Raw genomic sequence first — 57,000 nt, forward strand, 5'->3', positions numbered from 1 at the left:
AAAAAAATATTTTATTACTATATGCCATCAAAAACATTTAAAATACACATACTCTTACATGAGAGGCCAGACATTTTGTAATATGTATTTATAATAATCAAGTTAAAAATTAAACATTTGAAAAGTGGAAGTTCTGCATTGAACTGATTTTGATTTAATTTAAGACTGAAGATTGACAATACAAGAACATAATAATAATAAATAAAATCACAATTTCTTATCAGACATCTGAAATTTGCTTGCTGCAAATCAATTAAAACATTACTACTAATATTGAAAGAGAACTTTTTAGAAAAAAAAGTCATGAATTTAAAATAACAACCAAACAAATAACAAACTCATAGCTCGTGAGGAACTGGGTGCACTCAGGGCACAAAGTGCCACCTTGATGCCCCAATGAATTACACAAACCTGCGCTAATTACACCAATGGTTTGTAAATTTTGCCCGGGTTCCGCAATCGTGCTACATTTTTGCCCCAATTGATTCGCTGTTAGTTTTTTTATGGTAAAGCGTTTCCATGGAACGACTGACTAAATGCGCCAAGCACAAGGCCAAAAAAAATTGTTTTACTAATGTAACATTATAACACATAAATGAAACTATAATATGGGATTCCTATTGTATTTGTTGTTTCTGTCTTCATTTCATTTCGTAGGATCTTGCCCCTTGTAGATCTTTATTTCTAGATTCTTAGATCCTTCTATATTATATAGCTTATACATCCTTTTAGCATGAAATGCTAAACATTCTTTCAAGTGCACATACAGATTTTTAGTCTACAGTAATTTTAAATAGTGTAAATTTATTCCGCTTTTTTTTTTTTAATTAATCGTTTGGTTTGTTTCGTTATCGAGTATTAGCTAGTCGCGACGAGGATAGCTATCGCAGTCGCGTTAGGGTATGCCTCGCTTTAACGTACTAGTATCCCAGTAGCAACAATAGCAACATAAAAATCTTAATGACAATTCCCGATCCATCCACCATTGACACATCTGTCAAATTTACCACCCATGAAAAAAAAGTTTCACATTTCGCAAACAAAAAAGAAAACAATTAAAAATTATGGTGTGATAAGAGCTTTTTGTTTTTAATTTTGCAATTCCAAGTGTAGATAATCGGTTGACCTAGTTACAGTGTCAGTTTTAAACAGACTGGATAATATAAAATGGGTTGTCACATATCCCCAGTATCAGGAAACACCGATATTTAGGTAGGAAACCCCACAACATATCAGAAAGTGAACTCTTTTTAGTTGTTTTAACTGATGTCAACTGGAATCCTTTTGTTAGCTTCCCAATGCAAACCAGAAGACCCTGACAAAATATCAAAGCAATTGTTGGAGTATGTGCAAAGGTGCCAAAGAAGGTAAAGAACCTACTTATATAAAAAACATGACTAAAACTTGTAGTGCTAGGTTAATTAATTTAAAATTCATTCATAATCCTATTGTAAAAAAATTGAATTTTTTGATCCATTTATTTATTTATTTATTTATTTATTTATTCAATATGCGGGATCAACCCCAGACTTAATCTTAATACCACCTTAATTAAACTGTACAAGTTCTACAAGTAGTAATAATATTCTCTCAAAATCTAAACAATTAACAATGCAAAATTAACTAAGAAAAAACAAAATATATTATTATTAATGACAATGATCAAATGTACTTCAAATTATTAATCATAAACCAAATTTATATCAAAAAACAAAATCCTATAAACTCTTAATAAGACTCCTAAAATGCAATAGGGAAATTCCCAAAAGTTCAATTCCAGTAGAGTTTACTAGTCTCAAGGTTCTTTCAACAGGCGGGTGCATAGCATAGTTGATATGATGATGAGGCAAAGAAAACAATCAATTTACCCTCAGCTTACATACCTGTTATTTACCTCTAATATTTATTTTAAATATTAAAATATAAGGTAAAGGTTAGCGTCTTTTCTGAAAATCATACTTAAATCAGAAAACAAATTTTCAAAAATGTATATACTGTACCCATTATCATAAAGGATATAGGATAAAGGAATGATATAGGAATCTTTCCTCACATCTTAGTGTCAAAATTAGACCCCATTTTCCATAATTTTAAGTGTGGTTTTCAGAAAAGTTACTAAATTAGACCATTACCAAATTTAATATATTTCTCTAATTCACTATCCCTTACAAGTAGTCAGCATTGCCACTTGTGCAGCTAGAGTCAGATTAGTTGCCAGCAACCAAAATTGAGAATGCAGCATATTTCTTTTCTTTTCATAATATCCATTTCTTCTGAAATTCCTAAGGTATTTTTAATATCTTTTTATCCAGATATTAACAATGAATAATAATAATAATAATAATAATAATAATAAGCCTTTATTTCCAACAGGCAACTTGACCAATAATAGGAAACAGTTGCAAAACAATGAAAAATGTAGTTAAAAAAACACACACAAACCTAAAAGAATGAAAAGAAAAGAAAAAAGTAAAGTAAAGTCACAATCTCAAAAGTTATCCAAAAAATTAGAACAAATAACTATTAATATGATATAAAAACCCAATTATAAAAGTTTAACAAGACAATCACATATTCAACAAAATTAAATTAAATTATCTGCAATATACCTACTAACTATAACTTAAACACATGGGTCTTAATCCCAAGAGTAATGATCCACCAAGATATCGACAGTCAGATGAACCGGAGAGAAATTTATATCACACATGTGACAGATCTGATTAAATATAGTGCATATTGTATATAGTGGTGATTTCAACAGGATGTTAGTATGAGGCCTTGGCAGAAAGAATGTTAGGGGATGTCTACCATTAAGCGTAGGCACCATGAAACGTACACCAGAAAGAAGTACAGGACTATCAATGAATCCATTCAGTAACCCATGCAGGAATTTTACAGAGAAGGTCATTCTTCTGAGATGTAATGGATGTAGATTGAAGCATTCCAATAGTTGCCGATGATCAAACCCTCTTACCGGATATATGCCATCCTGCCTGAAGGCCAAAAACTTAGCAAATCTACGCTGAACAGATTCAAGGAGAACAACATGATTCTGATAGAGCGGGTTCCATATATTGCAGCCAAACTCCAGTTTTGATCTCACAAAGCAACAGAAAAGCAGTCTTAATGCAGATTCCAAAGTAAAACTCTGAGAACTTCTAATTATGAACCCAAGTCTTCTCAGGGCTGACTTGACTCTGTTGTTGAAGTGTGGAACGAATGTAAATTCAGAGTCAAAGGTGATACCAAGATCAGTAATTTGCTCTAATCTACTCAAAATAGTATCATTAATAAAGTAATTAAAATTTAAGGGGGTTTTTGATCTAGAGTAACTGACCACACTACATTTAGCTGCATTCAAGCCTAACCTGTTAACAGCGCACCATACCTCCAATGTATTTAGACAGTTCTGAAGAAAAACACAATCCCAAACCATATACATTATACCATTACATTAACCATATACTCCAAACCATATACATTTAAATATAGCTTCAAATCATCGGCAAAAGCCAGCCTATGACAAGTGAGTGACTCAATTTAGTCATTTATAAAAAAACTAAACAGGAGCGGACCCAGGTTCGAGCCCTGTGGCACACCCGACGTTACGTTAAAAAGTTTCGATTTAAAGCCCTCATATTCAACATATTGAGATCTACCAATTAAGTAGGAATGAAATAAATTAAATAATCTCCCTGAAAAACCATACTGAGTTAATTTATGCAGCAAAATATAGTGATCTATCCTATCAAAGGCTTTTTGGAAGTCGGTATAAATAACATCGACTTGAGTATTAACATCAAGTGATTCACAGATGTGGCTAGACAGACAGGATAAGTTAGTAACACAAGATCGCCCGCTAAAAAATCCATGCTGGTCTACAGAGATGAGTTCTTTTGTGTGACTAAATAGGGACCGATTCAGGATAATTTCGAAAATTTTTGAGAAGTTACAGAGTAATGAGAGAATGGCCTGTAGTTCATGATTTGATCAGAGTCCCCAGCTTTTAAAATAGGTATTATTTTAGCAGTCTTCCAAATTTCAGGAATTTGTTCTGTTGACAGTATTAAGTTGAAAATGTAGGTCGGTGGATCAGCCATGGACACCAATGCAATATTTAACCAAGAAGCTAGGTACACCGTCTACACCAGATGTTAACTTATTTTTGACTTTTTTACTAGCCAAAATAATCTGGGAAGCATCAACGTTGGAAATGTCAAAGTGGGGCACATTATCAGACGTCGACGAATGCTTAATGAAATTTGATTGTATAAATGCCTCACCAAAGAACAGTGCAAAAGCATCAACTATGTCTTGTGGGTCTTTAACTACCACGTCATCGGGTAGCCTAATCATACCAGGAATGCTGGTGCCAGCTTTCTTAGAACCAATAAAATTCCAAAAGCTAGATGGGTCCAGAGAAATATTCCTTTCGGTGTTTGATATATACAACTTATATTCATTGCGTATTTGTAGTTTGATAAGGCGTCTAAGAGAATGGAATTTATTTTGAAAGAATGGAGAATTGTACATTTTAAAGTCCTTGAAAGCCTTTTCTTTCCTATAAATGGTCTTAATCAATTCTCGAGAATAATAATTTGGAAATCTTCTTTTACGTTGCTGCTTAAGAGGAATGTGTGCGGCAAATATGCTATTCAATATTTCATATAGGGCTCATTAACGCTAGAGGATAAATACACAGTAGACCAGTCAGCTTCAAGGATGATGATTCAAATGATTTATAATAATAATAATAGGCCTTTATTTTTAACTCGGCGAAGTTCAGCACAGCTGTTATTAACCGAGCATACATACAAAATACATAAGATTAAATTTACATATTGGCAACTTAAGGTACTAACTAAGCAATGATACTTTTGTAATTATAAAGGTATACAGAAGGTAACACAAGCGTAGGAATGACATTTTATGAAATCAGTAGAAAATTTTGACATTCTATGGTGTAAGTATATTGCTTTTACTAACTAACAATTTAAACTTGGCTAAGTAAATGTTGCTTATATTTTTTTTAACTGTCAACAATAGTAGGTCATACAGTTTGCAAAAAATATCAGTGTTGGCTAACTTAGGTAACAAATAGGAAAACAAGTACTGGAAAAGTTTGGTTCTATGCCTGGGAACATCAAATAAATCATTAAAGCGCGTATCTCTCCCTGTTATGATGAGTATTTCTTTTATTAAGCTTATCAAACAGATAGCCTGGACAGGAACTATCAAGTAACCGTTTTGCTAGACAACACAGTCGAAGATTATTATTATTACTATTACTAAAATTTATTAAAAATTAAGTTGTGATACATCAACACATGCAGAAAAAAAAATTGCAAAAATTTGACGTTAAAATATACAGGATGTTCCATTTAAAAAATACCAAGTTTAGACCCATTCTGAAAAATAGTGCTCTGTATATGGAGGTTACAAATCTCTAAAAACTAAGGTTTTATTCTGAGGATGGTCAAATGGCCACATGTTAAAGGAATTAAAAAGGCTGTAACTGTCAATATCAAAGGATTTTAATTTACATTTGTTCTATATCAATAATTAATATCTGAATTGATTTATAATGGTTTCAAAGCTCTACAAACAAAAGCTTTTTTGTATAAACATTTATTGAATGGTTCATTCTTAAAAAATTGAAAGAGTCTCTAACTCCTAAAGATCTTAAAGGATTTTAATGAAAATTTCTTGAAAAGTCTAAGATCATTTTTTAAATCAATTTGTAAAGGTTATAAATTTCTTGTTAGCACATGATTTTTTCTATGAAATTGAATTAATAATTCCAAACAAATAAGTATTTCAAACAACAAATAATGGTGGTCCCATTTGAAAAAAAAAAGTTAGGGTAGTTGTTAGGGGATGAATTTGTCATTTTGGGGTACTTCTTTCTAAGTAATTTTGGGTAGTGGTAACACAACATTTTTAAAGGTTTTTTTTATTTACCTTAGCAAATAATACAAACCAAATTTTTAGAGCTTATTAGCTAGGAGCATATATTATAATAAAAGGGTTGATGAACTTTTTGAATGAAGTTTTTTTTGCACAATTTCAGAAGATGTTCTTTATTTTTTTCTTTTAATATAGGTGCTGTATCATAGGCTTTAACTAATTCAGTACCTTTCATTTTGCTGTGAAGACAAATCAATTTCTTTAATTTCCTCCTCAAAATTATATTTATAATACACTTTATTAAGATTTTCCTGTTCAACTTTAATTACCTGGATGTCACCCCAAATAACTTTTTCATTTTGGGAATTTTTAGTAAAGTTTTGTTCAAATTTATTTGCAACTTCTTTAAAGTAAAAAAATTCTTTCGTTGCTAATTCTTTAATGGCGGTTTTTATTAATGGTGGCCATTGGGAGTGGACCAATCTTTGGTCCGCTCTTTAGAATTCTTTTTTTCTGCTTTTCAATGCATTGGAGTCTCCCTTATAGCATTATAGTCTAATACTAATGCATTATAGTCTCCCTTTTGACTGGGTATGACCCACAGTCAAAAATTTATGAACAATACTTTTTACTTGTGGGTTGCATATTGTGTAGAGGTACATTGACACTACAATTTTTTTTTGACCCATGCAATTATCGGAGTAAAAAATTAAATCTATACCAGTGGGCAAACTATTGATATAATTGAAGAGTCATGTTGATATCGCATTTGCACTGTGGGAGGTAACTGCTTTATGCCAAAAATAGCACAGACCATGTTTAGCTGCCATTTAAAAAATCGTAAAATTGAAATAATTTAGGCGGCATTTATAGCTATATATATTTATTAAAGCTGAAACATCACCACACGTCACAATAATGTTTGAATCTTCCCTGGCAGACTCTACTTAAATCTTTTGCTTTTTCCTAGCCGCTTTTGTTTTTACTTGCTATATGACCATCATAATTTTCTTGGGTTGCTGCTTTTTCCTCAGGATTGCAGTTTTTATAGGTTTCAGAAATGGAATATTGGTCCTTTTTGGGCTGATAAAAGGAAATATCAAACTCTCTGTTAAAGATCGTTTCATAAGCACATCTTTTAGAAATTGGTAAATTTTCTTATTGCCGTTCTTGTTTGTAATATCTGTACATTTGAGCCAGTGTAAAGGATCCAAATTTTCTTGTTGTATTTGCTTTAAGATAGTGTGATTCTATAGCCTGAAAACTATTAATGGAATCTCTTAGAGAATTTTTAATGCCATCTTGTAATCTGCTATTACTCTCCTGCTTGCCTCTTTTATCCTTTTGGACTATATTTGCCTTCTTCTATATAAACATTTTAACAATTCTTACATACATAGACTATAGAACACACACAACACAATAAAAAAGGTAAAAGAAGAAAAAAAAAAGATAAAGTAGTAAGAAGTCACATCATGCTACGCAAATCTCACTGTCAAAAAGTTATATTTAAATACTTGTCTAGAGAATAAAATACTTAGCAAGTAAAAGTTTCTTTATATTTTTCCTAAAACGTTTTTCACAATTTATTAGCCTTATATAAAGGGGTAGATGGTTAAAAAGCCTTCTGCCCCCATACACAATAGAGGACTTAATCTGCTCACTTTTTGGGATAGGCAGAGGTAAAAAGAAGGTTGTTCGGAGATCTTCAATGACATTTTCAAGTGGCTGTAGTATCTTAGTCTGCAAAACATATCGTAAGACATTCAGCTAGGCCTTTATTACCAATCAATAAGAAGGTTTTTATGTCATGCCAATCTTTAAATAAATTAAAAATGTATGTCAAAGTTTTGTAAAAATAACTTTAAATACCTTTTCGGAAATATGTGTTTGGCGAATCGATCTACGATTGCACATTATATCTATTTTTTGTATACAACGAAGGAGGCCTAAGGATTTCCTACTCTGCTGTCACATTGTCATATAAGATGCGTGATTTAATTGATTGGCTTGGAACTTTTCTTACATCTAATAAATGCTAAAAAATAGCAATTATAAAAATATCAATATTTTAATTAATATGTAATTATGATCCTACTCGCAAAACAATTCACCGCGAGATGGCGCGGAATTCCGTGGACTTATTAAGAAAGTCCGCCTTATCCTATAGTCCATTTAGTCAAAGCCCACCACAAAATATGGACGAATTTAAACTTAAAAGTCTTATAACAATAAACCTAAATATAGCTTATAAAAAAAGTAAAAAGTATTTTCGATTTTGGTGTTTTTTTTTTCATTTATTCTTACCTTGGAAGCTACACGATTATTGGCAGATTGTAAATTTTCTTCGTCTTTTCGTTGTGATGCTCTCTGGACCATGAATTTAGCTCTTGAACACTTTTTAAATAATATATTTTTACTCTTATTAATTATAGCACCTTGTAATTGATCACATAAAAAACACAAAAATAACAAACACACTATTACGGTGCCTAAATATTAGCAAAAAGTGAAAAGTTCAGTGCCATATCGCCAAAGGTGTAGTTATGGCTGTATTGCACCAAAAGCCCAACTGGATTTCATAGGGCCATATCTGCAAATTTTCAAGTTTAGAAAACCACATCACTTGTCGCTGTATTTCATTCAAAAGTCCTACATTTTAATAATGCATCACGGCCTTAAAATTAAAATTTGCACTTATGGCAGAATTGAATTGGATGTACGAAATATTTAGAATCCTAAAAAAATGCTTTACACACTACTAAACTTTTTCCAAAAAAAAATGGGTGTGGTGGGTCTTTTACTTATTTAAAATTGATTGATTTGTTCCAAACCATTTCAAAGCCATGTACAATTTACACATGAACATCTGACCATGTTCATGTGTAAATTGTAATTGTTCAGTTTAAATTTTATGGCATGAAATTAAATATTTTTTCAATACTGACAAAATATTATATTTTGTTTCCTTAAATAATGTTCAGATGGTACTTCTAGAAAATTGTAATTTTTAAAATAGGACTTTTTTTTAGATTTGGTGGTAAAAATGAACTTGCAACAGAATTCGACTCCTGCATAGCTGGCTTATGCTTGTGCCTGGAAGCAGTTTTCTTACATGGAATAAAATCAAAGCAGCAATCTAATCAAAACTCTGTAAATTCAACTTTTAAGCAAGTGTCTGATATTGTTGCTCAAAGCTTACATATCAAACAAGAAAACATTTGTAAGTTCAATTAATTTACTTTATTTTTGAAAATATTCTATATTAGGTAAATGAGTTTTATTGTACATATATTAAATATCTGGGTTTTTAGCATTCTGGTCATTTATTGAAAGACATCTTACAAATCACGAACGGGAAAGATTTAATATTTTAAAAAGTGTTTGGACAGATATAGGAAAATGTAAAGCTTGGTTAAGGTCAACTTTAAATGAGAAATCATTAGAAAGGTACATTCAAAATTAAGTGAAATAAGAATTCTAAGATAATTATTGTACATTTTAGGTATTTGCATAAAGTTTTGAGTGACAAAGATATATTGGTTGAACACTATGAATCCTGGGCATTGCTTCGAGATGAAGAAAGAAATAGTATGCTCCCTAACATGGCTGCAGGTATTGCTTGATGTGTTATATATACATCATTTCTATTTGTTTAAATTTATTTCTTATAGGTTTGGGATCTATTTTATTTGCAATAAGCATTGATAAAATTGAGTTTAATACTTCCATAGCCCCAAGACCTATGTTAATGGGATCTCAGGAAGAACCTATTATTGAAGTGCCAATTCCAGGTAAAGCTAAGTAAAAGTCTCATCAAGTCGTTAAATTAATTTGCAGAAACAAACATATTTAATTTGATACATATAATGCAAACAAAGCTTTTGTTTTTGTTTAGGAAAGTCAATATTATTGCATATTTTTATCAAGAATTACTGATTAAGCAAAACAGCAGACACATTATGAGTAATTTATTGTTCAGTATATTAGCAATTATCCAAGATAATATTTTTTAATTAAACGTTTACAATAAAGATGTTTAATTTTAAACTATTACACAGGGGCTTTAGGTATATTTGCTACTTCCTAATTTAATAATAATAAATAATAAATATACGTTTATTTGCCAATATAAAATATCTAGAAATTACATCAACATAAAAAGAAAATTAACGCATAATCTCAGAAGCTGCACTCATTCGCCACTTGTTTGTGAAATTTTTGGCAAGTCGGAAAAATATATGTACAGGGTGTCCCAGAAATAAACGATAAACGGGCAATAGACAAGGTGTTCAGGGATTCAAAAAAATATATTTAAAAAATCTATCTTGAGTACTTTTAAAATTATAGGCATTCATAGAAAACCGAAACAAATTGACACCCCCAGTTGACCTTTTTAGTACTGTGGTTACAAATTTTTGAATTTCTTAACAATTTTTTTTAATATAACCCTGAATAACCGTTTTGATCAATTACAAAACTAAATTCAAACACAAATGTTCACATTTTTAAGAAATTATCAGATTTTTGCTCAACTTGTGTTAAAAATTGTGTCTTTTGACCATCATTTCCCAACTTTAACTAACTGTCCTGGAAAAGAAAATTACTTCACTATTGGGCAAGTGATTTCAAAAGTTGGCGTATCTAATCTAGATTTCAAAATGGTAAGATACTTGCTAGATTAATGGTTCAATAGGGGTGTATTTTTTTTAAGACATAGTCAAATATACGCCGCTACTCTAACCTTAGTTAATAATTGTACAGTCAAAATAAATAACTGAAAAAAAATCAAAGTCAATTAAATAAAACTTTATTAGAGTCACAACGAATGCTGAAATTGTCTGCCCTCATTCCTAATACAGATTCTACACCTTTTTAGAAAAGATCGAGTTTTTAATCGGGCGAATCTTTCATTGTTGATCTGTTCAGCGGTTGCCTGGATTTTTCGGCGCAGTTCAGCTGCGTCTTCTATAGGATTGTTGTAGGCTCCCCAATAAAAGAAATCCAAAGGATTTACATCGGGTGAACGCGGCGGCCACGCCATTGTTCTGCCCCGAACCAAGAATCGCGGATCTTCTCTACGTCTTTGCAACATTGTTTGACAAAATTCAAGTCTTGCAGGGTAGTCTCGAAGTAATAAACTTTGTAGCCGTTGTACGTGGTACGGATTTAACTGTTTTTTTTTTAAATATTCGATATGCCGAACATTTAGACCCGCCTGTCCTTATTTCTATTCCATGTACTGAGGTACTCGGATCACGTGCAACTTCTTGTAAGACTTCGGTCTTGTGGGGCAACCGTGGTCTATAATAATAATAATAATAATATTCTTTATTTGCCAATAAAATCGTATACAGGACGAATAAGCAGCGCCATACAACGGAGGATCTAGCTCCCATAGGATACATTGATTTTTCTTATCTAGAATTCATAGAGGCAATAGCCATATATAAACAAAATAACAAAATTTAAAATAAATATTCTAAACATCTAACATAAGTTACAATTACACTTATCTACAATTACAATTATCTAAAAGTAAAATTATAAAAACATTTAATCTGCAAACGGCTTTTTTAAATTGGACTGATTCAATGCTCCTAATATCAGCAGGTTGCATTCTATAAGCCCTGATGGCCATATAATGAGGACCCCTTTCATAGTAGGCTGAATTATGCAATGGAATGTGTAGATCGTTTCTATGTCGTGTAATCATAGTCACATCCTCAGCGTATATTGCCGTATTCTCAACAAACAAATGATTGTGTTTTTTCGTGAATAAAACCAAGGAATAAAAGTATAGGGAAGGAAGGGTGAGTATTTTTAGTCTCCTGAAGTAAGGTCTACAGGAAGTTCTGTAGGTCAGGCCCAATAAACAACGAATGTTACGCTTTTGCATTATAAATATATCTAGAGCTCCTCTTGCTGATCCCCAGACACAGATACCATGTTGTAAGATCGACTGTACCTGTCCGAAATAAAATAGGCGAATAGATACCTCAGACACTTCATCCCTTAATCTTTGAATCAATCCGCACAAGCTAGCTATAAATTATATATATAATATTATAAACCCTAATAAAGGTTTATAATATGTTTCTTCCAATTTAAATTGGGGTCACTGTGTTAATTAAAGAATCTAATACTATTGGCTACAGGGATTGACTGGCCTCCAGACCACACAAGTAGAGATTCTGAGACAATAGTGGCCTTCGAAAAATTAATCAACCCCGTTTTGCTAGCCGCTTTGCGAGTTCAAAGACAATTTACTGTCCAAACACCAGGAGCCCAATTCTTGACGGCGATAGAATAGAACGATTAATATAGCATCTCTGGGGATCGATCCCTAACTCATCTCTACTCCCTCGCGGCATCTTAAAATGTGTATTCTCGACAGAAAAGGAGAGAGCAAATTTCAAGGGAAAGCATAGCCGTGTTGCCAAATATTGCAACCCATTATAAAAGGGTATTTTTGACATTTCAGGTTGTGGGGGAGCTTGTTTTTAGTAGTGGGGATAGTTTTATGGGCTGCCGGTTTTTTGCTGTTTAGCGTTTTCGTTTAAGGCTGTTTATTTAGTTTGGTGTTTTTTCTTGTTTTTATTCAACTTTTTTTCATCTTTTAAGACCATAATGGTCTGATTGATGATAATTATAAAAAGGGGTCACTTTGTGAAAGATTATTTCTCGGAATTCTCAAATATTCATTAGCATCTTCTTGGTTTTGCTCAACAATATCCCACACCAAGATTGCATTTAAGTTCATCTTAGTAGCAAATTAGAAAAGCAGACGATAAAAAAACGCTACTTTAAATAACCGCAATCAAAGACAAAATAAACAATATACATTCATAAACACCACCACCCCATAAAATAATAAAAACAAAACAAATTTACCAAAATGACACATGACATACAAAGTGAAATTAGTGCGCTTGCGTTACATGCGATACCTAAATCGTTCCCCGCGAAAAAACCAGTAGAAGAAATTTTTATCTCCAGGGAGCAACCTTTCTATCGATATTCAGTAGAGCGAAGTTCAAGAATACGGATTTTGTGTTTTTAATAGAGCCACGCCCCCTTTCTATTAGCCGTTCTACTCCCCGGTTTTCAAGAATTGGGGCCCAGGTGGAGACACCTCATGCGCTCTACTGCGGTTGAGCAGCCCCGTGAAAGATCTACCATTGTCTTCCTGGTAACTATAACTGATGTGTCGTCGGCAAATTGACAAACCATTGACATATAATAGGAAGAGCACGGGTCCCAAGATTGAGCCCTGAGGCACACCTCCTCCTATAATTTGGGGGGCGGGAAAACGTTGGTGAGCCAGAATGTGTCACGCAAACTATTTGTTCTCTATGATCTAGGTATGAACTAAGTAATTTAGATGCTGCACCCCTAATGTCATACCGTCCCAGGATACCTAGCAGTAAAGAATGGTCAACCGTGTCGAACGCCTTAGACAAATCGAAATACAGCCTTACGAAATACAGAGGCCTTTCTCTGAAGATTCCCAATGACATATTATATTGCACTATTAATGGCCATTTCTGTCGATCTTTTGAAACGATCCGTATTGGTGTTTATTTATATTTGATGGTGAGTTAAATAATTCATAATTATTTGATAGGTAACTCTTTTAAATACCTTCGATACGGATACCGGCCGATAGTTGGCAATATTAGTTTTTTCTCCCTTCTTAAAAACAGGCACTACTTTTGCCCGCTTAAGAGCAGAAGAGAAAATTTGGGTAGCAAGACTCCTCTCATTGATCACATTGGAAATGGGTCCGCTTAAGTGAACCCCAACGAACTTTAAAACGAATACCGGAATTTAATCCAAGCCAGAGGAAAATTTATTTGAAAGGTTCATCAATATCTTAAAGATATCCTGAGAATTACCAGGGTTAAGAAATATGGTTGGATAATCATTATGCAAGTCATGTATATTGAAGTTACAGGTTTGTTCACAGTCAAGAGTAAAATGTTGAGCAACTAATTCGGAGATTTAAAATGGGTTCTCAATAGAATAACCATCTTCCCTTAAAACAATATTTATCTTAGTTTTATTTTTACCTGACTCGGGTTTTATGATTGACCATGCCGATTTTATCTGGTATGTAACGTAGGCTTCTCTAGAATTATTATACTTGTACCAAACATAGATATCTTTTATGTAGTTAGAATATCTCTTTATCTCTGGTGTAATCCAGGTTGGCTTATTATTTGTCATCCTAGTTGTACCTAGAAGGGGATACAAAAGAAAGTATTAAAGTCTGCCTGCACCACCCATTTGATTTGGACATCGGCCCTCTAGAAGTAATCGATGCACATTTAGAAATACTCTGTAATCTAGATAAGGTTCTTCATTTGGGTACCTTTGAAGATACAGTTTAGCGGCAGAATTAGCCTTGCATCAACATTCTCCACAGATCAGATGCATGTTAGCATTTTCCCGCGCAGTATAACGATCTGGCATGGTTTTGTTTACTAACTAAACAATCACACGGTTATCGATAGTCCAGAAAAGATCCAAAACCCAAATCAAGTCCAATAAGCCAAGCCAAATTAACGAAAAAAGCCAAAATAAATAAAACACGATATCAACACGAATACAGAAAGATGCGTAGTAAACGGAGGATAGCAAAGTACTGCAGTAGCAAAGGTCTTAATTAATGGGCCAAGTTGCGTCATTACCTGTCGTCTTACTTACCCTGTAGGGGTATTTCTGAACAGGGAGAAAGAAGAATAGTCTGTCGCCACGTTCACCCAATTAAAATAAATTATTTAAATTTACCGCACATTTGACTATGTACTAATAAAAAACATACCCATTAAACCAATAATCTAGCAAGTCTCTTATAGTCCAACCAATCCAAATTGAAAAAGCAAAAAATAAAATAAAAAAGCCATCAAACGTTTCCGACCGAACGCCACAATACCGGGGCTAACTAATAAAAACACCGAAACAGTACGAATAGCACAATATTCCCCCTCTTAATTTTCGGATAAGATCGTTTGAAATAAAATATTTTGTACCTTTTAGTTTAGAGGCACTCCTTAAAATAATCTGTTTTGTGACCGTTCTAACCAACTTTACAAGAATAGGTCTGGTTTTGTTTGACTTTTCTTTTCCCAATCGGTATACATTACTAATATCCTGTTAACGACCTTTTTTCCTAAATAATTTCCACCTATTTGTTCCTATTTAAGATTAAATAACATTATATTATGTTTCTTTTGATGTTGCTTTGGTTAAATTTTTTTTTTCTTTAAGGTCAGTATTTTTAGCTTCCTAATGCTTATTTTTTGAGCCAATACTTTTAATCTATTAGACTTTAAGTATTGTCTTTCTAGTTCACATTAGATTTTATGTGATTTTATACCTTTCAACATTTCAAATAAATCATTATTTGTTTTTTGATTTTGTGTGCCCATAATACAAATTTTGGCCGCGTTTACCAATATCCGTCTCCGTACAAGTTAACTCCTTAAGTACTCTTATAAAATATACATATACATACAGCATTAATTTAGAAAAAAATAATTTACGTTTATTTTATCATGTTAAAATGTATTTAGATTTTAAAATTAAGGTATCTAATAAAGGGATTCTCAGGCCGACATTTACTAAGAATACTTTTTTTACAAGAAAAGATAATTTTTTACTAGAACTTCATTATACTGGGTACAAAAAAAATGGTATTTTTAACACATGCAATATATTGCAGGTGGCGCCCTCTGAAAAATATAGCGAATCCGTGAATGGATTTAAATTTCTCGTTCCAAAAAACCCCCTCACACCAAATTTTAATTTAATATCTTATGAAACACTCGACTTACTTTAAAAAAACGATTTTATATTTCTTATTTTGACGCCCTGTATATTGAATACTGAGCGCCCTATTAAAAAATGACATAACGAAAGTCGGATTATTTTGGTCCGCCCCATATGTGGCCGGCGGATTGGCCTCCCTTTCAAGCTGTCATAAGTCAAAATGTTTTTATGCGAGATCAATTTTTGTTCGCATTGTTTTTTTTTCATCTCTTAAGAATATTTCTTGTAGAGATATTTTTCAAAAACGGTTTTTATAATCGAGATGCATTCCTCTTTGCCAATTTCGCTTAGGGTAGGTTGGGGCTAGTTAAGCCGGATTTGGAAAAATGAAGGGTCATGTTGTTATTATTTAATATAAATAATTAAACATTCTAGGGATTATTGATGTATATATTTGTTTTTAAAAATCAATTAATAAGTTTGACGAAATATTGTTTTATTTAGGTAAGAATGACTGCAATATGGCTGGGTACAGTTGACTCAGCTTACGCCACATATGGGGCAACTTGAACCGACACATAAGGCCAGTTGAACCACACAAACTAAACTAGCATAATGGCTAGTTAAGTCAGTTTTCTGATGAAAAATAAAAACCTAATTTTAGAAATACTCAAAAAATTTATTACCAAAACTAAATTAAAGATTTTGGAAATTAAAAACTAATCGCTGTCGCAGTTTATACACATATAATATATACTAGTACCCGGAGTGCACATTTAAGGTGCATTTTTTGCAATTGGAACACTGTATCCATTCTTCACCCAGAACACTATCTGTAAACGCTGCTAGGCACATCAGACATAAACATTCATCATCTTCAGACTCAGACGGTGGCAATAGGGAAAAAGATTTCTTATTTATTTTATGCTGTTTTATGTTCTTGGAAAACTTGTTTTCTTTTTCTCGAGCAACGGCTCCTAGAGTCTTTCCATCGTCTGAATGTGAAGAAGTAATATTGGACCGTCGTTCTTTATATTTCAATAGTGTATTACCTGAGTAGGACACAATAGCTTTTTTAGCAGCTTCTTTCTTCTTTTTGTCTATTTTATCAGAACTTTTCATTTGCCTTTTGCTTTGTTCTTCGTGTGCTTCTTTTTCTGGCGTGTCTGTCAAAATCGCGCAAGCTCTCTTCCTTCTCTGGTTTTGTGTTTTTCTTGGTCCTGCCTTAGGCAAAGGCCGCAAGCTTTCAGGTGAAAAAACTTCAGTAGATGTAGATGGTATGGCGTTGTCATCAGGTGTTTCTAGAGCTATGGTTTGGGAAGTGCTGGCAGAAATGCTGTTATTTTCTGTCGACGGCGGCTGAGATATAGATTCGGGAACTGGACGATCAGTCCCATATAATGGCTCGAAATCTGTATCAGAAAATAAATCATGATTATAAGGATATATAGCCGTTTTTGAAAATCCATTTATTATATTGGAACTTGTAGCTCCTAATGGCAAAGATGTGGCAACAATTTTTGGTATTTCGTATATGCTAATTGTCTGTCCGGGGTTGTTACGAAGCTATGCATCCTGGGCAGAAGCCAAATACTTCTTGAAAGGCCCGAAGATTGACACGTCCAGTGGCTGAAGTGTGGTGGGAATGAAAGCATTACCACTTCATTGTTCTTTGCATATTTTACGGTCTCAATTGATAAATGTGATGAATGATTGTCCAGTAAAAGTAAAACAGGATACTGTTTAGTAAGGCTTGTATGTTTAACGAAATGATTCATAAAATTCTAAATCAGTCACCCAACCACTTACATTTCCTGCACCGATGCATTCTGGAGGACCGTTTGAAATAAAATAGGGTTTAAATTTTTTTCTGGGAAAGACAAACATGGGTGGTATTGTATTCCCTATTGCTGATACGGCGGTAATTAGGGTTACATTAGTTCCACGCTCTCCTGAAGTAACAGCACCTATGTTTCTTTTTCCCTTCGCTGCTACTATTTTTGAAGGTTTTGTTACTGTAGACACGCCAGTTTCGTCTGTGTTCCAAATTCTTGATGGCGAAAATTTATATTTGTTCATAACGTTGGCAAGTTTTTCGAAAAACATATTAACATTATGTTTATTGAACGAGGTTGCCCTACCTAAGCTTGTCGGTTCTGGTTTTCTTATTGAGAGCTGAGGGTTTCTCTTTAAATAAGCCGTCAACCAGTCTTTTCCTGTCATTTTATTTATCTTTCAAGGTTCAGGAACGTTTAAGTTATATTTTTTTGCACATTCGAAGGCTAGGCGTCTAACATCAATTGGCGATAGACCATAAAAAATGGATGCCAATTTGAGCAAGTAATCTTTAAGAATTTCTTCTTGCTCTAAAGAAAAAACTTGACGAGATGCAACATATCCCATTGTTAGTTCGTCTGATCCATCTCCACTCTTTAATTTTTTTATATATCGGCCCAGTACGTTCGATCAATTCCAAATTCAGTTGCTGCGGTTCTAATACTTTTTCCCTCATTTTCAACTGCTTTTGCTGCATTAAATAGCTGCTCTTTTGTCGCCTCTCCACGTGCGCTCGTCCTCTTGTAAGTAAGCATCTGAAAATAAAACAGGAATATAGCAAATTTTTGATATTGGCAAATAAACGTTTTGAATATGAATTTCTTTTGCATTTTGAGCACTTCATAAAAATTTATCGCGCCATGAAATGACCACTTCTGATTCACGTGGGTTCAGAAGAAATTAAGTTTTTTACAGACCTGTTGTAGTTTACGTTAAAAGCAGGTATAAATACATTAGTTAGTAGCATGAAGACGTCTTTAAAGCCAGCATCATTAGCAAATCCTAAATCTTTGTGTTCATTTACTTAATACAATAATATAATATTTTAAGAATAGAAGTGCAGAACTGTAGAACTATGCTGATGTAACTTTATATTTATTACCAGAACTATTGTTTTTGATCACTTCAATATATTTCAGCTCATCTGTACTGCCAAATTAATACCTCATGGTCTTACTATACTGCTGTCAATATATAAAAAAAACTTATAAAAGAAAAACTCTTAATATCTGGCTATATCCTAATCTTAAGGAATAACCAGATCAGCATACGCGAGTCTTACCAAAATATACCATAAAAGAGGAAGATATTTAACAATTACGGAAATAAAATTTTATATTATTTCAATTTACTATTCGTAGTAAGCTTTGAATAGTCTGTTTATACTTAACTACTATAAATTATTTAAAATGTAAATTTGTGGCTTAATTTTCAGTGATTTAAATATTGCCCAAACCCGATTTATGCATGAATATCACTGTTAGTTTGAATTTTATGAGTCGATACTCACAATCAGTAATAAAAAGCCATTGATAAAATCTGTATCTAAAATTGATAATTACATTTTTTATATTTTACTAAAATTAATTTTTAAACACGTTATATTAACTAATTATACTTTCAAATAAATTTACCACTTTATTGAGGTTTAGTTTATTTAGATAAAAAAAATTGGAATCAAAATCTAAGGTTTTATATTAATTTACATTTTCATATTTATTATTACACGTGAAACTCTATTTAAACTTAAGAAAATCACGAAACTGAGAATACTATAGAAAAGAATAACAAATAATTTATTTAGTATTGAGGATTATTACTATAAATAATATTCTGTAGTTGATTGATCTCTAGTTAAAATGCCTTATTTAGTTTTGATTAAATTCGCGGACTTTTAATAGGTAAGTACATAAAATTCGATCATTGAAAGACTAGAATCACTATACAACAACTTTGTTTGAGTCCAAGGAGGACATTTTTAGCTATATATTAACACTTATTATAATGTGTTGGATTTTGGATTAAAAATAAAAAGTAGAAATAGATATAACCTTATCTAAGAGCAAAAATAACATCCTCAAACTAAAAAAAAAACTAATTTTGTTATTCCTAAAATCGCTTATAAAAAATTTGAAATGGCAACGCCGCAAGCAAAAGCTCTGTGATGCGCGAAGAATGTGATCAACAAATTTGTGTTTACACTCGGCATTTGGTGAAGTTCTGTGTTTTTTCTTTAGTGTTTGGTTGAAAAACAAAAAAATCTCATTTGAGTATTTTGTGAACTGTTACGGTGGTATAAATTTGTGCCGTTTGTGCCGCACCATGGAAAAATACCGATACTGTCATAACTAGGGTTACCACACGTCCGGATAAATCCGGACAGGTTCGGGTTTTTGCTACGTCCGGGCGAGTCCGGGCGGATTTTTCTTAAACCTCCGGGTTTTTCTTTAAGACAAGAAAGAACATAAAACATAATAGACAATTATTTTGAAAACATTTAGATATTTCAAATCGCCGATAAATTTAGTAGTGTAAATTCACCTTTAGTCTTTAGCGGAATAAATAAAGTGGAGTCGCATCGGTATGTCAATCGCTCGTCTATAACGGCATGCGCGGCAAGAGGTTTTTTTCTTTCCGGGAATCCCCAATGCATTTATTTACATTATTTTCACAGTGTTTACGGTAACGTTAAGCAGTTCACGACTTTTTAGGTTTTATTAGTGAAGATTTTTAATTATATCTTGTTAAAAGTCTGAAATTGGTGATGCCAAAACGCAAATGTACTTATTCAGATGAAATTTTTCGGTTATACCCTTCCTTTAAGAAAGGAAAAACCACCAGTGAGGTAATTTGCAATGTGTGCAACTCTTCAATATCAATTGCTCATAAAGGCAAGCTTAATATTGAGACCCATATAAATAAAGAAAAGCACAAACAAATGTTAAGAGCTCAAGCGGGAACTTCTGGCCTTCAAAATTTTGTGGTAACTTCTGGAGAAACCAAATCAATAAAAGCTGCTGAAGCAACATTAGCTCTCCATACAGTTTGCACTCACCAATCTTATAAGTCCATGGATTGTACAACCAAGGTACATTTTTAATTATTATTTTATGTGTGTAGTTTATAATAATTGTATGTTTTTGTTGTTATATAAAGCAATTTACCATGATTCGGCAATAGCCAAGAAGGTTACCTGTGGACGAACTAAGGTCGGGGGTATTATAAATAGTGTAATTGGACCCTATACTCTTGAAATGACTCTCCACGAAATAAACAAAAACAAGATTTCATATATTGGTGTAGCTACAGATGCAAGCAATGATAACGCACTAAAAATGTTTCCAATGCTGATACAGTATTTTGTTTATAAAAATGGAGAAAATCAAACTACATTATTAGACATTAGGAGTGCTCCAACCGAAAACGAAACAGCAGAAACAATTTGTGATTTAATTTTAGATACGCTGAAAAAAAATAATTTAGAAAAAAATGTGTTGCATTCTCAGGGGATAATTGCAATACAAATTTTGGTGGCATAGGCAGAAAAGGTCTAAATAATATTTTTAATAAATTAAAATCTAAAGTTAATCAAAATTTGTTTGGTGTAGGTTGTCCCTCTCATGTAATCAATATTGCAGTGCACCATAGTTGTGACAAATTAAAAGTTGATATAGAAACCATCATACTTAAAATGTTCAACTATTTTAGTATTTACACTGTACGAGTTGAATCACTAAAAGAATTTTGTGAATTTGTGGGCACAGAACATGAGACTCTTTTATATCACTCTAAAACTAGATGGCTATCTTTGTTTCCCGCTATTGAAAGGGTTTTAAAAATATTTCACGCTCTCAAGGCATATTTCTTGTCTCAAGATGATATTCCTCATATACTTAAATCATTTTTTGAAAACGATTTTTCAGAGAACTATCTTTTTCTTGTCCATTCTTTGATGTCTGTTTTCCATACAAATATAGAATAGATTGAACGTCAGAACAATTCTGTAGTGGAAACAATGGCAATTTTAGAAAATGTTATTTTTACTTTAGAAGAAAGAGCAGCTAACAAATTCATTCCTTTAAAAGTTCGATAAATTTTTAATAAGTGCATTGAAAATGCACAGAAATATTTGATTTGTATAATAATTCAATTCAATATTTAAAAAACTGGCTCAAACCATTTGAAGAATTCCAATGTTTCAAATGGATGAGCTTAAATGATTAAATGATTACTAATTATGATCGGGACAGGGACGTTATGCCCTCATTAGTATATTTAACATCAAAAGGAGTCGAAATCTATGATACTAAATTTTTTGATGAATTTTGTAACTTAAATATATAATGGAAAAGTTGGACTCTAATGACCACAATTTGCCTACTAACGAAAAATAGGCAAAATACTTTAATGCGAGTATTTCTGAAGAAATATTTTCACAATTACTAAAAGCAGCCGAATTTCTTTTTGCAATCCCATCACCGCTCAGTGGACCAAGGAAAGAAATAGGACTGCTTTTATCTTCTGTGAAAGGAATAGTTATGAAAAGTGAAAATATCTTCTGTGAAAGAAATAGACTACCTATAATTTCAAACATATGAGTTGTTTAGAGTTTTATGATTTGATGCTTTTGCCAGAAAATTTAACTCTTTTAAACAAAATACAAAGCAGTGAAAAGTATCTTTAAAGTGATTGAATTATTTTTGTTTTGTTATTGAATTATATGTGTACTTTGTAACTCAGTTTCTAATCAAGCTTAATAAGTTTAAATAAATAAAACTTTTAAAAAATATGATTTTGGTTTTGTTTTATTAGTAAAAATCAAAGTTCATCTCGGCAAAATGTTCTTCGTCAAGAAAACGAAAAAAAAAATGTTTTAGTAAAAAAAAAATTTTTTTCGGATTTTCTCCGGATTTTTGTTAGGGCTTGTCCTAGATAGGCAAGTTTTGATCTGGTAACCCTAGTCATAACATCATATCAAGGGAAAACCGTTATCATAGAAATCATAGTATCATAGTATATTTATGTATATATATTATTACGTTATCATAGTATATCATAGAAATAAACCTAAATAAAAAGTTGAATGTGAAATATGTGTGAATTACAAGAATGTATATTTTTTAATTTAAAAATTTTTTTGAATATAGGTAACTATCTATTCTCCCTAAAAAATAAAAAAACTCGAGTTTTGTCCATGGTTTTATTAACAGGACTGATTTTATGTTTTTTTGTTGTCTTGGCAGAAAAATGACATATCAAATGTTAAAAATGTGTATTTTTAAAACATGTATTATTCAGAAAATTCTAATAATTATAAAATATTTAATTTGCATGAAAATGGTTTTTATTTGAGGTACCTTTACTCTAATGAAGTGCGTTAAAAAAACGCATAAACAGTAATATTGTTTCTATTTAAAGCATATCCCACTACCAAAGAACTGTCGGCCCTCCCATTTTTCTGAGTTGAGGATCATAAGCATGCTTCCCACACTGTCAAAAGTGTGAAAAATTTTTGAGCAAATTCTTTATAACCAAATATTCACTTATTTTTTCTGTTAACAAAATCCTGCCAGATAATCAATGTGGATTTCGAGAGGATTTTAGTACTGTATCTGCTTTAGCATCTGTGCTTGATGATATATTCAGTACCTGCGATGAAGGCTACATAAATATTTTGGTACTTCTAGACTTCTCCAAGGCCTTTGATACTCTGGATCACCGTCTTCTATTAGCTAAGCTAAAATATTATGGGTTCGACAATTCTAAGCAAACCGTCGCAAAAGGTGGTCTATAACAATATTACGTCGGATGCATTGGATATTTTGTCACCCCTTCTATTTATAATTTACACCATTGATATAATTCTTGCACCTAAATATTGTAAAACACAAGCATTCGCGGATGACACACAAATCTATGTCTCTTTTGATTATAACAAATCGCAAGAAAGGGCCGATAAAATAAACGTTGATTTTCAAGTAATTTAAGAATTATCTGCTGAACATAACCTAAACTTAAATTCTGACAGAACTAAGCTAATATCTATTGGAAGTAAAATCAAAAGAAACTTAAAATTAAAAATAAATGAACTGCATTAAATTTTTTATTCAGCGCAAAAAATCTTGGCTTACCTATCGACGAAGATCTCAGATTTAGTGCACACGTTCAGAATATAACAAGAAAAAGCTTTTGTGTGCTGAAATTATTATGTCATAATCGGCACATTCTTAGCAACTCGTTGAAAAAAAGTTTATGTGACACATTAGTACTCTCACATTTTAACTATTCCAGCTCTCGATAAACAGAAAATACAAAGGGTACAGAACGCATGCTGTCAGTATCAGGAAGCATGACCATATTACTCATAAAATTTTAGAATCTAACTTGTTCAAAACATACATTTGTGCATAAGCTTCTGAATACCACTAACACCTCGAATACTCTTAAAAATAAATTTCTGGCAAGGACAAGCATTCATGGACAAAATATTAGAAACAAAAACAAATTCTCCATCCCGTTACATAAAACAACTATGTATAAAAGATCCTTTTCATATAATGCCCTTAATCACCTTATATTATTCTATCCCTGATAATTTTAAAATATTTAATATTAATAAATTTGAATAAAAAATGCGTTTGTTTTTATTTAATCAACAATCTCACTATGAATAAGAAAGGATTTCTTTTTTTTATTAAAGACAAAAAGACACTTAAAATCAGCATGTTGAGGAAATACTTAATAAAAAAAGATTGGAAAATAACCAAGAAAAGCATATCTAACTTGTGTAATAAACCAACCTTAAAATATATTTGAACAATTGTATACTGAACTAGACTAGGTTTTGAAATAATTTCACAATATAACTATCTACTTTTTAAAGAAAATCTCTAGCTGCTACTGGATAAAGCTATTAGATTACGGTCTTTTGTATCGCACAGTATGTCGTTGTGTATAATCATTCTTTAAGTAACTTTTTTTTTCTACCATGTGTGCGTACATTTAAAGAGTTATTCGCTAATAAGTTGCATGATATTGTTTTATTTTCACTTTAGAGGGATTAGGCCTATAAAGTGATATTATTACTCTAGGTTAAGTAAGAGTAGCCAAACGGCTCCCTTATATCCCTATATAGAAATGTATGTATGATATTTACAACTGTAAATTATTTGTTTGTTAAATAAAAGACGTTTATTATTATTATTATTTACTGGCGGTTGGTGGTGTTGTACATTTGTTGCATGTGACTCCTTCTTAGGGGACTTTATTTCACATTAATTGTCTTCTATGTTCTCCTTAATTTCTTCTATTAATTTCATCATAGAAGGCATTCTTGCTATTAATATTTTGGAATCATCGCATATTAACAATAGGATTCTCTTTTGGAAAAGCATGCATTTCACTTCCGACTGACTTTTTGGGAATCCTATGTAAACAGGAATCACATTTGAAATAGTCTTTCAGACAACTTTGTTTCGGTTTTAACCACTTATCACTGAATTCCTCATCCGCCGTTCCGGAATTTGTGTCTCTTTATTCATTTACACATGATAAACGATAACAGATCAGTCAGTTCGTCGTTCGACAAAGAAATTTAGGAACGTTATTATATGCACTATTGTTTAAGCGTTAATCTCGTTGTCAAGAAAAACTACTTATACATTATAAAAACGAATTTATTAAGTTGGAAATCATAGTATTACTATATGGAAAAAAAACACGATTTACTACTTGCTGTAAGACACGAAAATTGCATGTTTACTGAGAGTATTATCGTATCACACTCTCGATTTCGGTGAATTATTCCCTTCTAAGATAATCATTCTCTTTACTAAATTAATAATTTAGTTTCTTAATTTTCCTTTTATTGATCCAGTAAGCACTTACTACATTTAATTACTGTTCTGGTGTTTGTATGTGTGAGTAAAAGTAAATATTAATAACGGAATTTATATACAGGATGACAATTTGAAAACTTATTGATATCATAATTATGATAACAATTTCTATAATAGGAACTTATTTTCAGTTACCCTTCATCCCCAGCCACCCGAATCTTGAGAAGCAAACTTCTGTTTGTTTAGCTCTTTCTGAAAGCTCCTAAAAATGCTTTTTCTACATTACAAAGCTCTTTGATGTAGTTTTTCTTTGTTTAATAAATAAGACGTTATTTAATTAAATTAAAAGTGTTTTTTTCTGATAAAATTTTCTTTACTTGGTAATAGTTTATTACAAGAAATATTTTTATTGATACTAAATAAAAATATTATTTTAAATACTTTAATCTTATTCCAGAAAACAAAGATAGGCGGGAAAATAAAAAAAGAAAAGTGGCTCGTCAAATAATTTCATTTGATGATGACGATAGTATGCTATCTACAAGCGTCCCTTCAATATCAAGCAGCACGTGTTCTGAGAATAGCGGCTTAGACAATCAAAATAAAAGTAAACATTTATAATAATTTTAAAAATATTATATTTATTTAGGAATCTTGCAGCAAATACGAACATGGAAACTGTATCATCACAAAACCAAGAATTTTTCGACTCCAGTCATTCATCGTCTGAAAGTGTTGAAAAAGAAAAGAGTTCAAAGCCAGTAGAAAATAAAGATAGTGAAAGGCCTAGAGTGGTGAGGAAATTGTCTATAGAAAACAGCGGTTCTCGAAATAAATTTCAATCGAATGTACCTGAAACTTTAACCCCTATTAATCAAAACAATATTGGGGAACTTACTCCAGTTTCTGTTGAAAGAATCAGAGGTAATTAATTAATGGAATTAATAAAACTGATACTAGGATAGTTTTACGTTTTTTATAGACCTAAATGAATCTCCAGACAACTCCGATGATATTTTAGAAGTACCTGCAGATATATCGGCTGTTTTAACAATAGTAGAGAATAAGAATCAAGAGGAAATTAAGAGAAGGTAAATATATTTTTTTTAAATTTTTTATTTAAAGATGCATTGAATGAACTCAATTTACCCTTAGGGATGCAAGGATAAAACTCCTTTCAAAAGAAAATGATTCTTTAAAAGAACAAGTGAAGAAGTATATGAGTGCGATCCAAATGTTAAGAAGAGATGATGAAGGAATTAAAAATGCTTTGGAAGGGCTACAATTGGAAAAGCAGCCAGATTATAAGGGAGAAGCGAAAGTTTATGAACAAAAACTTGTACAGGTAATAATAATCTTAATTTGGATCACGTCCAGGTCAATAAAAATTCACGAGCCTTTGTGGACAATAGTTTATTGCCAATAACTTAAAATTTTTGCCGACGTTTCGGTAGTATGTTTCGACCTTCCGTAAAGCCATCTCAAAAGAATACTTTTATTAAAACAAAGTTAAAATTGTAACAAAAAATGTTAAAATATGTAAAAAATACAAAGAACAATAAATAACACAAATAAAACAATAAAATCAACGAAATCCATTAAATAAAATTTAATTAATTATGTAGGAGTATAATAGGGCTATAACTTCAATTTCTGGTATTGTTACCGTCAACTTCAAAACGTATTTTAAGAGAAAAAAACACACAAACACAGAGTGAGTTGTGATAAATCCTATTGAGATTATCGCAATCAAATCTAATGTTAATAGATGTTTCAAGATTCATTTAAATATGTGCCATTTCGATAAACGTTTTTTTTTTCGTAATTACAATCAACATCCAAAATCTTTCTCTTGAAAATCAAAGTGGCCTTTGTTAAAATGATTTTTACTTAGCGCTGTTTTTTGAACATTGACCATGTTAGTTACATAACAAACATATTTAAGACAGATAGACTATATTTGCTCTAATTATGATAGCAGCGAAATTTGCATTGATCTAAAAAAGTGTGAGTTATCTGATCATCACGCCCTTTTACTGAAACTTAAAAATTCTTTAGAAAATATTAAGGATTTTGGTGAAGTCCTTAGAAGAAGCTTGAATTGAATTGAATTGAATGAATTGTCGAAACAGTGGGCTGCCAAGGCAGTTGTGCATATAGGTCTCCTGATGGACCCGTCATGCCCCACCGGGGGTTACCAGAGCCCAACGGCCTTAGAGAAACCGATAAGGCTCTCTGGTCTGATGGACTTAAAGTCACTCGGTATACTGAAAGTGTTACCCAAGTATTTGAACCTGGCGCGCGTGAGTGCTGGGCCCTCCCCGACTACATAGTCAACGGTTTCATCCTCCTCACAATATCATCGGCATTCCGGGTTGTCCGCAATACCGATAGTATGGAGATGGCTTCTTGCGTGCCAGTGACCGGTTAAAAGACCTGTCGAGCCCAGGGAGCCCTTGGCCTCTTCTGCAGCCCTAGCCTTCCTTCTCCTTCTTTTCTTAGAACCGCAGAGGTTCTTTCTTTTCAGCTGTGCCCTGTTGAGTGCTCCAGCTAGATCGTCAATGTTGACGTCGCGTCGGGGATTACCGGGTTCCCTGCTCAGGCAGAGCCCTCGGGGGTGGGAGAATGTGTGGGCCCATCAGAGGAAGGGCCCGCAACAGGAGCTGAAGGAAAGGTGGGCTCTGATGTATCAGAGCCCGCCATAGTGGAGGGGGAACGAAGGGGAGAGATAGTTTCTTTTGTTTTTTGATGGTCCATGTTGGTCCCACGAGTATATCGGAAATAGCGGTCCACCCAGGCAGAGCCGTTTACTTGGGTAAGGTTGGATACTCTGGAAGGTCGCCCGGTATTCCAGAGGGAACGTCAGCGACCGTGTTTTGCCCCACGGCCATTCATCCCTCGGCACGTTGCCTACACACCTTGGATTGGGCTAAAGAAGAGAAGAAGACACGCAGGAAAAGGCGAACACTAAGAAAGAAGAACAGCAGGCCGAGGGCGGCAGATAGTAAGCAGAAAGAAGAGGAAGCAGAGGCACACCCAAGAATAGCGGAAGAAAGGTGTGACTCTAGTCCAACAATTCCAAGTGTTATTGGCGGGGAGTTTATCGACGTCCAGTCTAGATCTACAGGATTTAGTTTCAACAGGGTTACCGCGTGTAGGATGCCTAGGCCTGCACACTCCCGATCATTGACGGGAGTATCCTGTAGTCTTGGTAGTTTGATGACTATGGAGATGCTCGCCAAGAAGAAAAACAAAAAGGTCTCCGTGCAGATCCAACAAACTACCCAAGAGGTGTGCTAGGGACCGTTCAGCCTTACGCCAGTTAGAGCCCAGACCACCTTCTCAACCCCCTAATGATATAAATTTGAGACTATTTCTCGATGGTTTAATTTCAGAAGATTGGTCAAAAGTTTATGAGTGCCAGGATGCCAGTAGGATGTATGACATATTTTGATATTTGTATATTGATATTGGTATCATATTGGTATGATCTTTATAAAATAACAGGTTCCCAGATTATTTTGAATAAATACAAATGGGAAAAAAAGAATACCAAAATGTTCTAAATAATTATTGTAAAGCACTTAATGACAATAAAATCCAGAATTCTCAGAATAAGTCTAAAAGTATGTGGGTTCTCATAAAGTATTGCGGTCTAGTACGAGTAAAGAACCTCTTACTCTACCACACGAAAATAAAATTGGGAATAACTTTGGACAAGTGAATACCAGCAAAGTATTGAGCAAAGTTATAGGTCATCAACCCAAGAATGTTCATTCTGATGTTTTCCCTATGAAATTAGATAAAAGTATACTATGTATCTAAGTCCTTGTACACCCGAAGAAGTTACAGGTATTATAATGCGTCTCCCACCTAAATATTCAAGGGGCATTGATGAAATACCGGCAGTCACATTAAAAATAGTTTCTGACATAATATGTTTTCCATTGGAACAAATCTTGAATTCATGTTTCGAGCAAGCGGTGTTTCCTGATGCGTTAAAAAGCCAAGGTTATCCCGATCTATAAAAACAAAGGCGATAAACAGGACTGCAATAATCACAGACCTGATTCTCTTTTATCGGTGTTCTCAAAAATAATAGAAAGAGCAATATATGATAGGTTACTTCACTTTTTGCAACAAAAAAAGGTTTTTTTTTCCGAACCAGTTTGGCTTTTTACCTAAAAGGTCGACGATAAATGCAATATTTTGTTTTGTGAACAAGATAATGGAACAAGTTGACAGAGGCCATCTTGTAAGTTTCGGTTTTTTTGATTTGACATGATAGATCGTAACCTACTTTTAACCAAAATTGAGGAATATGACTTGAGACTGAACCTCTTAATAACCTCATCAGGTCTTATTTAAGTAATAGAGGGCACGCCATATATGTTCCCAATAAAAACAGAAACACTTTAGTTACACTTAGAAACACTAGAGTTACTTTTTCGCGAGTATTCAATATTTCCTTAGGTGTTCCTCGGGGATCTATATTGAGGCCTGTTTTATTTCTGTTGTTTGTAAATGAGTTAAGTGAAGTAATAAACTCTAATTCAGTTTTTTAATTTGCTGATGACACGTCTTGTATTTTTATTGCCGAAAATGAATCCATACTGGCAAAGAAAACATGCATTGCCATAACCGAAAAGATGGTGTCGCCAGAATATGCTGAAACTTAATATCTCGAAAACAAATATTGTTTCATACAGACATCATGATAGGTCACTTTATGAATCCTTAGAGGGTAAGACTAACCCTCAAGTTCCAGAGAGTAAGTGTTAATTGATCAGAAACTTTCCTGGAGAGGGGAAATTGAAGCGTTAACCAGGAAAAGTCACAGAGCTTGTTATGTTAATAAGGTACTTATTTGAAAGACCAGTTGTGTTTGGAGTCTTCATTATCGTACTATTATGCACATGTACAATCAATTATTCAGTACGGTTTAATATTTTGGTACAACTCAGCTGGTTCATATAAAGTCATATTAGTCCAAAAAAGGGTAATAAGATGCATGCTAGGACTGAAAAATACCAAATCTTGTAGATCACACTTCCAAAGACTTAAAATATTGACAGTGCCATGCTTGTACATTTTGAATATTTCCATGATAGCAAGAAATCATTTTACCGTCTTCTAAAAACATTTACATGTCTATAATGTAATGCCGACAAGGAAATGCAATAGTCTTAGAATTCCCTCACACCGAACGGCAATGTTTAAAATATGTCCCTACTATAATTGCATTAGGGTGTATAATTACCTGATAGTTTTAAAAATTTGTCAAGTGATAAAGTATTTAAATCTAGACTTAAACAATTATTGTGTGGAAATCCCTTTTATTCACTTGATGAATTTTATAACCACATATCGCAGACACTAAACTCACGCCTGTTTTGAATTAGCTGTTTGGAGTCAATTATTGTTATGATTTTTTGTATGTATTATGTTTCTTGTCTATTTATCTGATTAACTTATGTAGATGGGTAGTTGTAATAGTATTATATGATATATTGTAAACTTCTGCTTTAATTATTTAACAATTGTAATGTTTCCATTGAAACTGGTGACAAATAAACTTTTTTATTATAATAATTATTATTATTATTTATGTTTCTAAATGCGGTTTTTGAGATGTTATGACGCCATTCCAATATATTTTTTATGACAATTTCCGCAAGGAATTTGGTATATGACATCTCTTTTCTTGGGGTACTTTGAGTTTGTAAAAATCCGTTTATCAATAGTTTTTGTGTTGTGCTATTGAGATATTTTCTGAAATTAGCTTTATTAAGTTTTTCAGAGAGCTGATTGACAAAAGGGGTTTCAAAAAAACTTTTTTGTTATAGCAGGATTTTGGTGAACAATTTATAAATTAAGCTGTTCAAGAGGTTGAGTGAGCAAAGCATTAACAAGGGGGCTCGGATGATTATTTTAACGATGGATGATGACAAAGAATTGTACGTATTCTATATGTTGCCCAATCGTCAATAAGTAGTGTCTTTGGACGGTACAGGGATACTCTAGCATTTATCAGACGTCCAGATCAATGAAGAAGAAAGTTTTATTGTTTCAACAAATAACATTGTTATAAATAAAGCACAACCTAAATAAAAACTACATTAAATAAAACAAAAGCACACATTTTTACAAAAAATACAAGATTTAAAAAAAATATATAATAAAATATTAAAATTTAAGTCAAAGCTCAAAATTATCCTCCAAATACTCTGAGAATCTATAGTAAGCTTTCCCAGCACCAAGCGCTTTAATTCTCCTGCAAATTGTTTCTTGCCTTTAATTTTTCGATTCAAAGAAGGAAAATGGTTACAAAATTTTAAACTGGAATAAATTAAGGAATTCTTTGTTAATGTTGAGTGAGGTATAGGCAGGGGTACAATATGAGAACTTCTCGTAAAATTAGGTTTATTAGCAGCTATGGCTGAATTAAATTTAGAGTGAATCAAACAACAGGTTTCTAGAATAAACAAGGATAACAGTGTTAATATTTTTTGAGACTGAAAAAATGGTTTGCAAGATTGAAAACGATTTAACCCACACATTAATCTAACCGCTCGTTTTTGGAGAATAAAAAGCGTTTGAAAAAGGGTCTCGCTACAGGAGCCCCAGAAGCAAATGCCATATCGTAGATGAAACTCGACTAGGGCATAATAAGAGCAATCCTGGCACCCAATTCACAAGCTACCACCCTCAGAGCATAGCAACAAAAAGGGTGGCTTTGCTATCTTAGTGATGTGCGTCGAGAACTTTAATCTTGGACCCATCCAGATACCCAAGAACTTGTAAACCTCCTGAGCCTCAAGAGGTCCAGAATTCAAAATGGAGACCGGCAACTGACACTTAAAGGTTATATTGAGTGCCAGCAAGTTAGCCTTACACCAATCTCCAAGAATATTCAGATCCGAGCCGATAGTTAGATGTAGATCTTCTTTTGATGTGTCGTTCCACAAGAGAGTGGTATCATCAGCAAACATGAGAAATTTTTCAGAGATCTTCAAATTTGGAAGGTCATTAACAAACATTTAAACAATAAAAGTCCCAATACAGAACCCTGAGGCACACTTACAGTAATAGGCTGAACTTTTAAAGTGCTATTGTGAAACACTACTGCTTGTGATCTATCAGAGATATAGGATGTAAGCCATCTCAAGGAAACACTATGAAAATCATAAAACTCCAGCTTGCGCACCAGAAGTCTGTGATCAACACATTCAAATGCCTTAGTGAAATCACAAAACATGGCTACCGCTACACTACCCTAATTGAGGCTTAGATAAAGCTGTCTTAGAAATGAAAAAATTGCATCGTTTGTACTTAGATAGTTTTGAAAGCCAAATTATGATCTTGATAAAACCCGATTTCTCTTAAGAAAGTCCAGCATCCGACTCTTGACAAGTTTTCCGATAATTTTTGAAATTGTTAATAAGAGAGAAATTGGTCGATAGTTGAAGCAAGATTCAGTATCGCTTTTCTTAAAAACAGGTACAACTGGCCAATTTAAGACTACTAGGAAACACGCTTTCTAAAAAGACAGTCAAAGGAGTATCAGGAAGTGCTTGCAGAATTTTAATGGAAATACCATCCCATCCCGAAGAACTCTTATTTTGAACCTTTTGCATTACACTTATTATTTCCGTTGTATCAGTAGGAAACAGAAAAAAAGATTGCGAAGTTGAGTTATCCGTAAAATTTAACGGGTCAACAGTGCCTGAAGATGATAACATAGAGTTTCTCACATTAGCAGCAATAGAAATGGAAAAATCATTAAATGAATTAGCCTTTAAATTTGTATATGGACAAGATCTATTACTACCTGTTAAATCCCCTACAACACGCCAGCTTTCACCCTGTTTATTTTTAGCGCCACTCAAGTGGTCATTAAAATATCTCCTTTTGGCAAACTTGATGGTTCGTCTGTAAACACATCTATAGTTATTCTAATATGCCATAAAAGTCAAGGAAGAAATAAAGTATTTTCTAAGTGTGTGCAAACATTTGAACCTCGAGTAAACCAATCTTTACCTACACTTCTCTTGGAAAATCTGTGTGGGAATGCTTCTTCGAAAGCATGAGTCAGCATTTGATAGCTTAAAGAATCATGGTGTAGAAGAGCAGAATTCCATGTAGTAACATTGTAAATGCTGGCAAAGGTTCGAAAATTTGATTTTGAGAACATTCTTTTTTTAGTCCTTCGGTTGTTGCTGGGATGATGTTTTGAGACGATATTAAAATTAGCAATAACAGCCTCATGATCCGAAAGACCTGGATTTACAATGTTGGTGTCAATCTCTAAATCCGAAAAATTTGTACTTACATAATCTAAGCATGTAGAGAACATGCTGTAATGCGTGTGGCTTCCGTCACATGCATATTCAAATTAAAAGTTAACATTAAGTTTTCAAGGCGACGTGTGTTGATATAATTTTTCTTTAAAAAAATTATGTTTATATAATATATTTAAGTCTCCTTCCAACAAAATGCATGCATGTAACGGAATACCTGTTAACAGTTGCTCGAGTCTACAAAAAAATGAGTCGATATTTTCATCAGAAGATCTATACAGGGTGGCCCATCGAAAACGTACAAGCAAAGCGAAACGTGCAAGGCATTATACGGTGGAAAAAACTTTTCGGCAAAATCCAAAAATACGTCAAGTATGTTTTTCAGGGGGACAACTTTTGACATAAAAACCATTTCAAAAAACTCAACTGACATCCCCTAATTTTTTTCAAATGGGACGTAGGGTCAAGCAGTACCTCTTTAAAAGACCCTTATCATTTCCTATACAACGCTGCTTAGTTTTTAAAAATCGAGTCACTCGTTCAAGAAATATGATCCCTTGAAAGTTAAGCAATAATGTGTGACGAAAAATGCAAAAAGCGATTTAATGCTTACCATGTTAATCAGGTAAATGCTCGAAGTGCTGTCAGCTAACGTTCATACAGTGATTCAAATTATCTTCAAACCGTTGCCGAACGTTTAGAAGCATTTGCGGTGTCACTTCGCGACAGACATTAATAATTCTTCTTCGCAACTCTTCTAATGTGGCAGGTGGAGTTTTATAAACTACGGATTTTATGTGTCCCCACAAGAAAAAATCTAAAAGACTTAAGTCGGGTGACCGGGGTGGCCACTCAATTGCGCCCCTTCGTTCTATCCAGCGTCCTGGAAATCTGTCATTTCTCCCTAGCTTCATGAAACCCTGCTTTTTTAATATTCCTCTTTTTGTTATGTACTGAACCTGTTTCGCGAAACTTTGCAACCATCAACCAATTCCCAAATAATTTTCCCAGAGAAATGTTTCTCAGGATGCCGTTGATTAAATAAATCCGCGACCCGATTTTCACACTCATTGTTTTAAAAAAAAAAAGCTCAATAATCTCTACTCTTTCTGCAATTGAGTATACCATAATTGATAATAAATTTAAAGGTTCAACAATTTTTACCACACGACAGGTATCTAGCAAAACTACTTGATTAAGTTCATTTAAAATACAAAAAATTGTTTCTCGCATTCTTATCGTTTGTTTACTTGAAATTATTAAATGAGTGTTTCGACTTAAAGATATGTTCTATGTTCACTCTGGGTTCAGTCTCACTCTCTCAATAAATTTATTTTAATGATATCGTCACATATTATTGTACAACTTTCAAGAGATATTTCTTGAACGAGTGACTCGATTTTTAAAAATTAAGCAGCGTTATATAGGGAATGGCAAGACCTTTTTAAAGAGGTATCACTAGACCTCCCGTCCCATTTGAAAGAAATTAGGAGGTGCCACACCCGCTTAGGGGTTTCAGTTTCAAGTCTTCAGGCAGTAGCGCTTGGACACTTTGAACGTGAAAGGGATTAAATTGATTCTCGCGCAATGTTGTCTATACTTTTGATTGACTTAATCCGACCTGCCCTGCAACAACTCGAGTACTTGTTGGATCTTCTTCGATGAGATTTAAAATTTGTTCTTCCCTATGAACATTTTCAGGTCTCCTTTCTCTTCCTGCATGCCCTCCACGATGTTCTCGTAAATCGCCAGTATCCCTAGCCCGTTGAATAAGATTTATGAAACTTCTGGGTGTAGGATGATTCCGCAAAGGAAAGCGGTCTGCGTATAATACCAAAGCAGCAGCAGCACTTTGAAGACACTCTCCATAAATAAGCAACATATCCACAAGTTCATTGTTTTCATAACGATGTGCCATTTTTAGGATTTGCAAATTTAAAATTAACAACAATAAACCAAAAGTGTCTAAGACTAACTCATCGGTACAATGCTTGATCGATAATACAAAAATTCGAGCAAAAACTAAACATAAACAGACGATGAAAAACAAACCCATATTCACTTTTTTTATTCTGTATGTCCCTTGTTTTTGAGTGTATCGAAAAAAGTTATTTGAAAAAATGTATATTTTACCGAGTTCTATACACGGTTAAAAAAAAGTATCAACTTAAAAATCACCCTGTATACTTGTTACTTTTTTCTTTTTCTTCATTTAAACTGTGATTGTTAGGAAGGTTAGGAGTTAAAGAGTAGCTCTAAGCTAATGTTCGCCTTCTTTGCCAATGTATTATTAAGTAATATTATAAGAATAATATTGCTTTTTTTTAATAAAGACATATTATTATTTTATTATTATTATTATTATTATTATTATTAATATTATTATTATTATTATTATTATTATTATTATACACACACCCTATCTCAGCCAATTGGCTGGCTAAAACTCACCCACCCCCGGATACAAGTATCAAAAGGGTTGGGCTGGGTTGGTTATGTTGCTCTGTCAGTAATTCTTATACCTGTAAAAATTGTCTCACGGTGCGGCAAGAGTTCAGAATGACCGCTTTCTGGTGGTCGATGTAGATGCTTCTAGTGATTTCTGTATAAGCCCTGTAGATGATAATATTACTTGGACGATTTCGACCCTATTTGCATGCCACATTTGTCAGATCTCAAAAGCTAGATCTGCATATTTACTTACCTTCTCCTGATACTTACTCAATACGTTGTTGTTATTTTGATATTTGGTATTGCGATGTCTATTAGAAAGACCGAGTTGACTACTTTATCCATGTTTGTGATAATGGGCCTATCGTAGTAGAGTTTAAAGTTGTCGTTCTCAAGTACCTTCTGGGGTTGATACTTATAGTATGGAGTGTAAGTATTAATAAGTCCATATTTGTTGGCCAACTTTTGATGGATGATGTTGCAGACCTGGTTATGTCGATAAAGATAATCGGTATTTGCCAACAAGCTGCACCCAGATGTTATATGGCTGGATTGTTTCCGATACTTGGTGACATTGCCTGCATTTGTCCGACTCGGTGTTTGAATCCCTAATGATAAATTTCTTATAGTTGTTATTATTGATGACTTGATCTTGAATTGCCATCATAAACTTTTTTGTCTCAAGAAAGAGTTCGCCCCAAGAGAGCCACCTGTTGGATGCCTCCTTGTCGATATGAAGTTGGTTAAGGTCGTGATAATGTCGACCATGTAACTCTTTTTGAGCCCATTCCTCCATCTTTGTAGTGTCCGATTTTACTTCAGACGTTAGTTCAGGCGAGGCGAGATTAAGAGGCGTAGTTCTTGTCTGCCTTCGCTACGGTATTATCGAGGGTTGAGGCTCGAGCTTTGGTTTAGAAAAACTCTGGTAAATTACTTACTTGTCGGGAATGTAGAGTGCTAATATCGACTTGACCTCGTCCTCCCTCTCTTCTCGCCAGCGTCATCCGGAGAATTGATGATTTAGGGTGGTGACAACTATGTTTGGTCATGAGGGTGCGTGTGAGCCTTTGAATTTCCTCCAAATCCGTTTTAGTCCATTTGAAAATGCCAAATGAATAGGTCATTACAGGCATTGCATAGGTGTTAATTGGCTGAATCAGATTGCCTGCATTTAATTCGGATTTAAGTAAGAACCTTACCCGTTGTATATCCTGGTCCTTAATCCTGGCTTTAGCTTGTTTGTCTTCGAGCAGTCTGGTTTGTTGGAATCCCAAATATTTGTAAGTGTCGCCATTCTCCATAGCCTGAATTATGTCACCGTTTGGGAGCTTAATGTCTCCATCCACAATGACACCATTCTCGATGTTTAAGGTTTTGCACTTAAGACAAAATTCCATATGAATGTCACTGGAGAATTTTTGTGTAATATCCAACAGCTATCGCATTTGTTGTTGCTTTGCTGCTTAAAGCTTTATATCATCCATGTAGAGGAGATGCGAGACAACACAATTGGTGTTTCTGTTGGCTGTGATTTTAAAACCATATTTGGTGTCATTTAACATGGTAGATAGTGGGTTTATTGCGAGGCAAAACCACAATAGACTTAAAGAGTCGCCCTGGTAGATTCCCCTACGAATAGATATTTCGTCCGTTGTTAAATACTTACCATTTAAGTTGAGGTGTAGGTTTGCCGCCGCGGGTTTTCATTATGGTGGAAAAAAATGGGTTAATTTTGTCTCTAAAAGTTTGATAAGCCAAGAATGCGGCACGCTGTCGAAGGCCTTCTTGTAATCTACGAAGGCAGTGCACCTATATCTTTAGTTGTTCTGAGCCTGCTTGAGAATTACAGAATCTACAATAAGTTGTTCTTTACACCCGTGGTGCTCTCGCTACATTCCTTATGCTCTTCGGTGAAACCGTTGTTAAGTTCGACATGCCTGTAAATGCGGTTAGTTAAACATGATGTTAGTATTTTATATAATGTTGGTAGGCACGTAATTGGTCTATATTGAGTAGAATCTTCAGTTTGTTTACTCTTAGGCAGCATATTTGTCATATCCAGTGTAAGAAACCTTGGTGTGTCTTCTGGATGGCAAGGAATATGTGTGAATTGAAGTGCCAGAAAATTATGTATGCTGGTCAATTTTTTGTACCAGAAATTCTGGATATTATCAACTCTTGGTGCTTTCCAATTGTTTGTAAATTTAATTACCTCCGAAATGTCTTCGGCTGTTCCTCAAAGAGCATCGGTGGGGTATTTACCTTGTCCATTTCTGACACAATCCATGGAGCATTCTTATGTTCTTTTAGGTTTTACCACAATGATGACCAATAGTTCATAAAGTTCTCTCTACTTGGCATAGCTTGACTGTTGTTATTAGTCTGAGATCCTAATTTCCTATAAAACAATTTTTGATTGTTGTTAAATAGTTTTGTTATTTTCTTTTGGTGCATTTTGCGTATCTGGATAACCGCTTAGCCTTTAGTTTTTGCTTAAGCAGATCAATATACTCACACATATGCTGTTGATGTTCTGGATACTTCGTATGAGTACCGATTTCTTAAAATATTTTTCTAAGTCGGTTTGTAAGGCGCCTAGATGGTTTTGGGATTTTATGGAACTCGGTAAGTCGACCTAGTTCTCGCCGAATATTATCAATCGCGCCCTCGAGTCGTTGCTGACACCAAGGTTTTAAACTTGTTATTATTATTACCCCTGCACTTATTTCTAGACGGGTAAACTGGTTGATTATGAATGCGAAGCACTGCCACTGCTCCGCAGTACACAAGTGAATGGAGTCGTTTTAGATTGTGACAGTCCCTGGTGTTATCCCCTAAGAGAGCATTTACAGCCGTAATAATATCATTAGTGTTCTTACTTGTTCTGAGTTTTGGTAGTTTCGGCCTGCGGGTAGGTCGGTGTCGTCAAATTCCGCCTGTGCTTTAGAGAGCTCCGACGTCACACGATCGAGCAAGCCGGTTTGGGTGTTATTGTCTCTAATCGGGCTGATGTCATATTCGATATTGTTTTCCTGTACGCAAGTGTGGTCTTCATCGAGTGCATTTAATGTTGGGGGAAGTTTCTTCCTCGTTCTGGAGTTCAAGAAGCACTTCCGCAGCGAGCAGGTTGTTAAAATTGCTCGCCGCTGGTCAGCAACGCGTTATTCCGTAAGATTTTGTAGTTCGGGGTACTTGTCAATAAAAGCACGATGAAGAGCGCATCTATAGATGGTCAGATCTGTTTCCATTTTGGTAATTTTAAATTAGGAGCGCATTATGAAGGAATTCATCTCTGTAGTCCACTTCATGCGCTTCCTAGGCAGTCCAGCTTTTGTGGTCAACGGCAAATTGACTTTCGTCGCCGCAGAAACATCAAAAGCTGGTGGAGGAGAATCGTTGCTGTGTTGATTGAAGATTGTACAATGTACAGAGAGTTGCATTTTAGACCTACTGCCAGGTGATTTTTGAATGCGAGGTTTACTCCTCGAGGATGGGTGGGATGATAGGTACAGGGGAAAATGGAGAATGATAGTGAATGAGAGAATACAGGCTTAGGGCAGCGGATAGCTGCGCCACAAAGTCGCCTTTTACAGGTGGAAGATATCCTGGGGGTATTCTATGCCCTGCACCCCAGACGGGGATTATCATTATTATTATTAATATTATTATTATTATTATATATCTTTTGAGTAATGTAGTTACCCACAGGAGCATACGAGCAACTCAAATTATGCCAACCTTGGGAAACCCATATATTCATAGAATTTCAATTTTCGCAATATGTTACTTTGAAAAACATATTAACAATTATATCTCGAAAATCTATTATATTTCGCGAAGGAATAAACCAATATTTTGTAGGTGGCAGAAATGCACGCAGAACTAATGGATTTTAATGTGATGCTCCAGAAAACTCTGGCTCAGAAGGATTCAGTTTTAGAACGTCTGAAAAATGAACTTCAAGAGCTCAGGGGTCCCATGGCTAGTGATGACTTAAATTCGGAAGAGAGTGGGGGATCTGTGAATATTTGGATACCTTCAGCGTTTCTAACAGGTGAATAGATAGAAACCTCAAGAATATTTTATAATTTTTGATGCATTATCTATGTTGTAGGTTCAGGTTCAAATTCCCATCATGTATATCAAATATTCTTAAGAGTAGGAAACGATGAATGGAATATTTACAGACGATATGCTCAATTTTATGCTTTACATTCCGATTTAAAAAAACTTGATGCGGTAGTTAATAATTTTGGGTTTCCACCCAAAAAAAGTTTAGGAAATAAGGTAAGAATAAAATAAATAAGCAGCTTAATTTAGGCGAATGGTGCATATTTTACAGGACTCGGCTTTAGTAGAAGAAAGAAGAAAAAGGCTACAGGTTTACCTAAGAAAAGTAATCTCTCATTGGCCAGAGCTGGCACACTGTAGCAGTAGGTTTTTGCTTGAGCAGCACCTAGCATTTTTCAAGTAAGTACAAATGAACAAAATTTCCTGAAATGTATATTTTATGAAAATATTTTAAAGGGACCAGAAAGAGGATCCGAAAAGATCAATGTTCACCTCGAATTCCAGAAGATCAGGCAATTCTGGAAATCATTCTGGTTTGTAAAGTATTTATTGTGATCTGATAGAAACGAATATACTAAAGAAATAAACTGACAATACAGGGTGTTAAAGAATAATATGCTGATCCTTAAGGGTGTTAATCCTTAGGTGATTTTAAGATGAAAAGTTCAAATAAAGCTGTCCTAAACCCCTTAACTTTTGAGAAAAAGATCGTTTTTTGATCATAACTTTATTAACTTCCTAGATATGTTTATGAAATTTAGCATACACCCTTTGAGTATCAACTGCCATTTTTTGATCTAGGAGATTTTTTTAAAGTTTAACCAGTAGCGTCCGTACAGGAACGAAGAAGACTAAATATTTAAAAAAAATATCTTTTCTTCATTCTTTTTAGAGAAAATTTGATTACTTGACTTTTTTTCATCCGACGCGAGTACCGCGGAAAAAAAACATTTTTATGCATGGTCAATTTATTAGTGAAGAAATAAATAAATTATTAATTTTATAAACATACGAACTTTTGAAAATTTATTATATTTTGTGTGCCTTTTAATTAGCATTTTATTTTCTTTTATAAAGTTGTTGTACACGAAAAACTAATATTAATTAATTTAAATGTTGACAAAAATTCAGCACCAGTAGCAGTTCGAAATAAAAATTTTAAAAAAGCTGGACAAAATACTTGGTAATAATACTTAACTAAATGATTTTTATTCAAAAACGACATAAAACATAACTTATTGAAACCATAATATTATAATTAATATTTGGTATGGTAACCCTTAGCATTAATTACTGCCTGCATTCTTCTGGGCATTGATTCAATCAAATTTTCAATTATTTGTCTGTCAATGTGAGTCCAGGCTTCAGCAAGCTTATGAAATAGTTCATCAGCATTTTTGACTGTTGCCGAATTTTGCGATCATGATGTTCCCATAAATTTTCAATCGGGTTTAAGTCTGGACTCTGGGCCGGCCACTTTAAAACTGTGATCTTTTCTTGGTCCAACCATTCTTTTACCAATTTTGACGAATGTTTTGGATCGTTATCATGCTGGAATAAAAAATTTACTGGCATAGACTCAAATGTGTAAGGCTCCATTATATTTCCGAAAATATCCCGTTACATAAATCGATCCATTTTCCCCACAATTTTATGTATTGGCCCAGTACCATACCAAGAAAAGCATCCCCATACTATCTCATTACCACCTCCATGTTTAACCGTAGGTCGGATAAACTTTTTCTTGAGTCTTTCACCTTTCGGTCGTCTTACATGAAGTATTCCATCACTGGAAAACAGATTAAACTTAGATTCGTCACTGAATAGCACTTTTTTCCAATCTTGTACAGTCCAGTTAAGATGATCCATTGCAAATTGTAGGCGTAACTTTTTAAGACATTTTTCTTCCGCAGCAAAGGTTTTTTAGCAGGTCTGTAGCTGTTAATTCCACCAGAACACAATCGTCTTCTTACCGTTCTTGCAGAGATATTGGAAGGCTCACCTTCATTTAATTTTTGTAAAATTTTGAAGGATGACAAAAATGGGTCATTCTGGGAAATATTTAAATGTCGCCTATCTACACGGGCAGTCGTGGCTTTAGGTCTTCCAGTGCTTTTACCTGGTACCACATTTCCAAATATACGATATTTCTTAATTATCCGTGACACGGTGTTCTTAGGAACGTTTAGTCTTTGAGCAGTATTACGCTGCCTAACACCCTGATTGTAAAAATCTAAAATTCTTTGGCGAATGTCGCTGGAATAGGCCTTGCCTTTTCCCATGGTAACACAAAATAAAATAAATAAAAAGAACCCACTTGCATACTGGTGTGTCAAAGACTGCTTGTAAAATACATCTTAACATATGTACATTATTTTACCATTACAGTATAACAACTCTGATTCTAGAACTTTAATATTAAAGTTTTTAAAAATTGCATACAGCTTCTCCTAAATTTGGTTCTAAGGGTGACTACTTTCAACATTCTGTAGCTTAAAAGTCCAAGGAGTTTAGGACGTAGCTTTATTTGAACTTTTCTTCTTAAAATTACCTAAGGATTAACACCCTTAAGAATCAGCAACTTATTCTGTAACACTCTGTATAAGTATATTGTAAAAGAAGGAGAAAACGTAATGCGGTATTATTTGATATAGTATGTATTTCTACAGTATAGTATGAATTTTATACTACTTATTTGTATAATTTATCTTAAACCTGCTTCATAATTTTTTTATCTACTTAAATTAAGTGATGTAAATTATTAGTGAATTTTATAAAAACCCTAAGAGCCAAGGATATAAGTTAATCAGATTTAATTATTTCTGTTAAATTTGTCGAGTAAAGGTTTTTTTGAAATAGAATCGAATATCCACTCTTTCTTCTGTATTTTTCCTTATCTTTTGATAATTTCCGCTACTGTAAAATTTAATCTTTTTTTTTCTGTATTTGTATGTTTTAACACGTTCGCTGCCAACCTTTTTTTTAACAACACTCTAAAAGACCGAAGAATTTTTTTTTAAACATTCAAGAAAGCCGTTTTAAAATGATTTTGTATAATTTTACCTGTCACTTACACAGATTTGTGACATTGACAGTGACATGATCCCATGAGGCAAGGGTTGCGTCATCGGCTTGGCGCAAAAAATTTACCTCTGAAAAGCCGATGTGTTAACGTGCGTCATGGTTACTTAAAAAAAATATTTATATTTTTTGCAATTTTTTTATTATAAGATTGACATATAAGCACTTACTAATATAAAACAAAATACAGAAATGATAAAAAATAATAACTAATATAAAAAACACCAAATACTTATTTTTTTAAATTTATTTACCATTGTGAAAATTTTTAAAAACTCCTTTAAAGTCTCCTAAGCAAAGTCCAGGGCTATCTGGGTAGGTTGGACAGTAAAATACCGTATCTTTTCTAATTTTGTGAACGTAACACATTCTGCATCTTTTTCTAATTTGCTTTCCATTTCCATTTTTCTGGAATTTCAAAAGAAGATGTTCACTGGCAACATTGCTTTTAGGTATAGTTACTTGCTTATTGGTTTCATTTGCTTCAGAAAGAAGTTGTTTTACAAGAGTGTGTCGAAAATCATAATAATCGAGTTTTCCTTTAGAAGAATATCTATTATACAATAGAAAACTATTGAATGTGGCAATTGACAAAAAGTGGACAAACAACTTCTTATACCATCTTAGAGTTTTTCTTTCGGAACAATAATAAGACAGCATTAATTTGGTCTTGACGGTCTATTTCCGACATATTTTTATTATATTCTATTATTGCCTTAGGTTTTAGTTTTCTTTCACCTCTTCTATTTTCAACATATTCCAAATTACCGCCAAACTCCGTTGAAATAAACAAAACTTCTCTTTTATCTAGCCACTTTCCAATCACTATATTTTCAGAACATTTTGTTAGTACTTCCCCCTTCTTGAGCTTTGCCTCAACTACATCTTTGGGATTTTCTTTCCTATCTTTCCTTAGTGTTCCAGTGACATAGGTCTTGCATTGTAATAGTTCTTTGGCAAGGGTATAACTATTATAAAAATTGTCAAGAAACACACTATGCCCCTTGTCTAAATAGTTTTGCATCAATGCCAATACAACATTTGTAGCATGTCCTTTCCCATATCATCTTCTGCACCAGTGTATACTCTTATATATATCTCTATAACTTTCAAAACTAGCCCGTTGGGTTCGCTCAGGATATATAATTTCATTTCATACTTGTGTCTCTTGTTTTTTAATATACTGGCGAAACCGCAATCGTCCTCGCCACGACACCATTGACTCGTCCCGGGATAAATTTTTACCAGGATAATAAATTTCATCCATTTTGTTATTTAGAAAATTGGAATATATCTTATTTTATGCAAACGATCCGCAAATTCAGCTTCTCCTCTATTGGGGTTTTTTGAAAAATGCAAAAAACGCATTATGATCAAAAATCTATTTCGGCTCATATAGTGTGTAAAAAAAGGCAAGTTGTAAAGCTGATCTGTCTTCCAATAGTCCTGGGTTCTCTTTATTTGAATGTGACCCATATGAAGCAGCAAAGCAAAGAAAATTTTGAGTTCGCAAACCGTAAGTGGTTTCCAAGTCGTAATTCGGGATTTTTTACTAGTTTTTTCACTTAGAAAAAATTCTTCCGCATATCGATTCGTCCGAAAATAATAAATTAAAAAATCCATAAACAGAGTCGTCTAATACATCTACTTGTAGGCCAGAATTATCTAAGAATGGATTTTTTTTCAAGCAAAGTGTGTCAATCCAACCAATAGTCGGCAAATTATCGTCGCTTTGTACTGGAGCAGGAGAGGCAGGCAGTTGAAAATTTTCCTCGTCCGGCCCTGAACTTTCGTCACTACTGGAAGGCTCATATTCACTGCCACTATCCATGAATGGTTCTTCCTCACTTTCTGAATCGTTAGCGTACTGCAGCAGTTCATCATACCTTAGAAGTCTCCTTCTTTCCCAATCACTACGTAATTTTTTCGGGCCCGAAGGCCCCGGAATATTACTGTCTATTTAAAATTATAATTGCACTGGACGCAAATGTCTCGTCATCGGCTTTTGATGGGAGAAGGCCGGTGTTAAGCTAAAATTGCTACTTATTGGATATAAGAAGCTATTTCTCCTACATATTGCTAAAGTTAAAGATATTCTTGTGTTCGTGTTTATTCAGAAAATTTTTAATTCTTGTTGTAGAAGTGGTGTCTAATATTTTTTGTTATTATCACGTTACTTCCTGGTTCGTTGACCATCATGAGCATATACTCATACATATTCATACAATGTATGTCCTGTATAAATACCAATATTTTCGTTAAAATAATAAAATATCTTTCAATTTTTCTCAGCATTTATTAAAATGCTTTAAAAAAATCACTGCTATAGGCGGTTACCTCCATTTCAACAAAAAGTGAACGACTTTCAAGTATAGCAGGATAAAAATTCAAAAATATTCTAAGGTTTAAGGACTTTTAAGAAGCGTCTTAACAGGTATACAACGTGCCCAAGATAAGGAGGGCCAGTACAGGGATCTCAGTAACAATGAGAGATAAAAAGCTAGTTAAATGGGAAGAATTTGGAAGAAATTAACGAGATATTGCTGTTTTATGTATTTCACTTCGTAAAGGATCTCTATGTCCTTCTTCATTATGTCCGCTCGAAATGCATTTTCAGGATCCGAGTCTACACCATACAAAATAAACTGGGAATACGTAACATTTTAGCATCCGAGTTTTCAGGTCCCGGCTCAAATCTCGACTAGAGATCAGCTTGTTGATTTTCATAAAGCATGCACAAACATTATTACTGCAAAAATTTCTGACTGATAGTACATTGAACAGTTGACACTTCACAGGTAGTCATAACCTCCTAACTCTTTCCATCTTTTCGCTCACTGCATACCTCCTAATATATGCCTTGGTTTCAGTTTTAACCCAGATAGCCCTGAAACTCTTAACGTTTGTTTTTTATTATATACTTTTGTAAATCTACTTATTGGGTTAAAATAAACATATTTTTCTAGGAAAATTTTTTAGTTTCGCTTTTAGGTTTTTCTGTAAAAGCCGTCGGCTTAAACATACGGTAGCAATATAAGGTACTAAAACTCAGTTATTCTTATAAACTTATAAAACTTTATTTAGAAACAAGATTTTTTTTTAACCAATAATAATAGATCAGTTTTTAGTATGGTAACTTAAAAAACACATTTTTGGATGAATTGCAACATCACACGTCTGCTTGTTTGTGGCAAAATGCGCAGCGGGTTTGCTTTTCCTGATAATTCACAAGATGATCCATCCGATCATATCTGGACTCATAATGCAGGTATTTGCCTGGTTTAGATGGCCCCCGTTTTGTTTCTTTCTTATATGTTTCTAATTATCCCGCAGCAATACACCTCCTAAACTGCAAATGGTCCATTTTCCCGCCAGAATGTTTATGAAGTTGCCATGCGTTTTGTTCTGCCATATCCAAAGCATGTGAAAAGAAGCAAAAATACCACTTCTTTCCTCTGATTCCTACGCGGTAATGGCTTATATTTTGGTCAGCCCTATCAACACCGCCCATGTTTTCGTTGTATTTTTTGATCAAACATGGCTGCTCAACATGTATTATTTTGTTTTCATTCTGAGAGAAGCGTTTGACTTGCTGTGTCGGAAAAGGAGATGTTAAATTTGAGGCGATTGTAACAACACTATTGTCATTCCATTTACATACAATATTATTTTGGTTGTCTAAAAGATAATCAAAACTACCACGGGATTTTTTCTTGAACATACTGGATTTTTCAAGAGGGCAATCTGATAGTCTGTTTTCTCGCAGAGTTCCTGTACATATATGAGCCCCCTGGAGGTCAGCTCAGCCAACAGACTTAATGACATAAAAAAATTGTCACAAAAGATATGGAAAGGAGCTTTTTCACATTGAGACTGAATAATATCAGCAAACTGAAGTACAACACTAGCGCCTAAGCCAAGAGGACAATATTTTTCAGAAATAATAGTTGTGGATCCTTGATACGGCTCAAACCATTTAATGTACCCCTTTTTAGTTGTTTCCACCCATACCTTATAACCCCAACGAATGGGCTTTCCTCGGATGAACTGTTTTGATCCATGACCGCCGTAACAGTGTACCATCGACTCGTCCACCCTATGGCACTCTTCAAGGGGTGCAAATGACTGAAATTTCTGATTCAGAGTAGAAAACAAAGGCCTCAGTTTCGAAAACTTATCGGTATTTTTAAGATTGTTGCTATCATTCAGTTGAAAATTCTGCATTATAAAACTAAAGCGATCTCGAGAAATCTTTTACCAATACATGGACCGTCGAGGAAATGAGTTGTATCCAGACAGCAGTAAAACACCAACGAAACATTTTATTTCACTGGAATGTATATCACCTTGGCGATTATGCTGAATAGCATACAAATTGGAATATTTTACAACCAAGTCAATAATTTCGTCATCTATAAACTGAAAAAATAGTTCTAAAGGAGATATTCTGGAAAATCTTGGTTGATATCACCTTTTTTCCAAGAGTAATTTGGTTTTGAGGTCGATAATTTTGGTCGTTTTTTTCGTAAGAAAGGTAGACAAAGGTAGGTCATCGTCGCTATCAAAATCACTCTCAACTGTAGTTTGGTTAAATCCCTTGTTTTCAAATATTACCTCAACTTCAGTCATCAGCTGACTTCCAGGGAGGATGTTTATATCCACTTCATTTTCGTCGCCGGAATCTTCATCAGTGTTATATTCAACTGGCGGTAGAACGGCAATAGCATCAGGAATCAACTCATCGTCATCAAGGTTTTCAATTTCTGCCATGAGTTCATGAAGTTTTAAGGGCCACTTCCAATAACTGCAAATATAAGGAAAAACATCGAATAATACCGGATTTTCCTACTGTCCGTTAAAACGGACATCGGTATTTGAGGTTATATTTTTGCCGATGAGATGAAAATGTTTAACTTATTTGTTTACAAGTATAAAGATTGATGTTTTCCAAAATTACTTATTCGCAAGATGGAAAAATAATATGAATATTTTATCAGTATATTTACTTATAATTATCCATTGTTTACAAGAAACTAAGCACTTGTTATTCCAAACACTTTCTCGCATACAGAACTCTCCCTTTAAAAGGTTAGAAAACAAAATTTCGCTAAAACACGCGTTTCTAACAACGAATAACCCAACGCCATCTAACGCGGAGTGACAAGGTTTCAAATCTGCAGCGAACTATTAGGTGATTGTTATAACGGACGGTAGGGGTATCTGGGTTAATGACCATCCTATATTTGGTCTTCTTAACATTGAGAGAGGTTAAAAATTAGTGATGAAGAAAAAATCCTTGTATGAACGTTCGCTGTATTTTCATCTATTGTGTTCTAGTTTTTGTGTTCCAGTGCATCTGTTAGATACTTGTATCTCATTTTATTAAAACCGGTATTAAAGTAAATAAAATAGGTGTTTTTGTTGATATCAAAACACCATCATATATACTCAATACCATCCCATCACTATATGGAGAAATGAGAACAATACAAATTTTTGTAGGAGTCCAAGACGTTCAATGATTAGAGTTTATAAAAATTACTATATTATGTAAACTTTTTTTTCTTTGTATTTATTCATGTCAGAATTTTTATGTTTAATTGTACTAAGTAAACAAAAATTTTCTTTTAGCTTTTCTTAGAGCTGCATAAAAACATTTCATATCATACAACAATAAAGTTTTATTTGACTTTGTCTACACTCCTTGGCTCTTAGGGTTTCCAAATAATACAAAAAAATAAAAGATTGGGATTGATTATTATGTATTTATAATTTTAGGATGTCACATTTCTAAACCGATCCCAATTCAAAGTAGTTTAGAAAAAAAATAATTTGTAATTTTATTTATAATATTTTTCCACGAAACTTTACTTTAAACTCAATTTATATAGATCGATATTTAATTTTTAAGAATATTTAATGTAAACACAACATCGCGAGTCCTAACGTTGAGATTTAACCTATTGTGATAACAGATTTTACTTTCCATTACTAATTTCATTTTACATTGTGCAAACCTCTTCAGGTCTTTCCCATTTATAGTTTATAGATAATAATATTTTATATATTTTCAGTTAAAAACATAATATTAAAACCACTCATTATTATATTGCCTCAAATAGTGACAATGACAGCATTGTTCTTAGTTTATTATACAATCTGTTTTTTTTTTACTCGAATCAAGTTTTATTTTTCCCTAATCTATAATTTTTTTCTAGAATTGTTTTATGTACATGATTACATTTTCGAATAAATGATTTTCCACAAGACAAATTTTACCTGGTCTATTGTAAAATGTTTACACTTTTTGTGTGTTTTGTTTGGGTATGTATAGATACTATTAGTTTGTTTAAATGTCCTACTATTAAAAATTAAAATATATTTGTTTATATAAGTTATATTACTTTAAAGTTTGAATTCGTAAAATTCACTCATAAAAAAAATGTCACGCCACCCACAGTGTATTACTGGGGGTGACATCACTTGTTAGTTAAACGATTTTTGTGGTGCGAGCATCAAACGTGAACGCTTAGTTTATTATATTCATTTTATATATTTACTTTATTATATTATATATATTCACCTAATAAGCATTATGTACCGACACATTTATAAGAACGCCAGGTTACATTTTTGTTTAGTCCCTCCCACAAGTAGTTGTAAATTATCCAAGATCATTTTGTTCTTATTTTATGAACAGAAACGTTACAGAATACTTGCTAGGATTTAATTTCAAATTATTGCTTGACGAGCAAGTTGAAACACATGACAAGTCTTCATTTATCTATTAAAACATTACAACCCCCCAATGCATCATCAGCTTTAAAAGAATAATAAATTTGCTTATCATCCGCAAAGCCCTGAATACTGCAATATTTAACAACCTTATAAATGTCTGCTAAGTACATTAGAAATAAGATAGGACCCAAGACGGATCATTGAGGTACACCAGAACTTATATAAGAGCTGTTTGACTGAGCTTGATTTTTTTAATAACACCAGCTGCTTTCTTTCAGAAAGATAACATCTAAAGAAGTTAAGTGAATTATTATCGAATCCATAATAGGTCAAAAAGCTGCTAAAAGCAGTGTCTAACGTATAGAAAGCTTTAAAAAAGTCAAGCAAGACGAGCGCTGTGGTATCACACCTATCCAAAGCCTCAATGATTTCTTGAGTAACTTTTAACAAGCCAGATGTAGTACTGGGCTGCTTTCGGGAGACTGGCCCTGCAGAATTATGTTATTTGTGATAAAGGAATCATAAATCTCTGGTTTTTCTAAAATTTTTGAAATTACTGGAATAATGTATATAGGTCTAAGGTCGCAGTAGTCCTTTGGACTACTGATTTCAGCTAAAGGCATTATAAAAGAAGTGAGACTGAATTTCAAGAGGTAGATGTTGTTACAAATACTTTGTCACAACCGAGATCTTTAAGGGAGCAAACTAAATCTTTTACCTATCAAACTAAACACTTTACCGAACTTTTTTGGGCTTCAAATTCTGCACGCGATTTTTCTACAGGTCAACAGAAACCTTCAACTCAGTATCCTGGAGCTATATCAACACAGCAAAGCAAATATTTTGTTGGGCTTCGGTTACCAAGTTCTGCACACGCTGTTTCTAAAAAAGAGAACAACTTTGACCATTTTGAAAATTATATAGCTTCTCTTTTACAGACTCTTCCTATTGCACAGGCTATAATGTTGCAACAAGGAATGATTAGCCGTGCACTAAATGACCAGTTAAAAATTAAAAATTTAAACTTACAACGCACTCATGGTACCCTATTTTAAAATATTATTTTTGCTATAAGTATAAAGCAAATACAGTATTATTGTTCCCAGAATTTTATTTTCTATTGAAATACCTAATAATATACCAAGTGTTCCATTTAAAATAAGAATGTTAGTGTCTGTCTCTTCCGATTAAACTGGAAGTGACGAAAAAGAACTGAATAGGTATATCAAAAGATTCTCCTATAACAATTCCATCGATATACAGGATATACCAAATTTCATTTGTTTATCTTAATGAGTAAATCGGACGCCTTCTAATTGGAACTCGAAGGGGATGCTGTGCTTCCCGTTTTCCTTCAATCTATTGCCACTCGAAATATTTTTCTGCTATACTGCCTCTATTCAGGATATTTTGCAGCATATTCACTTAACAGGGTGATTGATGGTACCTTAGACGTTTACGGAGAACGGAAAATAGAATTTTTCTGAAAATTTTTGCTAGCTTTGAAACTTTGTTATTTTAAATGGAATAGCCTGTATATTATTTTATTTTCTGTTCCGCTATCACTTTATGATTGTTTTTGTATAAGGTTACTTATTTAGTGGTTTTCGAGAAATAATTATTTTCTTTATTGACCAAAACAGCTCCAAATAAATTGTTATTACTACGGCACTGGAACGCGCAGAAAATTGAAATTATGAGCGTAATTTACTGAAGTATTGTACCGGGTGGCGTAAATAGAAAAGCTACTTCAATACCTCCCCCAGGTGGTGACCAAATAGACTAGGATTTTCCGGTCTATACGCGGCGTATTATTCTGTAAATGCTGCTTTAGTACGGCAAGTGTTTCTTTAGAGATTATCTTTACATTGTTTATATTACAATAAATCAAGCGGCTCGGTATTCGGTTGTTTATGAACAAAAAGTAATTTAACAATATAACTACAATAAAATGGAAGAAACTATTAAAACGTTACTTAGTGCAATCTTAACAGACTATCGAATTGTAAAAATGGATGGTCAGTGTCGAAAGTTTTACTATGTCGTTTCAATGCAAGTTGAGTGGTGAAAACTATAATGAAAAATGTGACAAGTTTATACAGGCTTTTTCCAATAAAACAGCAAGGAATTGGGTTGTTGAAAAATGCATTCGTGAGGGCCAACGGTTTCGTAAAAGGTATTTATGGCAGAGAAGCGTAATTACAATTGCCATGCAAATATCAGCATAAAATTTTTTTAAAACACACGTAACACTTTAAAAAAATTTAAATTACTTAGAGAAGGATTACACGTTTTAATAGATATACTGCGAAAGAGATGTGAGTAGCGCGATTAAAATTTTAAAGAAGAAGCAGGCCAATCTTTCGGAAGGCGAAATATATACAAAAGAAGATCCGACTATTGTCGTTATTATCACGTCTATTATGAGAAGATTGTTTGCAGGTGGATTTGCGAATGAAATATTATTTATAGATTCCAGCTCATCATGTGATCAGAGCAATACAAGTGTGTCCTTTTTTTTCGTTCCCACCAAGGTAGGCGCGGCACCAGTTGCAGTAGCCTTTCACACAAGTCAAAGTGAAATAAACTATTTATTGGCTTTTAATGCCGTGAAGAAAGCATTAGAAAAAAATACTAAATTATTATTTTCGCCTCCAGCTATAATGATGCTCTTAAAATGGTATTTCCAAATAGTACTTTATTACTGTGTATTTTCCACGTAACTCAGACGCTTTGGTGGTGGCTCTGGTTAAAAGACAACAACATCCCAAAAGATAATCGAAAATTAATAATGAACTTGTTTCGCAACATTTTGTTTTCCATTACCGAAGAAAGTGCTAATGATTGTTTTATAAGGATATAAATACCAACCCCAAACTAATGAAGCATTTAAGAGATTTATGGGAGAGGTGCGAAGAATGGGCGTTAGCTTTTCGTCGATTTACGATAAATAGAGGCCACAATACGAATAATTATTGTGAGGCTTCTATACAAATTTTTAAAGATATCGTCCTTCAGAGGTGTAAAGCCTTCAACATGTGTGCTTCGGCAGATTTTGTGCTTAAGACATTCGAGATATATCACAGAAAAGGGCTGCTACATTTTGCTAATTCAAGATCTCGAAAAATGATACTGGACTATCAGAAATTTTTTGAGAGATCCAAAAATATAACAGATGTTACACAGGTTGATAAAAAACATTTAAAGTTCAGAGCGAACAAACATTAGAGTACTACATAATTGATAGTGAAATTGGATTTTGCACTTGTCCAAGTGGAAGTGGTGGCCGCTTCTGCAAACACCTACTAGCAGTTGAAAATAAGTACGGTATTATGTTCAAATCTTCCCTGCTGCTAACTAAAAATGACCGCCAACAGCTTGCATATCTGGCTCTAGGAAAAGAAACTCCTTTGTCGTTCTTTGAAGACATCAACGCACCTGTGCATGAAGGATCATCAAATGAACACATATTTGATCATACTACTTCTCAGCAAGCGGAGTTAGGAGCATCATCACAGTTTAACATGCCCATTGACCAAATAGGTCTTGAAGTAGTCCACAAAATAAATGATGAGTTTACACGCATTGGTCTAGTTTTACAAAAGGATGCAAATACGAGCCATATACCACAGTTACAGGTAACAATTTTAAGTCACCTGATTATCAATTTTTAAATAGTATTTCTTTGTATAGAAATTTTCCGCTATACTAGAAACTCTACAGACGCCATCACAGATCATGTCATTTGTGTGTCACAAAACAACCGGTAGGAGATCAAGAAAAATTAAAGTACAACCAACCTCTATTTCACGCCGAAAAGCTAGAGGTATTTCAGGAGGAAGAATTCAAGCTGGACGTCCTACGAAATTAGAACTTCAGGGCACAAAAAAACTGCCCCATAATATAGCATTTAATATTGAGAATAATTTGCAGTGTGCCAAAAAAACATTAATAAACGATGCAAATAGAACCACACTTTCAAGTAAGAATAACGTCACTTAATTACTAATTATTACTAAATAAAAATTATATTTACAGTAATTTGTCATAGAAGAACCTACAACAACATCACGCCGAAGAGCTAAAGAAACCTATTTTAGTCAAAGCATCAGAAAATTAAGCAACCCATAATAATATGGCTTTTAATATTATCAATTACTTACAGTATGACAGCAAATATTAATAAAATAATTAAATGTTTTTTTTAACCCAATTTTTTACACTTACAAGAACTACGTGGTTCAGTGTTTTGTTTATTTATTTAGAATTTATAAGCCTATTGTAAATTTTAAACTAAACTATTCTAAATTTTTGTACACAAGAAAATGCGGGCTGTACTAAACTAGTATTTCCGTATGATAGGGCAGCAAAATAGAGAGTAATACTAGTCCAATACGGCACCTTCGGGTGATATACTCAAGTAGGTTTTCTGCCAGCGGCGTAGCTTCGTTTAGTGGCGCCGGGCATCAGAGCCCATCGCGCTCATGCCATTTCTGAAGAGGGGGAGGGGGGCAAAAAAATAAAAACTCGATAATTTTTTAACAAAATATTATATTAATATAAACCTTTCTGCCGTCTACCCATTATGAAAACTCTTTTCTTCGACATTTGCTTTCTGCAAAGAGATCTATTAGACACTCAAGATTCAAACCTTGAGCTCTTTCATTTTCGATGCTCAAAAGAGCCAAGTTACTAAGTATCGATTGCGGCATAGTACTTCTTAAATAATTTTTTAATTTCGAAAAAGATCTCTCTGCAGAAGCAGTAGTCACTGGAATTGTTAAAAATAATAAAAACGCTGCATATAAATTTTTAAACCTAGCCGTGGCAGTATGATGATCACATATCAAAAGTTTGGCGACATCTTTCACATTACTACATTTAACAATTTCAGTTCGAAAAGTAGACCTAAAGTTTAGTGTTTCGACCCCAATTTCCTATTGTAAATCATCATTATATTGTTCAAATAACAATACCTAATTTTGGGAATAGAAAGTTAAATTTTGAAGAAACATTGTGAAAACCTGATAATCGATTTTTTAACTGGTTGATTACAATATCTAGAGTAGCATTATATACTGAGATTTTAAACTTCTTTTCGGCATCGGAAAACCTATAATCACTCAGAAGTTCATCAAAATACTTTTTAACTTTTTTTGTCCGTTTTTCTAAAAACTCAGTGTTTACGCCCCAGCTATCTGCTAAAATTATTGCCTCACTTTTAAGTTCATCAAAATTTTCTCCACAGTTTATCATTCCTGTATAGGCACTTTCTAAATAAGCTGTAGCCTCCATCATATCACAATCTTTGGATTGTAAGTATTGTGAGGCAATATTTAGACTTTGCAATATTTTCGAAAATAGCACAATAAGTAAAATAAAATCAAATTTTTCGATATATTTTTTTAGACCTGCTGCTTTGCTTCTTTCACTCGGTTTACCTCTTAAAATTATATCTGTCAAAGCATGCAAAACTTCTTTGTAATTAGCTTTTAAGGCAACCAAAGCATCGTACCTCGAAACCCAACGAGTAGGAGCTATTTTTTTAATGTGATGCTTCTAACAGGAGACTGTTTTAACAAGTCCCACCTTTTTACACTGCTTGAAAAAAATACATACAAAGCACCCACATGATCGAAGAAATTAGAAACTTCGGATACTCCGTTAACAGCATCATTGATAACCAAATTTAAATTATGGGCTGCGCAATGCACATAGTGAGCATTTTTTTCCATATCAATTATTTTCGCTTGCAAACCATTGTAGCATCCACTCATGACACTAGCGCCATCATACCTCTGACCACGACATTTGGAAATCTCGATATTTTTCTTCGTAAGCGCATCGTTTACAAACTGTAATAATCCTGTGGGAGTATGATCAGTAACAGCAAAAAATCCTGTAAAAATCTCCTTAATCTGAATATCTTTTGGCATTTGACTGTTTTCGTCCTTAATATAACATAATAATTTTAACAATGCGAAATATTAGACTAAGTTGGTCAATTTTGGTAATGTCTTGTGTTGTGTCCAGAATAATTGAAAAAAAAGGAGCATCTCTGATTTCAATAAATAACTCAGTTTCTAGTTGTCCCGCCACTAGATTGATAAGCTCATTCTGTACCGTAGGACTTAAATATCTAATTGATCCACTTGGTTTCTCTAGTAATTGTTGTAGAATTGGGTCGTATCTTGCTAGTAAATTTATAATTGATAAAAAATTTCCACCTACTAGAGTCCCTTCAACTTCATGTTTTGAAACCCGGTGTTCTCTAAATGGGAGATTGCATATTGCCAGAGTTAATGTGACATCTCTAATTCGACGTAAAACTTGCCTCCAAAAATTGGCTTTCTTTCGGAGAATGTCTTCCATCTGAGAATCTATACATTTATTTGCCTTCCAGGCATGATTCGATATGAAAATTGGCATTTTCATGCTTATTAATTTTTATGGATGCAACATGCCCTAATTGGATATTCCTTGTACCCAGTTAATTTTGAAATATGGTTTTGATCTATCACCAAATAACTAACAAGGTTCACAGGAACAAACTTTTTGTTCCAAGGAATAGCACAACCACTGCCTAGGCACTTCCAACCCACTTTTTAATTTCGAGAAATAATAAGTTGCCGAAAAACACCTACCCCCGTCATTTCGAGGAAAAGATTCAGTTGGTTTACAAGATCCGTATTTAATAATAAGTTTTTTAATGAAACTTGGGGGCTGACCTATGCCATAGATTTTTGAATAATATGCAATATCGGTAGGATATTTTTTTCCCAAAACATTTTTTAACACATTATTTACACTACTGTCTTCGGGAATAGTTTCTAGAAGTTCTAAGTAAAGGAGTTGTGCTCTGTTATTTTCTTGTGGAACATTGGTAGAGGTTGATGTAAAGCCAAATGAAGGCAAGTCAAAACAAGAATGGGTAATTTTTAAAGAAGCAGAAGGTTGGCTTTGTAAAGAAGTTTGAGATTCACCACTTTGTTCGTTATTTG

At 33.6% G+C, this 57,000-nt stretch overlaps 1 protein-coding gene and 1 long non-coding RNA gene across 3 annotated transcripts; both read left to right on the top strand.

The window, feature by feature from the left end:
- The first annotated feature begins 993 nt into the window (after positions 1–993).
- LOC126741985 (sorting nexin-29) lies at positions 994–49,541 on the top strand. 2 transcript variants are annotated; one of them, XM_050448495.1, is made up of 14 exons: positions 994–1,367; positions 8,943–9,133; positions 9,225–9,360; positions 9,416–9,525; positions 9,585–9,704; positions 25,816–25,965; positions 26,019–26,282; positions 26,341–26,449; positions 26,514–26,703; positions 39,971–40,163; positions 40,224–40,396; positions 40,452–40,579; positions 40,637–40,713; positions 49,480–49,541. In XM_050448495.1, exons 1-14 carry the CDS (start codon positions 1,267–1,269, stop codon positions 49,512–49,514), a joined length of 1,977 nt encoding a protein of 658 aa, XP_050304452.1. In that variant the 5' UTR covers positions 994–1,266; the 3' UTR covers positions 49,515–49,541. The 2 variants fall into 2 exon arrangements, with proteins under 2 accessions (XP_050304452.1, XP_050304453.1); XM_050448496.1 differs by having other exon boundaries at positions 9,645–9,704.
- Positions 49,542–52,909: 3,368 nt separating this feature from the next.
- Positions 52,910–54,170, top strand: LOC126742401 (uncharacterized). Its single transcript, XR_007662552.1, has 3 exons — positions 52,910–53,637; positions 53,693–53,981; positions 54,038–54,170. It is a non-coding gene; the product is annotated as an uncharacterized LOC126742401 (long non-coding RNA).
- The last annotated feature ends 2,830 nt before the right edge of the window (positions 54,171–57,000 follow it).

The sequence above is a fragment of the Anthonomus grandis genome, chromosome 11 (assembly GCF_022605725.1).
Source record: "Anthonomus grandis grandis chromosome 11, icAntGran1.3, whole genome shotgun sequence".
Lineage (NCBI taxonomy): Eukaryota > Metazoa > Arthropoda > Insecta > Coleoptera > Curculionidae > Anthonomus > Anthonomus grandis.

What these genes read in the sequence shown, in the direction of transcription:
- LOC126741985 (XM_050448495.1), top strand. Translation starts at nt 1,267, where the DNA reads ATGTCAACTGGAATCCTTTTGTTAGCTTCCCAATGCAAACCAGAAGAC. An exon ending in AATGAGAAATCATTAGAAAG is followed by an intron (nt 9,361 to 9,415) that starts GTACATTCAAAA and finishes TGTACATTTTAG; the next exon opens with GTATTTGCATAAAGTTTTGA. An exon ending in CTTAGACAATCAAAATAAAA is followed by an intron (nt 25,966 to 26,018) that starts GTAAACATTTAT and finishes GGAATCTTGCAG; the next exon opens with CAAATACGAACATGGAAACT.